Here is a 72,089-nt window from a genome sequence, read left to right as displayed (position 1 = left end):
CAGTGGGAACTATCGCCATGGTGGTTTCTTATGAAAGGGCTAAGGATCCGGTGGTTCCCAGAGAGGAAAATGATACAGCAACCAGGCAGTCTTCAATTTCTCTTCCCATGTACATTCCTTCTTGGAAAAAAATTTTAAAACAGGCATCCTGGCTAGATTCTTCAACAACAAAGTGCATAAAACAATACAGACCATTTAGAAGAAGGTAATCTATCCCTGTCGGAGAAGGCAATGGCATCCCACTCCAGTACTCTAGCCTGGAAAATCGCATGGATGGGGGAGCCTGGTGGGCTGCAGTCCATGGGGTCACAAAGAGTCGCAACTGAGCGACTTTACTTTCACTTTTCACTTTCATGCATTGGAGAAGGAAATGGCAACCCACTCCAGTGTTCTTGCCAGGAGAATCCCAAGGCCTGGGAGCCTGGTGGGCTGCCGTCTATGGGGTCGCACGGAGTCGGACACGACTGAAGCGACTTAGCAGCAGCAGCAGCAATCTATCCCCATATGATTCCTAGAATAGTGCTACCTAGAAGGAACTCACCAGTGACCTTTGGTGCCTTTGTTTGTACTCCTTTTCTTCCTTTATTTAAAAAGGAAAGAACAATACTGATCCAAGTCAAACAGTAATGAATTTCCATTAAACTAAATTTAAACCTGCCCCAAATCATTAGTTAAATTGTTTCATACTCTTTATAATTACAGTGTATTTGTACTCTACACTTAGATATTTAGCTCGCTCTGGCCAAAAAGGATCTAAATGTTTTAGGAGTCACTGATTAATTAATGTTTAATTCAATAACATTTCCAAGCTTTATGGTATTTCAAAAAGCCACTGTAGCCTCAATTGTTGGCAGGCAACTCATTAAAGAGAAACCTGGCAGAAGGGCAATAGACAATAAGCACGACAGGGAAGCCATCGTGAGAAATACTTTAGGAGTAGCCAAGCCACCTTATGAGGAGAATGGAATGCATTTATAGCTTCTGCAGACGCGATCTCTGGAGGTTCTCCTGTCTACATTCCACTGTCACTCCCCTCCACCTGGTGTGCACACTTGCAATAACACCCTAAGGAGTTTGTAGTCTCCTCCTTCTTTAGATCACCCTCCATCCTGCCACCAAAGTTGTCTTTCCAAAATATACGTTTGATCTTACTTCATCACTCTTCAGAACCCTTGACTGTCTCTCCAGTGCTTAGTGGATGCAGTCTAAACTCATTAGCAAGGAATATAACACCCTGTATATTCCAATCACATGCTCTCTTTCAACACCTGCTATTGTCCTTTCTCTTCTCCATCTTCCCTGACTCCCAGCCTTTCACACAAATCCAAATACCAGTCACCTAATTACTTTTGCCCCATGCAAACAGTAACATTCACACCACTGGAACTGCCAATTTTGTTCCACCAACCTGGAATGCCCCCCTTCCTTACTTGAGCACTCTATATGCCAGATGTTGGGCTAAGTGCTTCCAAAAATCCTCTAGCGCCTTGGTTCTTTGATGTGAAAAGGAACAATAAGATCCTAGTCTTCATTTCAGGATATTAAATATCCTCTGTGACTCCTTCGTCTTTCCTGTCTCCCCCAAGATAGAATTAATTGAGCCTCCATATAGACCTTCATAGTATTTTATCTATCTATTATATCATGCTGACCTCAACCAGATCACATTTATTTTTTGAAAACTTTTATACTCTCTTTCCCATGCTGGCCAGAAGATTTTCTTTGCATCTAATAAGTCCATTCTCCTATTATATTACACAGGTATTTTTATTTTCAAAATAGCATGTCAGAAATAGTATGGTTTCAAGTCCTCCAAACTTATGTCTAAGCATGTGAAAAATAATGCATGTTAGAGAGAGAAAGCGTGTGTATGTGCATGCATGCTAAGTCACTTCAGTCGTGTCTGCCTCTTTACGATCTCATGGACTTTAGCCTGCCAGGCTCCTCTGTCCATCGGATTCTCCAGGGAAGAATACTGGAGTGGGTTGCTGTGCCCTCCTCCAGGGGATCTTCCCAACCCAGGGATGGAACTCACACATGTGTGTGCATGTGTATGCACATATGTGTGTGCATACAAACATATATTTTAACAAAATTTGGGTAATACTCTATATTGAGGACATTTCTAATTACAGAAACATGCAGAGCTACCTCACTGTATTCATGGCTATGTGCCAGGGTCCAGCCCCGGTGGATCCAGGGAATTCGAAGGGAAGACAGCGTAGGTGAGGAAAACTTGTTTATTTAATTATATAAAAGAAATTAAGAAAAATAGTATAGTAGGAAAATTTAGTAGAGAAAAGAGGCTGAATAACTTGGTTTACGTGGAAAGCCAATAAAGTTCCAGACAAGGAATTTGCGCCATCTACGTTAGGCCACCAGCATCCTCTTGAATAGCGGGGGGAGGCGGGGGGTGCCCCACCTTGGGCTTCCTCTCGCGTGGATCTTAGAAGCCGGGGCAAATAAGTAGACATGGCGAGCCTCCACGCCCCAGATGGGAATTCAGCCAGAAAATGAGAGAAGGAGAATAGACCACAAGGGGAAAACCAGTCCAGTGACTGGCCCATCCTCTATTGTCCAGAAAGGCCTTTTATACCTTTTTTTTTTACATAGAGATCAATGGATAATATATAAAATTATGCAGCATCAGCAGCCCTGACTCTTATCGAGACCAGGCTTTCTCTCTGCATACCTAGTTATATACACAAGTCTTAGGTGATTTACATCATCATCTGGACAGAGGGCCAATTAACATTTTATGGCCCTTTTCTGATAAGGGTTTGTCAACCAGAAGATTTATTTGTCTTGTTCTTCCCAAAGTCTGGTGCCACTCTCAGAAAGCACTAAATAAAGTTACATTCTTACATAGCAAAGACACAACAATTTACAACAAGTAAAAGGAGTACAGTGATTTATAACAAAAGAAAAGTAATTAACTCAAAAGTCTAGTGTTGCTAACAATCAAACTACTATATTCCTTTTTTCTATATCCCAATTACATTGATTAATATCCTTCAGGTGTTAGAAGATAAAGAATATGGAGGCCTGGCAACAGTCATTGACTCAACAGTGAAAACCCATCACCAATATGATTTTTAGCTCCTTAGAAAAGGCTCTGTATCTTTAAGATGCTTTAAGCTTTGTGCCTCTCATGGTTGGGGGGCTATAAACAATTCACAAATTGTAAAAAGTCCAGGGAAACCTGTTAGGCAAGTTAAAGACCCGTCAGAGGGGGTTTGAGCTGAAACATTCCTTTCAAATGCAGAAGACTGAAGCCCTAAGTTAACTTTTTCCAGAGAGTGTCAGAAGAGTGGAAAAACACAGTACAATAAAATCAGGCCAACTCTGGTTTTGGGGGTAGATGTTCAGGAAAACTCAGGGGGAACCCCTGAAGCCAGATCATGCCTTTGCATTTTGTCGGGCTTCCTTCCTCATGACCTCAGCCGTGGGTGGGATTCCTCATGCTGGCTCCCGGCAGCTATGCAGTATTTTTGCTATATAGAGAGATAGATATAGCATATATATACATGTATATACAGATGCAGTGCACAGATATACAAACACATATATACCTAATATATAGTATATATGCATATATGCCACAATTAATTTAATCATTTCCTTTTTGATAAACATTACAGTCTAGCTTCCACTTGGAGTGAATTAAAAGTAATCTTGCAGTTGACTTTTACATACAAGTACATCTTTATGTGAAGTGGAACTTCTGGATCAACAAATGGCATATTTAAATGCCAAATGGCATATTTGGCATATCTTGCCAAATTTCTTGACAAATATGTAACGTCCACCTCTGTTCCATTCAACACCATGAATAAAGTTTTGTCTCTACTCTTTCTTGAATGGTGACCATACAACAGGTAAAAAAAAAAAAATTATATCTCAATATTGTTTTTAATTTCCAATCTTTCACTCATATTTTGAGTGTTCAGTGCATTCTTTCTTCTCTGAACTGACTTTTAATGTACTTTGCTCATTTTTATAGTAAACTTTACCTTTTTTTAAGATTGATCTTCAAGAGTTCTTTAAATAGTCCTTGTCAATAGGTTGCAAAATTTTCCTAGTTGTCACCTATTAATTTTCTCTATATCTTTCTTATGTGAAATTTTCTTTTTAATGTAATCTTGTTTTATTTTTCATTATGCTTCAAAATATTTTATCTTTAAAAGATGTTTCAATCATAAATTTGTTTAATGTTCTCTTATTCTTTTAATACTTATCTTTATCTTAAAACATTGAACTCTTTGAAATTTATGTTTATACTGTGAAGTGGTAGTATCTATTGAACATTTTTTCCAAGCCTATCACAAATTGCTCCCAATTACGAAAACAGTCCACTTTTACCCATTATATTAAATTTCCACCTTTATCCTTTACTAGCTTTTAGAGTCCCACTAAGAAAACACTTCTGATGTTGTAAATAGTCTGTATCTATGCTGTTCATGAAGTAGCTACTAGTAGCTACTGAACACCCAAAATATGATATGACTAAAAACTGAAGTTTTCATCTTACTTAATTTCAATTAATTTAAATGTAAATAGCCACACATGGCTGTGGGTACCATATTGGATAATCCTACATGAGCAATAAGCTTGCCATTACTAGAGTTTTATTATTTGATTTGATTTATAGTAAAGCAACACCATCATTTTCCTTCTTGCATTGTAAAAATTTTTGGGATTTTCTACTGCATTTACCCTTCCAATCAAAATTTAAAATTAGCTTGCTAAGTTAGCAAAAAGGGGAGTGGGGCAGGGAGCCCTTATCACACTGGAATTATATGTATAAATCAATTTGAGAAGGATTGACAATATCTGTGATACTGAATCTTCTCATCTTGTCATGTAGCATGTCTCTCCATTAGGAAGGTTTTATAGTTTTATAAAACCTTCAGGGAGGTTTTATGGTTTTCTCCCCAGAGGTTTATGAGGTAGAAAGATGAATTGCACATTGAGGAGAAAATACCTAAATGTCTTGAAACTTAGGAGTTTGACCCATCTTTGCTGCACACCCATCTACCTATCCCCTCTTAACAACATATTGGAAGAAAATGGTAATGAGATTAACGTCATTATAATTGTTGACAGAGTGCCTTCGGTGGAAACTATATCCTCTAGGAACACACAGTAGATGTCAAATAGGATACACAGTGATAATCCTATGACAGCTAACAGTTTTGTGGAAACTATGATGGGCCAGAAACTGTTTTAAGGGCTTTATATGTATTAACTTTTACACACTGCAATCTTATTAGATAGGTGAATGGGGTTAATTATTAACCTGATTTCACAGATGGGACAATTAGGGACAGAAATTACCAGTGATTTGCCTGTTACATCATAAAGCTGGGCTTCAGATCTAGGCAGCCTCCTCCAGGGTACGCTGTCACCATCAAGATGGCTTTTGCTCTGAAGATGCCTTTGAAGAGGGATGTTGAGAGCTACCTGGGCTTGGTACCATTGAGTAGCCTTCCGCATACAGAAGGGGCCCTATCTGTTTTAAATCTAAAGGGGGCAACTGACATCAAAATGAATGCCTCCTGCATTTTATTGTTTACTATTATATCCTTATTATTTCCCAGCATTTTTGTGTTGTAGGTTAGAATTTTTTATTATCTTTTCTAACAGATTGTTTCTTGTATAAGGGACTGTTGCTGGGTTGTATATATGCAACTTATATTTACTAAAATCTCTTTATTTCTAATAGTTTTTCATGCCATCTGTGATAAAATAGTCATTTTATTAACTCATTAAAAATGGTTAATTTTCATGTCCTATGTAATAAAGAAGTTCTCTCTTCCTTTCTAATATATATAGCTTATTGCTTTTTCCTCCCTTTTTGTGTTAACTAGAAGTGCCAGAAAGATACTGACTACTAATCATCCTGGTGTGTACAGAGTGGAAGGAAGGATCATTTTAAATTATCCACATAAATAATTTGTTCCTTAAGTCTATTTGCTTTGTGAATGTACATATACTTCTTCCAGGAGCCACAAAGGACAAACTAGAGAAGTTCTGTGTACATTATCGCCATCAGCAGGCAAAGCTCCAAAAATATGGGGTTTCCATTCTAGTTCATGCCACTGTTTTGCCCAGAGACCATGATGGAAGATTTCTGTAAAGACTGTGTATAAAACAAACAAAAACTCCAGCCCAGGGACCCTTAGTCTACCACATAAGACCGGCAAAGACCATTTGTACTCTTTTCTGGAAATCCCCTATGGCTATCAATTGCTTCAGTATAATTGCATGCTTCCCTCTGGTGCAGCAAACACATAGTGACTATTAATATATGCCCAGCCTTGCAGGTTTGGTTGGCACTGGAAGAGGTCAACTTGAATAAGGCATGATTCTTATCTTCAAGTTACTCACTATCTACTAATAACAGATAATGTAATGCTACATAGGGACTTTACTTGCTTTTCTTATTTTACACTCAAAACAACACAACGTTATGCCCATTTTTGCAACAAAGAGCTTAAGTATATCTTTGTTGTCTTCTACCAGCCAGTGATATTACTCAGCAATCCAGCGCCTTTCAATTATATTCCCTGAATATACTCCTTTTTACATTTAGAAGTATTTATGATCTTCCCTTTAGTCGATGTGTTCTGAAATTTCATGGTAATATGCATAGATTTCTTTACCCTGTTTTTGAAAAATGGACATTCACTGGGCATTCAAATAATTTTCACAGCCTGGAAATTCATGTGTTTTGATTCTGGGAAATTTTTAAAATTATTTATTTGATTATTTTCTCCCTTATTTCCTCCTTTCTTTCTGAAACTCTTCTGATTAGGATATCTGGCCTTTTATGCCAATCCTTTAATCTTTTATTTCTTTTCTTCCACCTCTGTCTTCATAGTCTACCTCTGGGGGAATTTTATCAACCTTGCCTTCCAAACTTTTCTTGAAGTTTTAATTGCTATATATTTTCGTTTCTGGAGGCCATTTTCTGTTCCTATTTTGTTGTACCCAGTTCTTATCCCATGGAGACGGTATCTTCTTTTCTCTGCCTAGAGATATTAATGATATTCTTCTGAGATTTTCTTTAGCTTGGTGCAATGTCTCTTTCATCTTTAAACCCCTTACTTTGCTTGTTTTGTCCTATCCTTTATGCTAGAAACTCTTCACAAAGCCATGAAAACTGTGCATAGCCAGGGCTTGTCAACTGGCCTCCATCATTTCAGCATTACTGGGGCCAAACAATTTCCTGAGAATATGTAATGCTCACTACTTCTAAGTCTCTCTTCCTGGGCTGGTCAGATTCCCCAGAAGAAAGTCTCAATGCCCTGCCTTTGCCTTATAGACTTGGCTGCCTGCTTTCTCAGAGGCAAGGGAATCAGTTGGATGAGGTCGTTACCGTTCGGTGTGCAGACATTCAGTGCCCGCTTTACTGCTTGTGTGAATGCCTACAGTTCCAACTGCGCATGGAGTCGCCAAGCCCTGAGTTCCTCTGACTCAGACTCTCCAGAGAGCAAACACCCAGTCTCCTGCTTGGGTTAAGGGAGAAGCAGTGAGTCCATGTTGCAGAGTAGAATAGGATTTCTGGGCCTAGAGCTTTACGTGCAGGCCTGCAACCAATCTTCCTATACTCAGTCCCTTCCTACCCATGGCCGCCATGACTTCCGCTTTCAGCGGTGCCTCATCCACCAGCTCCAGGGAGTTCCCAGGCTGCTGCTGCCTCAATCTACCTGCATCTAGTCTCTCTCGCCGGCATGGCATGCGTACCATGCCATACCTTTTTCTCGTCTACTGAATCTGTTACCACTCTGCCATGAGCTTTCCAACCCTCCAAAACCCTAACACTGTGCTTTCCTCATTCTTCTCCTTTACTTTTTTATGTGATTGCCTTTTCTTTTTTTTAATTCACTGTCCTTCATTTTCATTGGGTTTAGTGTTTTCAGGACATTGAAAAGAATAGCCGTGACACACGTGACACTCTTTCCTGAAACTGGCATAATTCTCAGAAGACGGGGTTTTCTCCCTTTTCCTTCTTATTTTCTATCTTGGGTAGAACCTAACAGTATAACCATGGAATAAACTTTTTAAATTTTCATGTGTTTTAACTTTTTGTTTTGATATAATTTCAAACTTATATAAAAGTTACAAGAATAGTAAGAAGAACTCTTGTTTAACTTTTACCCTGCTTCATTAAATGTAACATTTTGACACATTTTCTTATTCTAGAGAGATAGAAGATATATAGACAGACAGGTAGATAGATGATTGATAGATACATACATACATGATGATAACAATAGATATATAAATACAGATTTCTCTTGGGCTGCAAGGAGATCCAACCAGTCAATCCTAAAGGAAATCAGTACTGAATAATCATTGGAAGAACTGATGCTGAAGCTGAAACTCCAAACATTTGGCCACCTGTTGCGAAGAACCGACTCATTGGAAAAGACCCTGCTGCTGGGAAAGATTGAAGGCGGGAGGAGAAGGGGAAGACAGAGGATGAGATGGTTGGATGGCATCACCACCGCAATGGATATTGGTCTGAGCAAGCTCCGGGAGTTGGCGATAGACAGGGAGGCCTGGCGTGCTGCAGTCCATGGGGTTGCAAGGAGTCGGACACAACTGAGTGGCTGAACTGAATGAAATACAGGTGCAGGTATAGCTCTCTTTTCTAAACCATTTGAAAGTGGTATGCATACCATGCCCCTTTTCACCCTTCATACTTGATCATGTATTTCTTAAAAATAAGAGGTTTCTTTCAATTCGATTTCAATTTGATTTCCTCAGCCTTTCTTTGTCTTTTGTGACATGGATGTCTTTGAAGAATATAGAATATTACCTAGGGTTACTCAAGTGGGGTTGCCTTGTTAATATTTCCATCTGAGTAAACTGAGCATCTCTGACTTCTGTTTGTTGCCCCCAGGGTAATAGATCTAAAGGCATAAGCTGTCCATCTGCCACTAATTAGCATTGTTGATTTTGATCACCAGGTCACAGTGCTGTCTAGTTTCTGCAAGCACAGCTGCAACATAAACAATGCGTGAGGAAGCAAAGGAGACTGTGCAAACATCTTGTTTCTCCTCAAACCTTGCTCTCTAGCCTTAACAGCCATGGATAAACTTTGTTTGAATCAATCTTTTAAAATAATGGTTTCAAAATAATTTTTTCAACTTCACTGCTTCCTCCATATTTTGACTTTATTTCTGTATGTTGTATGAGAAATAGATTTATGCTTTTTCAAGTAGTCATTTGTCTTAAGACCATTTATTTTAAAAGCTCATCTTTACACCAGCGATTTAATACATCACCTAGGCAGACAGTTAATTTCCACACAAAGTTGGTTCTGTTTCTGGAATGTGCATTTCAATAGTCTATGTATGCATCAATACCACACACATTTAATTATATATCTTGATTTTCAATGTCTGCCTAACTATACCTGCAAGTTATTTTTAATAAACTTCCTTATCAACACATTTAGATCTAGTAAAAAAAATATTGTTAATAATTTTATTGAGATTACATTAAATTTATGTCAGCTTAGAGGGAACTGACTTCCCTGGTAGCTCAGCTGGTAAGCATCCACCTGCAATGCAGAAGACCCCAATTTGATTCCTGGGTCAGGAAAATCCCCTGGAAAAGGGATAGGCTACACACTCCAATATTCTTGGGCTTCTGTGGTGGCTCAGATGATAAAGAATCACCCCGCATTGGAGGAGACCTGGGTTCAGTCCCCAGGTCGGGAAGATCCCCTGGAGGAGGGCATGGCAACTCACTCCAGTATTCTTGACTGGAGAATCCCCATGGGCAGAGGAGCCCTGTGGGCTATCGTCCACCAGATCACAAGGAGGTAGACATGACTGAACACCTAAGCACCGCACAACACAGAGAGAACTGACAACTTAATGATGCTGAGACATGCTAACCAAGGACAAAAGATGTTTTTCCATTTATTCCAGCATACTTTTGAATTTTTCAGGAGTGTTTCATAGAGGCTGTGAACATGTGTTAAGTTTATTCTCACATAAATCACCTTTTTTGTCACTATTGCACACAGGATTTTCTCTTCCATTGTATCTTCTAACTAGTTATTTGTGTACATGCCCACTATTGATTTTTTCACATTGATGTTGTATCTTGCTAGTATTCTATATTCCTTTATGTTTGAGTCAGATTTACCTTGATTCTCTAGAATTTTCAGGTATACTATGATGTCATTGGCAAATAAAGTGTATGTGGAGAAATTCAGACTTATTTAGTCACCAGTATCTTCCAGACCCAGAAAACACGATGTGTAGCACGCACACACACACACACACACACACACACACTCACAAACTTATTTCTTTGTGGAAAAAGGAAAAAGTTCTAAAAAGAAAAACAAATGATAATGCTGTTAATAGAATATTCAGGTCAAGAAAATGATGGCTCATAAGTTCAATATGGCTCATTATACAATGTAGAATTTTGAGATAAATTAAAGGATGTCTAGTTTGGCAGGACTCATAGCTGTAAGGTGAACATATCATGATATATCTACAGAGAAATAGGAAGAAAGCAATTCATGGCATTTTGGCTAGTGTTCCAGCCTCTGGGAAAATTACCCATCAAGTAAGAGATAAAACTATAAATTGTTTTAGTGGCTTTACTGATGCTTTTCCCATCAAGTGTCTCACAGAAATGTTTGCAGAGTTTTATTTACTGATTAAACTGCATGTCTATCAAACCACTCATCCTCACATCAACAGTCAACCAACTATCCACTTTCACAGAGTTTGGCATCAATTTATAATGTAAGAACTCTGAAGAGTCTAAAGAAAATGCACATACAGTTCCATATCTTTTCCCACATTTTCTGTCAGTAGCTTTATACTTCATTGATATTTATAATTTGACAGACTCTTGAAAAATCTCAGGATATCCCTTAAATGTCAATCATCCATTTTTTTTCATCTTATATCTGCTATTTTTAAGCTTCAGTGAAAAACCTTATTCCTGGTATATTAGAACTTCAGATGACCTGTTTTATCTTCACCCTTTTCATATATTTCACAGACTTTGATTACAGTCTCCTTAAACCAATTTTTTCCCCAAAGTAGAATTTTCTCTTTTGGAAATCTTTTGCAAACAGTAATAAGATGAAATTAGAAAGGGCCAGAGATAAGGTACCTAAAAAATTAAAGGATAATCTATCAGAGAGGAAAATATAAAGAGATATATAAAGGAAAAATGAGGAAGAGAATTGAAGTGAAAGGATTAGGAATGAAAGATTTTTAAATGGAAGGAGAGGGGCTCTCCCCTGATCTCTTAGTCGTATGGATGATTTCCTTTACTTCCTTCTCACTTCTAGAAACATAATACATTCTCATGGGGGTACTTCTCTAATTACTTTCCTAAAATATTGACTGAGACAGAGAACAATTACTCACACATTGCTAAGAAAACTCTGGAAGCTTAACCTCTGGTGAGAAGGTTTCTTGCCAACATGCCTTACACCATCTGTTCTGCCTGTAGACACATTATTTACATCCCTAACCAGCATGCAAAAGGCCTTTTTTGGCTATTTGACTGATGTGTATGTTGCACTCCCATTGTTCCCACCAGAAATGCATTCGATAGTGTAAGCCTCTCAGTTCATTACAAGCTGTCACTGAAAATGGATTGCCTTCTTGCTACAAAAATGCAGGTTCCATTCATTAGCATAAAGGGAACAGAAAAGAGCTGATATCAAGCCATCTTAGGATGTGAGAGAAGTGGGATGGATGGCCAAGGAAGAAAGTAGAATGAACTAGGCATATTTTATAAGATCCTTTTAGGAAATCTGATGAGAGGCATATGATGGTTTCAGACATTTCCCGAAAGAGAAATGACATTTTACTCTGGTTAAGGACTCATTCCATGATCTGTCTTTGTACCCTACCCTCACCCCTTCTGATCCGTTCTAAAACCCAAAGTACAGATGGCCAGTCGCTTACACTTATGTATCATAACTTCAAGGCTTCCCAGGTGGCGCTAGTGATAAAGAATCTGTCTGCCAAATCAGGAGACACAAGAGACATGAGTTCAATCTCTGGGTTGGGAAGATCCCCTGGAGCAGGGCATGGCAACCCACTCTAGTATGAAGAATCCCATGGACGGAAGAACCCGGTTGGCTATAGTTCATAGGGTATCACAGAGTCAGACACGACTGAAGCAACTTGCATGCAGGTAACTTCGCATCTTTCTGCTTTCTCGTTCCCTGCGACCAAGGCTCCAATTCCTTGATGTCATGAGGTGTTCTAGTCTCCTTAACCTTCTCTCTCAAGCTATTATCTTTTTGACATTAAACTTGCTTCTAACAATATCTAGCTAAATTATAATACAATTATTTTGTGGCACTGAATTTATTTTACAATTACCTTTTGTTTATGATATGAAAAGTGATATTGAATTTTTATTTAGGATAATGATGCACAATTTCTAAACAAATTTATGTAGGTGAAAAAGAGTACCTATAAGTAAAAATAGTTCAAAAAATATATCCAGGTTTTATGTGAATATAAAAAAAAGTTGTGAAGATTATACTCAATGACAGAAATTCTGAGAACACCTGTCTGTTGGAAAGAGCCACATACTGATGTTAGTAAACCTGATTTTTAGTTGAAGCTCTCTCGTTAATTATCCAGAAGATATCAGAAAAGTAATGTAACTTCCATGTACCTCATTTGCTTCTCCAGGAAAAAGAGGAAGTTGACCTTCAGTGATCTTCCACTAAATAATAATAGCCACTGTTATATGAATATTTTATGGGCCGGGCTGTGTTGAGCTCACCACATAGGAATGCTCACTTGATTTAACCCTCATGACAACTTTACAAAAGAGACACTGTCACTCTGACTTTACAGATCAGAAGACTGACTCAGGGAGATGAAGTAGCATCCCCAAGACTTCACAGGTTAGACTCCAGCCCAGTTTTGTCCGATAGTTAAGCTGTGTTTCCACCTCCTGAGGGTAGCTCGTAGCTCTCATCTCGTCCTGTGGCAATACTGATGGCATCTACACCCTGCAAAATCTCTCTAAGAGACTCAACTCAAAAGTTTCTGGAGCTATATTAACAGGAAAAAAATTACAAAGGGAAGCATAATTTTATACTACTTTTTAAAAAAACAAATTCTAAAATTCAAAAGTAACCTATTTAATAGTACAAAATGCAGGGAGTACAGAAAAGTATAAAAAAGAACCAAACCATCATTTCTAATTCAACCACCTATAAATTACAATTTGGCTGTATTTCCTCCCAGTTCTTGTTCCATAGATGCATGTTTAACTGCCTTCCAGTCCTGGGAACAGTGTGTCCTCAGTAAAAATGAAGACAATGTTAATTGATTTCTTCAGTCTTCCTCCTCTCCCCTCTGCCCCTTTGGTTTCTTGAGCACTTACTATATTAAGGTATAGAGCTAGATCATTTCATTTTCATTACATCTTTATGAGACAAATAGAGGCTTTTTTTACTATTACTGCTATTTGCATTTTATTGAGGAGACTTTGGCTTAAAAGGTAAAGACATCACTTTGCCCAAGGTAATATAACTAATATACACACTCAAGTCAATAGCACGCTAAAGCCTAGAATACCTAGTGAACTCTGCTTGTATGGCAGTAACTCATTTTAGGGTAATACTTACAATCCCTAAAAAGCACCCCCAGTATTGCATATACTGTATTGAAGTGTTCAAACCCAAATAATCCAGAGCCTTGGCTAAAGTTCCGAATTAGTTTTCTCCTAATCCTGACTAGGAGGCTTCACACGTGGTGCAGCAGTAAAGAATTTGCCTGCAATGCAGGAGACACAAGAGGCAAGGGTTCAATCCCTGGGTTGGGAAAGTCCCCTGGAGAAGGAAATAGCAACCCACTCCAATATTCTTGCCTGGAGAATCCCATGGACAGAGGAGCCTGGCAGGCTACAGTCCATGTGGTCGCAAAGAGTCAGAGGCGACTGAGCAACTGAGCATATACACACACAATCCTTACTAGAGAATACTAAGGCCTTCCAGTATCAATTGAAACCTGGAAATAATACTGGAAAACTAGAGATTCCCATGTTAGATGAGGAAACTAAACCTAAAGGTGACTTTGGATTAGCTTTACATAAGAAAGACCTAGAAAAAATTTATATAACAGGAAGAAAAAGTAGGAAAATTACACATCAAACAGAGGGGTCCCAAGGAAATGTCAGATTACAGTTCCAATTTTGTTGTCATGAACCAAATGACATCTTAATTTGTTTTTTGTTTTTCTATAACTGTAGACTATCACTAATAAAATCAAAGGTGTGTCTCTTCATTTAAATTGCCCCTTTATCTACCAGTAAACTGAATCAAAACACAGACACAGAAAATCCATCACTGTGCAGTGATGGTTGATAAAGTCTCCAGTATGAACAGATGCTGTAACCCTGCATCTGATTATATTAAAATCGACTCTCAGAAACAATCCCTTAACACATGTTCAGTCAGTCCAGCGTATGTGGAGAGCAGGCTGCTAGGAAAAATGACATAAACCAGCAGACATTCTAAAAGTTGTCATTAAATTTTTAAAGAAAAAAATCATAAATATATAAAATTTTACATATCTCATTCTCAACATTAGGCTTTTTAGCTACATGTAGGATAAATTAGTCTAATCACTTATTCCACTGTCTAACTCATTTGAGGTTTTGATATATTAATATGTTGAAGTTGAGAAGAAAACAGATTTTTATCAATACCCTGGGAAGTAATTTAATGCTTGCATGATTCTATATATGAATGAATCATTTAAGATTAGTTGTCTTTGAAAAATAAAAAGTTACTCTGAATATTTCGCTGGACAGTACATGTGAAAGTACCATATCAAATATGGTAGCGTTTGGACACAAACAATTCTCAGTGTGTTAATTGTCTTTCCTCATTCCAAGTAAAGGCCTTCAATATTTCTGATGATTAAATTTACTTTAAAAACATTCAATGAATGATTTAAAAGAAATCTTCCAAATCCTCCAATTTAAGTGTTATACAGAGAGGTCAATAAATCAATGGTCATTGTGCAAATGTTTTCTGTCAAGCAACTCTCCTAAATAAGAGACTTCTATTTATTTCTGTTTATCTTTTTAATGAGTCCAGAGAAATATGCTCAATATAAAACACCCAGCTAAAGTTCCTAACCCAGCATTGCTTTCTGAAAAGGAAAAATGTTTATCTATAAATTTAACTGTAGAAAAATTGTGGTCAGGCACACAACAATAGAGAGCAGGGGGAAAAAATTGCAGGCTATTTTTTTTTCAAACTTCCTCATCAAATCTCATTGTGATTTGAGGGTGGTTTTAACTTCTCAACAGTCTGATCACTGTTAAACCAATTGGATTGTCTGTCAGACCCTGAAAGCTATCAGCTAACGGCACAAAGCTGTCATCACTCAAGGATTTCAACTTTTCAAGTCTCATCAGGGTACCTGAACAAATCCTAAAAGGGGAAGAAAGCTTATGACTGCACATTTTAAAAGTCAAGTAAATTATTTAAATATGATATCAGAGTTGAGATTATTTTTTAATGATATTTTAGAAACCAAGAGAATTTGGACCCAAATAAAGTTTCAAAGTCAAGGAAATTACAGGCCTTTTATTCAAATTACAGTTCCCTGATGGCTCAGGATCTAAAGAATCCACCTGCATTGCAAGACACACAGGAGACACGGGTTCGATCCTTGGGTCAGGAAGATCCCCTGGAGGAGGAAATGGCAACGCACTTCAGTATTCTTACCTAAAAGTTCCCATGGACAGAGGAGTCTGGTGGGCTACAACCCAAAGTGTTGCAAAGAAGAGGACACGACTGAGCAACTAAACACATCAAAGTTTCAATGTCAAAGAAATATAGGCCTTTTAATTCAAATTACACTACCCATCCAGTTACTGATCTAATTGAAATCTTGGCTTTGATTCCAGACTGAGACTGACTCTGCAGTTAGTAAAGCATTTCATGGTCTTAACTCCCCCTTAACAAATACCCCATTGAAAAAGACCCTGATGCTGGGAAAGACTAAAGGTAGGAGGAGAAGGGGATGACAGAGGATGAGATGGTTGTATGGCATCACCAACTCAGTAGACATGAGTCTGAGCAAGCTCTAGGAGATGGTGAAAGATAGGGAAGCCTGGCATGCTGCAGTCAATGGGGTTGCAAAGAGTCAGATACAACTGAGCGACTGAACAAAAAATACCTGCTTTGGGAAGAAGTGCAGTAAAAATCTAAGAATGTGTGTTCTGTGGTAGTTTAGATCCTCTGTACCATTACACCCATGGGACCTTGGGCAATTTATTCAGCTCCCTTAAGCTTCTTTAAGTCTCTGACATGGGTTTGTGAAATAGCAATTTTAGAAATGCACTTTATAATGTGGTTATAGGGATTAGGAGATTAAATACACAATATAAATGTTAATTTTTATTATTAAATTGCATTGATTTATGAAGGTTTCACTGAATGTTAGCAACCGTAATACAGTCTAATCCCACTTCCATTTACTGTCTATATTACCTTAGGCAATACATGTCATCTAAGTAAGTATAATTTCTCATCTCCAAAATGAAAATAATAGTATCCATTTGCCTGTATCTCGAGTGCTGTGAGAATCAAAAGAAAAATATTTGTCGGAAATGTTCTATTAAGATAAACTATAAGATTTTTTTAAATATGATAGCTAAGAACAAAGCCTTAAGATATAAATATAAAATATAAATCAAATAACCCCAATGGGGTCAACCCCAAGCAATCCTAAAGAAAATCAACTCTGAATACTTATTGGAATGACTGATGCTGAAGCTGAGGCTCCGATACTTTGGCCACCTGATGTCAACAGCTGACTCATTGGAAAAGACCCTGATGCTGGAACAGATTGAAGGCAGAAGGAGAAGAGGGCATCAGAGGTCAGATGGCATCACTGATTCAATGAACATGAACTTGGGCAAACTACAGGAGGTGGTGAGGGACAGGGAAGCCTGGCATGTTGCAGTCTGTGGGGTCACAAAGAGTCAGGTACAACTTGACGACCGAACAAGAACTGCAACACTACCAATGGAAAGGAGAACAGTTTCAGGGGTCTCTTCTTTCCAGACTATTCTCTCAACCATCCCAAAAGTTTTCAGGTCACTTCAGAAGCTTTTCAAAACATTGCCTCAGGAACAAGAAGCCAAGGAATCTTTGCTTGCTGCTCCTTGTTACAGACAAGAACAAATTTTCACCTAATTGTAACCTAAAGAAAAGGCAGACACCATATATTTATATCTTAATAGCTAGACACACATATCCTTGAATCCACAAGCTTCAGAGAAGTTGTTTTGACCTGTACTCTTCCACAAAACACAAACAAATCATGTTTCTCCTGATCTGATTCTGTCCCTTTACTAGTGACCAAAATCATTCTAAAGAAGGGAAATGAGCAGTAATAACAAGAGAAGAGGACGCTAGATGTGTTAGAAATGGAATGGAAAATGGGGAAAGAAAAACAGTGATTTCATCCTGTTAAAAAATGAAGTCAGAATACCTTACAGAGAGAACAATCTGCAAAATGTGAAATCAGTGAGGGAAGGAAAGCAAAGCAAAGGACCATTCTGCCTCAGTGGAAGTCAGAATGGTAGAGAGACTCAAAGCATTGGTTTTGGAGTCAAATCCGTTTGAATTTCTGTTAAGGGCCACTTCTTACTAGAATAGATTCAACCTCATCAGTTCTCAATCTCTTAATCTGTATATCAAAGAAAATACTGCTAAAATATGAGCAGCTATGAGGATCAAGATCACAAATGTAGACAGTGTGTTGAAAAGCAGAGACATTACTCTCCCGACAAAGGTCTGTATAGTCAAGGCAATGGTCTTCCCAGTGGTCATATATGGTTGTGAGATCTGGACTGTAAAGAAGGCAGAACACCAAAGAACTGATGCCTTCAAACTGTGGTGCTGGAGAAGATTCCTGAGAGTCCTTTGGACAGTAAGGAGATCAAACCAGTCAATCTTAAGGGAGATCAACCTTGAATATTTACTGGAAGGACTGATGCTGAAGTTGAAGCTCCAATATTTTGGTTATCTGATGCAAACAGATGACTCGTTGGAAAAGTCTCTGATGCTGGGAAAGATTGAGGGCAGAAGAGGGCATCAGAGGATGAGAAGGCTGGACAGCATCACCGATGCAATGAACATGAACTTAGACAAACTCCAGGAGATGGTGAGGGGCATGGAGGCCTGGCGTGCTGCAGCCCGTGGGGTCACAAAGAGTGGACAAAATGGGCAACTGAACAACAGCAACAATCACAAGGATTAAATTAGATATGACATACATTTATAGGGCTTCCCTGGTGGCTCAGAAGGTAAGAGAACCTGACCTGGGTTTGATCCCAGGATTGGGAAGAGGCCGTGGAGGAGAGCATGGCAATCCATTCCAGTATTCCTGCTTGGAGAATCCCCATGGACAAAGGAGCCTGGTAGGCTACAGTCCATGGGGTTGCAAAGAGTCAGACATGACTGAGTGACTAAGCACACACACACAATTTACAATTAACTCAACACAGGAATCCAGTGCCTTTGACTGTGTGAATCACAACAAACTGGAAAATTCTTAAAGAGATGGGAATACAAGACCACCTTATCTGTCTCCTGAGAAATCTGTCACAACACTTAGAACCAGACATGGACTGGTTCAAAATTGGGAAAGGAGTACATCAAGGCTATACTTGCTTGTATAGTCTCTCTGCTTACTTATGTGCAGAGTACATCATGCAAAATGCTTGGCTGGTTGACTCACAAGCTGGAATCAAGATTGCCAGGAGAAATATCAACAACTTCAGATGTGCAGATGATACCAGTCTAATGGCAGAAAGTGAAGAGAAACTAAAGAGCCTCTTGAAGAGTGTGAAAGAGGAGAGTGAAAACCCTGGCTTAAAATTCAAACCTTAAAAAAGTTAAGGTCATGGTATCTTGTACCATCAGTTCATGGCAGATAGAAAGGGGAAAATGGAAGCAATGACAGATTATATTTTCTTGGAATTCAAAATCATTGCAGACGGTGACTGCAGCCATGAAATTAAAAGACACTTGCTCCCTGGAAGGAAAGTTATGGCAAATCTACACAGCATATTAAAAGTCAGAGACATTACTTTGCCGACAAAGGCTGTATAGTCAAAGCCATGGTTTTTCCAGTAGTCATGAATGGATGTGAGAGTTGAACCATTAAGAAGGCTGAGCACTGAAGAATTAATGGTTTCTAACTGTGGTGCTGAAGAAGATTCTTGAGAGTCCCTTGAACTGCAAGAAGATCAAATCATTCCAACCTAAAGGAAATCAATCCTGTATATTCATTGGAAGGACTGATGCTAAAGCTCCAATACTTTGACAGCCTGATGCAAAAAAACCAACTCTTTGGAAAAGATCCTGATGCTGGGAAAGATTGAGGGCAGGAGGATAAGCCGATGATAGAGGATGAGATGGCTGGATGGCATCACTGACTCAATAGACATGAATTTGAGCAAACTCCTGGAGATAGTGAAGGACAGGGAAGCCTGACATGCTGCAGTCCAGTCCATCCATGAGGTCACAAGGAGTCAGACATGACTTAGTGACTGAACAACAAACAACAACAGGAACACATTGGGTGTCCAGGATATTGACTTTATTCAACTAAGTTGAGAATGGTGATAAATCAGGATATAGTTTCATCTCTATGTTGATTTCTCAGGCTGCCATCATAAGTTGTCACAAGCTGCATGACTTAAACTAATGGAAATTTGTTATTTGACGGTTCTGGAGATTAGAATTCTGAAATCAGTAGGGCCATGCTCTTTCTGAAGTCTCTAGGGGAGAATCTGCTCCTTGTCTTTCTCTTTGCTGCTGGGGTTCCCAGCCATCCTCACTGCTCCTTGGCATGTGGACATATCACCACAGTCTCTGTCTAACATCACAAGGCATTATCCCTGTGTGTTTTTCTCTGTGTTTCTTCCCTTCATATAAGGACAATAATCACTTTGAACTGAGTCCCTCCTACACCAGCGTGGTGTCATGTAACTTTATTACATCTGCAAAGACCTTATTGCCAAATAAGATCAAATTCACAGATGCCAAGGATTAGGATTTCAACATAACTTTTAACCTACAACAGTCTCTAAGGCAGAAGACAGAAACAAAGAATGTACCCTTGGGCTTTTATCCCAACCCCATTCCGCAGTCTCCTGGGCAATATTATATTTGGTTCTGAAAAGTCCCTAATCATAAAAAAGTTAAACATCAAAAGTTATACACAATAAAAAAAAAAACACAAAACAATTTAGGAACTGAAAGAGCTGACTAATAAGGAATTCTAGCAAAAGTGAAATAAATGTGTTGGAGAGGAAAAAGTCACAGGAAAAGAGTGAGAAGTTTGGATCAGTCCAGAAATCAGGAGAGTGAGATATTATTTAGAAAGGATTAATGTCAACCCACTCCAGTATTCTTGCCTGGAGAATCCCATGGACGGAGGAGCCTGGCGGGCTACAGTCCATGGGGTCACAGAGTCAGACAGGACTGAACGATTTCACTTCAAGAATAACAAAGGGGATGAAATCAAATGGGAAGATGATTTAGGATGGGTACCAGGTGATTTGCCAGGTTAGCAACAATTCTAATGAATGATGTGGTAAGAGTATGATTTTTTTAGCTCTTAAAAATGAAGAACATGGCATAGGGATTAATTACAGTGGCTCAAAAGTCAAAGACATTCATCAGTGCTTTGCTTTTCATACATCTTTCTATAAAGGGAAATTCAAGTGAGGCATAAATGAGCTTGGTCTTCTACACCACTAAACTGGGTGTGGGGGCCCCCATTCCATATTCAGGATGAAGAGGAGAGCTAGGGTGATATAACAAGAAGTAGAGGGAGAATGCTTTACCTTTCTCAGTCCACCGTCTCCTAGAACTCACCAGAACACTAGCTCCATATCCTAGCTACACCTGACACCTCATTCTATAAAAGGAGGCAATATAATATCTGACCTCAGAAGTTCTTTTGCGAGTAGTAAATCATCTTATATAAAATCCTTAGCACAGCAGCAGGCACATGGTCAGTTTTCCGTAAATGATAGCTACTGTGATCTTTATTTTCAAAGCCTAAGGTGGTTTTCTTTATTGTGACAGAAAATCAGCTCTTCTATGCATCAACCAAGCAACACATGTTTGTTGAGTACATGCAATGTCAACCAAGAGACCTACTATGTGCCTAGCACAAAGCTGGACTAAATAAACAATTTAAAAACAAGCATCGGGCATCCCTGGTGATTCAGTGGTAAAAAATCCACTTGCAATACAAGAGACACAGGTTCGATCCCTGATCAAGGAAGACCCCACAGAGCAGCTAAGCCCGTGTGTCACGGCTACGGAGCCTGCACTCTAGAGCCCATGAGCCGCAACTGCTGAGCCCACACACCTAGACCCCATGCTATGCAACAAGAGAAGCCACTGCAATGGGAAGCCTGTGAAATGCAACTAGAGAAAAAGCCGATGCAGCGACAAGGACCCAGCACAGTCAAAAATAAAATAAACAACATTATACATACATATAAATATAAAGAAGCATCATGAACCTCCTCCATCTCAGAAAAGTTCCTGCTCCCACTCTGTACCTGGCTGCAATTCCAGGTGTTAGAGGCTAATTTTATTGCTTTTGCTTATGCATCACCATAGGCTTAAAGAATGTTTTCCGTTTTTTGCAAATTACCCCACATTGGTGAACAAAGCAGGACCAGGAACCTTTTGTAAATCCATCTCCCTCATGATAAGCTCTGCTGAACCGACTCCCGTACTCTTGCCTGGAAAATCCCATGGATGGAGGAGCCTGGTAGGCTGCAGTCCATGGGGTCGCTAAGAGTCAGACACGACTGAGTGACTTCACTTTCACTTTTCACTTTCATGCATTGGAGGAGGAAGGGGCAACCCACTCAATTGTTCTTGCCTGGAGAATCCCAGGGATGGTGGATCCTGGTGGGCTGCCGTCTATGGGGTCGCACAGAGTCATACACGACTGAAGCGACTTAGCAGCAGCAGCAGCGTAATTAAATTGATGATTTCCCCCAATTTAATGGATTTATAAATTAAATTGGAAAAAAAAAAACCTTAAAACTAAAAATATTTATAATGGTTGTATCCCAAGCCTTCAAGAGAAGTTGGTTTGTTGGATTTTGTTAAATCAGGGTAATAGATAGAGTTAAAACTGGGAAAATAGAAAATGGGTGCAGTTGTTTAACATAAGAAACTTGCTGCATATGCCTGTAATTAGACCTGTGGTTTTGGGGAAATTAAACGCTGGAGAGAGTAGAGATATTGGGGACCTTCTCTAGGTATAAGTGGAAATGTTTCAAGACTGGTGTTAGCAGTTGTTTTGTATAGTATACAATATAGTTCCTAGTTTCATTTTCCTGAAAATAAATCTTCCAGCATGTTTGTCCATCTACATGGAAAAAATAGAGGACTTAAGGGCTCATGGAGTAGACCATCCAGACAGTCTCAACAACACTTTGCTCTCAAGCCCACTTCCTTGAATTGACTCCTAGGGCAGGAACAGTGGGTAGAGCCTGCATCCCAAGGAAAGAGGCAGAGTGAGGACCCTCTGATTGTCCCGGTCCAGCTTTTGGGTCAACCACAGGTCACATCCTCTCAATGACCTCCTCCAACACCCTCGCAGAAAAAAATAGTTAGGGATCACTAACCCTATCTTTATATGTAGCCCTCCATTGCCCAGAGCACAAGAGAAAGAGCACATTTTTGATCTGATTCTCAATTTGACACTATTACTGCTTTGACCTTAGACAAACTACTAACCCTTAGCCACAAATTCCTCGTAAAAATGAAGATGATAATATATACAGTGCTGCTAAGTCGCTTCAGTCGTCTCCGACTCTGTGCAACCCCATAGATGGCAGCCCACCAGGCTCCGCCATCCCTGGGATTCTCCAGGCAAGAACACTGGAGTGGGCTGCCATTTCCTTCTCCAATGCATGAAAGTGAAAAGTGAAAATGAAATCATTCAGTCGTGTCCGACTCTGAGCAACCTCATGGACTGCAGCCTACCAGGCTCCTCCGTCCATGGGATTTTCCAGGCAAGAGTACTGGAGTGGGGTGCCATTGCCTTCTCCGAATATACAGTAATCATCTAAAAAATATAGGTACCAGATAAATAGTAGAAGAGAAATTGTTTAAAAGCAGTTCTGATCTAATCATGAAAAGACATTTACATGGTATAAAAATTGGTCCTGAGTACTTTTCTAAGACACAAAACTCATTTACTCATTCTGCTTTCTATAAAAAGAGAATAAAGACAGGAGCTTATCTCCAACTCTTAACATTTCCCAACAAGTAAAATTCCTTTTAAGCAGGCATTCAAATAGCATGAGTACGTGGACTTTACTTTCTCAAATCCTTGAATAACAATTTGGTTGCATAAAATAACTGTGATCATTTTGAATGAAACCAGAAATAGAACAATACAGTTAATCTTTATTCTCTGTACAGAATAATAGAAGTCTGCTGACTTCTGAAATGGTGCAAAGAAAGATTTGTGCATAATGCCAATTAGAGGAAACTAAAAGTATACCAGCAAAGCACATACAGAAAAGGTCACTATTGCTCTAAATTGTTTCAGATCTTTCTAAGAGATTATAGTGGTTTACTATTTTTTTGAAGTTCTGAAATTTACAAGGATAGAGTTTGCTAAAACAAATAATGTTCCCTCCTTTTTTATTCCTTTGCTTCACATTTCACCTCCCAGCTCTAGCGTAATTCATCCTGAGAACCTAGTACATAGTTATCAAAGGCCATGAAGTCTTATCCACACATATGTACATACACACATGCACATTTATACTCTCCCAACCATACCACGCAAATTCATACAATGATGAAACTCTCCTACATGGAAATCATGTGTGTCTCCAATGATTTTTTTTTAATTTTTATTAACCTAATTCATGCACACAGGAAGAAAAGATTACACAGCATAGATTTTAAAATGAAAAATAGAAACTACTGTCCCATCCTTCCCTAATCGTGAAGTGTGCTGGCCAAAAGCCAGAACCCCTATTTTTAACTTTTGACACTATTCTCCCCACTTTCCAAATCCCAAAACTCTTTGAATTGGAAAGGGAAAATTTTTATTTCTTTTTTAAAAATTGTATTTTCCTATGAACATTTGAAGGGTGTGATTTTCTCCCATCTTCTCCGTCCATTATGTTCCTCTATTTATATCTGTCTAAAAAAAAAAAGAAAGTTCAAATGTCTATTCCCATTGATGTCTGTTCTCCTATTTGTGTATTTTATTTTCACCCACTTACTAGCAGATTAGTGAGGGCTGGGGAAAATGAAAGGAGATAAACACATTGACAGATCTTAAACCATAAGATCACCCCTGAGTTTAATAAGAGCTATTAAAAGCAAAACAAACCAGAAGAAAGTGGAGACAACAACCACAAGCCCACAATTACTCACAGAATAAATGTGTTCAGGCCTATCATATACAATATCTCTTTTGATCATCAGAGGATCAAAGAATATGTGATACAATCGATTATTATTTATATTTTAAAATAAAGAAACTAAAGCTACTTAGGAACAAACTTGCCTAGACTAACACAAATGGTAAACGGTGACCAGAATTTATATTTAGGTCTGTCGGGTCCCAAATTTGATCCATGTCCCACTAAACCACACAGCCTCTTTTTTCCTCAGGTGTATCCCAAAGTCACCGTCAAATTTAATCCATAGTTTATCTCACTTTTCAATGCTTTAAAATGATACCTGAGCTTCTCTGGTGGCTCAGCGGTAAAGAATCTGCCTCCCAATGCAGAAGACCTGGGTTCTATCCCTGATCCAGGAAGATCCCACATGCCTCAGAGCAGCCAGGCACATGTGACGTGACTACTGAGCCTGTGCCCTAAAGCCCAGGAGCCGCGACTGCTGAAGCCCTTCACCCTAGAACCCAAGCTCCACAACGAGAAAAGCTTTGCAATGCGAAGGCCGTGCATCGCAACCAGAGTATTCCCTGCTCACCCGCCGCAACTACAGAAGAGCTGTGCAGCCATGAAGACCCAGGACAGCCAAAAAGCAAATAAATGAGACTTTCAAAATACATTTAAAAATGACACTGGAAATTGTTAAGTATAACCATGAAACAGTGCATAAGCCACACTGTTAAAAATATGACAAGATAGTATAAAACAACCCTTCAAAATCTATCCCTATTTCAACCACTTTCCTTACATTAGGAAAGAAAAACAAGGCTGAATGACTTTCAACAGAAAGTTTGAAACTAGGATTATAAATTTACTCTTTCATTAAAACAAAAGAATTCAATTAACCAGAACACTTATGTAAGAGTTCTGACAATAAAGATTTAGCCATAATTTTGTAATTTGTAATTCTTTAGAAATATGACTGAACTATCTGGAGACATTCAAGTGAAAAAAATGATTGCAACTGACATAAAGCCAAAACAAGGATATAATTTAAGTTAATAAGTCATATCAGAAGGCTTTTTTATCTTTCCCTCAGCTCCAGCACTAACATGAAAAGTATCAAAATCATCAAAATCAGGTGTGCTGATTCCTATTGTGACTAGAATTATAGGATAATGTAATACTATGATTCAATGCTGATACCTTTCTCTATTTGCCAGTGAATTTTGTAGTCTGTTGAATCTGTTCTCCCTCTTGAGTAATTAATAAAGCAAAAGCTTTAGACACCCCAGTTTAACATCTGTCTAGAACGATTCCTGACATAGTGGGTGTTCAATAAATGTTTATGGACAAATGAATGGTTTTATAATATGTATTATCCAGAGAACTAATACATTTTTCAAAACTCCACAGATACATAGAACCTCAAGTCAATTATTGTTTAATCTTAACAGACTCTTTGGGAATAACAAGATTACAAGCTAAAAAAGATAATGATAGAAGAAAAGAATGAGGTGTGATGGATACATTTTAGAGCTTGTCAAACTGGGAATCTTCACTTTCGACTCTAGGGTAGATTACATTTCTTACACACTCGTGAAAGCTAATCTTAACGAAAGTAAAAGGGAATTATTGTACTCAGTGCGCAGTTGTGTTCAACTCTTTGTAATCCCATAGACTGTATGTAGCCTATGAGATTACTCTGTCCATGGAATTTTCCGGGCAAAAATACTCCAGGGGATCTTCCCAACCCAGGGATCAAACCTGTATCTCTTGCATTAACGGGCAGATTCTTTACCACTGTACCACCTGGGATGCCCCAGCAAACAGGAAACGTGATACGAATTTGAACCTGAGCTGAACATTCAGTTCAGTTCAGTTCAGTCGCTCAGTCATGTCCAACTCGTTGCGACCCCATGAACCACAGCACGCCAGGCCTCCCTGTCCATCACCAACTCCCAGAGTTCACCCAAACCCGTGTCCACTGAGTCGGTGATGCCATCCAACCATCTCATCCTCTGTTATCCCCTTCTCCTCCCACCTTCAATCTTTCCCAGCATCAGGGTCTTTTCAAACAAGTCAGCTCTTCGCATCAGATGGCCAAAGTATTGGAGGATCAACTTCAACATCAGTCCTTTCAATGGACACCCAGGACTGATCTCCTTTAGGATGGACTGGTTGGATAGAGCTGAACATTAGTGTTTTATATATCCTACTCTTTTACAGGTAAGGTTCTCAGGGGACTAGAAATAGTCTAGACTAGGCTGGGTTCCTTATGACAAACCTATGATGTAAGTAAGAATTATTATTTTCTCCATTTTACAAATAAAGACACTAAGCCATGGAGAGGCTAAGCAGCTAGCTGCAGCTCACAGAGCTAGTAAGCAGTCTACTCCGGATTCCAACTGAGGAATACAGACCCCACTCCAAGGTTTGTCAGCCCATGCGACTGAAGAACAAGGTGCGGCTCAACCTGGAGGGAGACATTGAAAAAAGAATTTGGGGACCAAATCAAAGGGCTTTGGTTGTAAGATAGAAGGGTTGTGGTTAATTTCACGTGAAAGATTTAGCTAAGGAGAAATTTCTGAACATGCAACAGATCATAGGCCGTACTGAGTCACCGCCTCTCTGAGTCACTAATAAGATGAACAAAAGTGAGCTCCCTTGACTGTGTCAAATACAACTTGTCCCCTGAATTTCGAGAACTCTTGCCTTTCCCTTTCTCCTCCCTGGGCTATAGAAGCATAGAAGATTACAGGGTGACAAAGGCTTAAATATTAATTCAACTTCTGCTTAAAAATGGATAAAGCTTTAAGAGAACATTTTTGCCACCCTAACAACTAGAAAAAGTCAAGAAGTCTACAGAATCATAAATTTTCTTCAAGTCATCAGAGAGCTGAGGTTGCAAAGCTCCAAGTGAAATGCAAAATTGAGAAGCTCTGAGGAGGAGGAAAGGACATGTGACATTTTCACAGAGCCAAGGAGAAAGAATCAGCTATTATGAAATCAGGTGAGGAAAAAGCAGTTAAAACATTCATGAATTCCATATGCAGACTGCTAGGAACCGGTTTAGAGCAAAAGCTTGAAAGGGCTTGGAGAGGGTCAGGAAACTGCACCCCACACCCTCCCACACTGCAGCCCAGGTAAAGTCTACTGTTTCTTAGGGAGAAATACAGGCAAAAGTGTCTCCTCCCTGAGGGAGAGCAGATCCTTTCTGTCCCCAGCTCTGAGGCTTACGCTGAGTAACAAGCAATAGGAGTCTCAGCAAGGGGAAAGACAGGGCTAAAGGAGGTGTGTTGTTTTTAGTCGCTCAGTCGTGTCCAACTCTTTTGTGACCCCATGGGCTGCAGCTTGCCAAGTTCTTCTGTCCATGGGACTTCCCAGGCAAGAATACTGGAATGGGTAGCCATTTCCTTCTCCAGCAGATCTTCCCAAACCAGGGACTGAACCTGCATCTCCTTCACTGGCAGACAGATTCTTTACCACTGAGCAGTAAGAGATGTAAAAGCCTTTTGACTTACAGAGAGGGGAAGATGCTGGGCTCCGGGATGTTGCACGGATTGCAGACAGAGACATGTTACCAGGGAGACGTGGAGGAGGGGTATCCAAGACCCCCACAGATACAAGGAAGGGTTGGGGGGTCAACTATTATTAAATGGTAATTTAGCCTACCCAAATTTAACCATCCTCCTAACCTGAATCAATATCATGGGAAAAAGGGGGAATGTGGAGTCCATCTTCAGAAGAAACATAAGATCTGTATCAGCTTATGAAATATAGATCAGGCCAACTGTTTCTATAACGGGTTTGGGGCTGAGCATCCCTGGTGCAATTTCAGTTCCTGACCTCATTCCTATGACCCTATTAGTATTCTGATTTTTTGACTCCCAAGGAAAAATGTTCTAAATATATTCCAGTCTTTTAGGAATTTCTAAAGCCTGTTATATTTTTTAATTTTTGTTGTGGACCAAACACCCTTCTAAATGTTTCCTGTGTAACATTCAAACATTTTTACCTAATGAAAATTGTTCCATTTGAGAATTTTTGGAATATCCCTGGAACAAATCACTTCAATGTTCAAATTTTCTTCTTCTGGCTCCTGGCTTGCTTATTGACCTTTCCTTACCCTAGAGAACACTGAGATAGGATGTGAGGAATGCTGAAGAAATCCAAGTAAGCTTTACCAAGACCTCCCAGGCTCTCTGCCTCCAACTCACCAATCAACAACCTCAGTGACAAGCCACAACACAGCTCATGCAAGTCTTCAGTTTTTTGCCAATTCATTTACAGTGTACAGAGTCATCACCAAATACTCTTTGCCCAATCCTCATATCCCTGGCATTTTCAAAGAAACTATTTGCTTGTAGTGGAAATTTAACCTAGTTTTGTTCCTTAAAGTTCACCAGAGACAAAGTATAGTTTCTTTCTTTCTTTCTTTTTCTTTTCTTGCTAAGTGAAGAAATCTAAACTCATTTTTTGCAAAATATTTGAAAACTGTGAATTTTTACAAAGACTTAGCAAACATGCAGTATCTTCTAGATTTGACTCAGCAATGTGTTTTAAAGGTGAAATTTTTAATAGATTTAACAGATACTTATGTAGCACAATCTCTGACTTAGGATGCTTCGATGTATGGTTTTTTCGACTTTTACATCTATGTGCAAGTGAGACAGGGTGGAACCCGGCGCCCTTTGCTGGGATACTTTGCTGCAGTGCTCACACATAGACAAACATCTTCTCCAGCAAAAGAATATTGAGAAGAAAAAAAAAAAAACTACAAAGGACTAAAAATAACTGCATGCATAGACAGTTGGGGCAAGTTATGAGCAACAAGATAGAAAAAGACCAAAAAACTGACTACTGCTTCTGAGGTTCTGGGGGCAACAACAGCTTTGGCACATGATCCCTGCACATGGCACCACCAGGGGCTGGGTGAACCACCTCAGCCACCCTTCTGGCCCAACCCCTGGACCTGCCCCCACCCTCAACTCATTTGAGGGACCCACTCACCCCCTCTTAGAGAGCAAGCAAGGGAAGCTGTTACTTGGTTTTGCTCCCTCCTCTTGCAGCCCAAGTCACAGTAAAGCCTTGCCTGAATTTCTCATCTGGCCTCTTATCAATTGTTATTGATTAAAGAGTCCAAGAACCCAGGTCAGCAATAAAAGCAATACACATTGAGTAGAAACCACACATGGAATTTTGAATTTTGACCTTTTTCCAGGTCAGCTGGGTATAGCAGGATATAGCAGGATACGCTCTCGTGATGCCAGGAGCAGTGACAAGCCACAGCTCCTAGCAGCCATGAGGCCACAGGGTAAACAAATAGATACACTTACCACCATCTGTTCTGTACCCAGACAACCATCCTATTTTTCACGTTCAGTAACAGTATCCAGCAAATTACGTGAGATATTCAACACTCTGTTATAAAACAGGCCCTGTGTTGGATGATTTTGCCCAAATTTAGGCTAATGTTGATGTTCTAAGCACATTTAAGGTAGACCAGGCTAAGCGCTGATGTTCAGCAGTTTAGTCACTAAGTTATGTCAGACTCTTATGCCCACATGGACTATAGCCCGCCAGGCGCCTCTGCCATGGGATTTCCCAGGCAAGAATACAGGAGTGATTTGCCATTTCCTTCTTCAGGGGATCTTCCAAACTCAGGCATCGAGCCACGTCTCCTGTATTGCAGGATTCTTTACTGCTGAGCCACCAGGGAAGCCCAGTGTTCAGTAGGCTAGGTGTATTAAATCCATTTTCAACCTGGGACATTTTCTTGTCTTTTTTAAACTTGCCTTGGGTTTATCTGAATGTAACCCCACCTTAAATCAAGGAAGACATGTACTATAAATGCACTAGACCCAGTACAAATATTTACTCATTTAATCCTGCTAATATCTAAGAGCAGGAAATAAACTATTCCCTGTTTTACAGAGGAGTACACAGAGCATCAGTTCAGTTCAGTTCAGTCACTCAGTCATGTCTGACTCTTTGCTACCCCACGAACTGCAGCATGCCAGACCTCCCCGTCCATCACCAACTCCCGGAGCTCACCCAAACTCATGTCCATTGAGTCGGTGATGCCATCCAACCATCTCATCCTCTGTCATCCCTTCCTCCTCCTGCCCTCACTCTTTCCCAGAATTAGGGTCTTTTCCAATGACTCAGTTCTTCCCATCAGGTGGCGAAAGTATTGGAGTTTCAGCTTCAACATCAGTCCTTCCAATGAACACCCAGGACTGATCTCCTTTAGGATGGACTGGTTGGATCTCCTTGCAGTCCAAGGGACTCTCAAGAGTCTTCTCCAACACCACAGTTCAAAAGCATCAATTCTTTGGCACTCGGCTTTCTTTATAGTCCAACTCTTACATCTAGCCTTGACTAGACAGACCTTTGTTGACAAAGTAATGTCCCTGCTTTTTAATATGCTGTCTAGGTTGGTCATAACTTTTCTTCCAAGGAGTAAGTGTCTTTTAATTTCATGGCTGCAATCAGATTTTGGAGCCCAGAAAAATAAAATCAGCCACTGTTTCCACTGCTTCCCCCATCTACTTGCTATGAAGTGATGGGACCGGATGCCATAATCTTAATTTTCTGAATGTGGAGCTTTAAGCCAACTTTTTCACTCTCTTCTTTCACTTTCATCAAGCGGCTTTTTAGTTCCTCTTCACTTTCTGCCATAAGGGTGGTGTCATCTGCATATCTGAGGTTATTGATATTTCTCCTGGCAATCTTGATTCCAGCTTGTGCTTCTTCCAGCCCAGCGTTTCTCATGATGTACTCTGCATACAAGTTAAATAAGCAGAGTGACAATATACAGCCTTGACGTACTCCTTTTGCTATTTGGAAGCAGTCTGTTGTTCCATGTCCAGTTCTAACTGTTGTTTCCTGACCTGCATACAGGTTTCTCAAGAGGCAGGTCAGGTGGTCTGGTATTCCCATCTCTTGAAGAATTTTCTGCGGTTTATTGTGATCCACATAGTCAAAGGATTTGGCATAGTCAATCAAGCAGAAATAGATGTTTTTCTGGAACTCTCTTCCTTTTTTCCATGATCCAACAGATGCTGGCAATTTGATCTCTAGTTCCTCTGCCTTTTCTAAAACCAGCCTGAACATCTGGGAGTTCACAGTTCATGTATTGCTGAAGCCTGGCTTAGAGAATTTTGAGCATTTCTCTATTAGTGTGTGAGATGAGTGCAATTGTGCGGTAGTTTGAACATTCTTTGGCATTGCCTTTCTTTGGGATTGGAATGAAAACTGCCCTTTTCCAGTCCTGTGGCCACTGCTGAGTTTTCCAAATTTGCTGGCATATTGAGTGCAGCACTTTCGCAGCATCATCTTTCAGGATTTGAGATAGCTCAACTGGAATTCCATCACCTCCACTAGGTTTGTTAGCAGTGATGCTTCCTAAGGCCCACCTGACTTCACATTCCAGGATATTTGGCTTTGTGTGAGTGATCATACCATTGTGGTTATCTGGATCGTGAAGATCTATTTTGTGCAGAGCATCAGAGAGGCAAAGTAACTTACCCAAGGTCACACAGCTAGTGAATGGGAGAATCAGGATTCAATTCCAGGCCACCTGACCACAGAGACTGTGCATGATACCAGGAAGGAGGGACATGAAGAGGCTCTGCTGGGAAAAATAGCCAGTTTCTAAGCCTTTGTAGGAAAATCAATGAGAATCATAGTGATATTAATATAGTCAAGCCTGAAAGCCAAAGGAGTCCCTATTAATTTCCAAAAAAATCAAAGATCTGTGGCTTCCCTCAGACCTCAATTATTTGTGTTTATTGGCTGAAGAACATGTATTCAGAAATACTAGCCAGAAATAAGCCTGTCTTGATATTTATTTGACATAAATTTGCCAAATAAACTTGTTTAATTGTATATATTTCATTCCTTTTCAGGTTAGATGGAAGATAAACTAGTTACGATTTGTAGAAATACCAAATAGAGAAGACATCCACTTGAAGGGAAAACGGTATTTATTCCTGATCTCCTTACAATCATTTGGTGCATCTAAGGTGACAATGTTCAGTCTGGAGAAGGAGGGCGATTCAGCTGTGTGTTTTCTGACTGCTCAATGCCAGCATGCTTTCTGTGCTGGGGGAGGTCATTCAATGATGACTCACTAACAAACCACTCACTCACAAACCACGCGGAGTTTCTCTGCGTGGTCTTACCTCGACACATGTTACAAATGTCAAGCTATCAAATTATAAGTGGGTATTCTAGATAAATGTGAATTCATGCAATAGTAAGTACATAACATTATCCACAATCAGAACTCACACATACATATAGTAACTTCCAGTGAGCACAAGAAAGTCAGATTTTTGAAAAATGTAAAAGGAATCATGCTTGTTCTTAGTCCCCCAATTTATGCACAGCTTTCTGTCTAAATCAACATCTAATTCATTGAATGACCTCCAGCTAATATCTGATTAATGATGCTTAATTACCAAGAAGCACTTTAAAAATATGAAGAGCTGTGTAAATGTTAAGGATATTATCTTCAAAAGTCTTTCTAGTGCTTCCTTAGAGGCAGGATAAAAAGCTCTTCACTCCCATCTGCCTTCGCATTTCTTTTCGCTCACCGTGAACAACTCATTCTCTCCTGTAAGCTTATTTTCTTATTTTTGCAACTCAGAACTAATTCCATCCAGAACTAATTCTCTAGGAATGGTATCTCCACACTATAGATGGCCGTTTTGACAGCTTGCCAAGCCATGGACTGTGCTTTGAAAAATTCATAAGACATATAATTCATTAGAGAAAGCAAGAGACTACCCACAAATGATATTATCTGCCAATAGGTAATCAACCACCTTAGCCTTCCTAGAGAGAGCCATATGAGCCATCACACAAAATGGAAAAGATAGAGTCATAAGCAAGGCAAAATTAAATACTCTAAATAAAAAATGCAGTATTCTAAATGACCAAAAATATGAAGGTTACTATTTAACATAATGTCACCTTGTCTCAGTATAACACAGATGTTAGCTGCCCCTGTATATGTCCACTTTCAACCCAACTTTCACCCAAACACAGAAAGCACATACATGCAAAGTCACTTCAGGTGTGTCCAACTCTTTGAGTCCCCATGGACTGTAGCCTACCAGGCTCCTCTGTCCATGGGACACTCCAGGCAAGAATACTGCAGTGGCTTGCCATGCCCTCCCCCAGGGGATCTTCCCAACCAGCATCTCTTATGTATCCTGCATTGGGAGGCAGGTTCTTTACCACTAGTGCCATCTGGGAATTCCAAACACAGAAAGGCATCCCCTCAAATTTCTCAAAAGTATCCACTTATACTCCACTAAATGGAAGAGAGAGAAATTTCCATATCACTGAAGATTATTACTGGGAGTCTAAGGGCAGAAGCTGAGAAGAGAGAGTTGACAAAGCACAGATGAAAACCAACTTAAAGATTCATAAAACACATTTCTCTTTCCCCAAAACTTCTTAAGATGTGCTGCCCCTGGAGCTCCCAGCTCTGACTCTTCTCCCTCACCCCCACCCATTTTGCCCACAAATTTTGTTTCTCGTCTTATATCTCCCTTACAGCGGTTAAGGGATTACCTTTTCTTTCCCAGGCCTGCCCTTTGGGTCTCACTCTCTATCCCAGGCAATTCACTGAAATCCTTCCCCACCCCTCCCCACCCACCACACACACACACACACAGAACAAAGTGCTGTCCCCGAAAGAGACACTCTGGCCATCAAACTTTTCTTCATCTTGTTACACCTTTTTGGTTAAACTAAGACTTTCTTGGGTTTCTATTTGTTTCACTGAGGCTGGAAAGAAACTGAACCACTATAGTATTATTTCTAAAACAGGGTTTATTTTTGCTTTGTACATTCCTCACTATTTTCCCTTCTTCCCTTCCTAATGAAATTTTCAAAAATGTTTAAAAGAAATGACTATGGAATTAAACCTGGGCAGCTTGGCTAAACAGCAAGTGAAGCTGATAGCCACTTCAACCCTTAGTCCTTGACTTCAGAAGAGTCTTATTTTTAAGGACATGCTTTCCTACATGGACTTATAAGATGGTTGCTATCCTGTTGGTTTCAGAGAACCATTTTTGGAAGAGTGCTGCTCTATGAAGCAAGTGCCAGATACTATAATCAGATTGTTATTCTAGCATTCCTATGGACATCATGATCCCTTTCATTTGACAGGTATCCAACTAGATGGGAAATTACCCACAAGTTTCTATTTCCACTTACGCATCACTCCATTTAGCCTTCATGATGAATCCTCAACTGGTTAAAATGTGCTTAATACTATAACCTAGTATTACACACACACACACAAACACACACACACACAGTGCCTGGGAAGACCTGACCGTGGTGCACAGTCAGGGCGGGTCAACTCCAGGCCTAAAGAGTTTGTCTCTGTTTTCTTCTCCCTCCTTAGCTGGGGTCCCTGCACGTATCCCTCCCAGCCATACCTCCACAGGAGAACCTGTCTGACTAACTATGGGGAAGTTTCTTGATCTCTCTACTCCTAGATTTTCCCATCCACCTAATAGACACAGTACTATGAAATTCATAGGGTTTACTAAAATTTAAATGTGATAATATACATAAAACACTTAATGCAGTCCCCCTAAAACACAGTGGATACTCTATGAATACCAAGTGTTGTTATGGTTATTGATATCATTTGACTCCTTCTAGACCAAATTACACAGTAAAAGAGGCGATGGGAGAACTCTTTCACCAACTCTCCTCCAAAATCATTTCCCTTGAGAAAGAGCAATGGCCCACCTACTCCACCCTAACTCCCTCCCTCCACATCCTCCCAGAAATGATAATTATGGATCTCAGTCTTAAAGAATTGCAGATAAGTGAACTTCCTGATGTTCAAGCTGGTTTTAGAAAAGGCAGAGGAACCAGAGATCAAATTGCCAACATCTGCTGGATCATGGAAAAAAGGAGAGTTCCAGAAAAACATCTATTTCTGCTTGATTGACTATGCCAAAGCCTTTGACTGTGTGGATCACAATAAACTGTGGAAAATTCTTCAAGAGATGGGAATACCAGACCACCTGACCTGCCTCTTGAGAAATCTGTATGCAGATCAAGAAGCAACAGTTAGAACTGGACATGGAACAACAGACTGGTTCCAAATAGGAAAAGGAGTACATCAAGGCTGTATATTGTCACCCTGCTTATTTAACTTATATGCAGAGTACATCATGAGAAATGCTGGACTGGAAGAAACACAAGCTGGAATCAAGATTGCCGGGAGAAATATCAATCACCTCAGATATGCAGATGACACCACCCTTATGGCAGAAAGTGAAGAGGAACTAAAAAGCCTCTTGATGAAAGTGAAAGAGGAGAGTGAAAAAGTTGGCTTAAAGCTCAACATTCAGAAAACGAAGATCATGGCGTCCGGTCCCATCACTTCATGGGAAATAGATGGGGAAACAGTGGAAACAGTGTCAGACTTTATTTTTGGGGGCTCCAAAATCACTGCAGATGTTGACTGTAGCTATGAAATTAAAAGATGCTTACTCCTTGGAAGGAAAGTTATGACCAACCTAGACAGCATATTCAAAAGCAGAGACATTGCTTTGCCGACTAAGGTCCGTCTAGTCAAAGCTATGGTTTTTCCTGCGGTCATGTATGGATGTGAGAGTTGGACTGTGAAGAAGGCTGAGCACCAAAGAATTGATGCTTTTGAACTGTGGTGTTGGAGAAGACTCTTGAGAGTCCCTTGGACTGCGAGTAGATCCAACCAGTCCATTCTGAAGATCAGCCCTGGGATTTCTTTGGAAGGAATGCTGAAACTCCAGGACTTTGGCCACCTCATGCGAAGAGTTGACTCATTGGAAAAGACTCTGATGCTGGGAGGGATTGGGGGCAGGAGGAGAAGGGGACGACAGAGGATGAGATGGCTGGATGGCATCATGGACTCGATGGACGTGAGTCTGAGTGAACTCCAGGTTGGTGATGGACAGGAAGGCCTGGCATGCTGCGATTCATGGGGTCACAAAGAGTCAGACACAACTGAGCGACTGAACTGAACTGAACATCTAAACATTACAAAACTGCCTTTACTTCTCCTTCCCCCCATCCAACCAGAAACCAGTGGGTACCACACCAAACCAGAAAGAAGCTGTTTCAAGACAAAATTCTATATGGAGACCAGCTAACGTAGCTTAGCACATCCAACCTTGTAGGCCAGATGAAACTCAGGTATCTGTTCAGTTCAGTTCAGTCACTCAGTCATGTCCAGCTCTTTGCGACCTCACAGACTGAGGCATGCCAGGCTTCCCTGTCCATCACCAACTCGCCCCTGGAGCCTATTCAAACTTATGTTGATCACATTGGTGATGCCATCCAAGCATCTCATCTTCCCTGTCTTCCAACCATCTGTCTTCCCCTTCTCCTTCTGCCTTCAATTTTTCCAACATCAGGGTCTTTTCCAATGAGCCAGTTCTTCACATCAGGTGGCCAAAGTATTGGAGTTTCAGCTTCAGCATCAGTCCTTCCAATGAATATTCAGGACTGATATCCTTTAGGACTGACTGGTTGGATCTCCTTGTAGACCAAGGGACTCTCAAGAGTCTTCTCCAACACCACAGTTAAAAAGCATCAATTCTTTGGCACTCAGCTTTCTTTATAGTCCAACTGTCACATCTATACATGACTACTGGAAAAACCATAGACTTGACTAGATGGACCTTTGTTGGCAATGTAATGTCTCTGCTTTTTAATATGCTGTCTAGGTTGGTCATAACTTTTCCTCCAAGGAGTAAGCTTCTTTTAATTTCATGGCTGCAGTCACCACCTGCAGTGATTCTGGAGCCTGAAAAAATAAATTCAGCCACTGCTTCCACTGTTTCTCCATATATTTGCCATGAAGTGATGGGACCAGATGCCATGATCTTCGTTTTCTGAATGTTGAGTTTTAAGCCAACTTTTTCACTCTCCTCTTTCACTTTCATCAAGAGGCTTTTTAGTTCCTCTTCACTTTCTGCCATAAGGGTGGTGTCATCTTCGTATCTGAGGTTATTGAGATTTCTCCTGACAATCTTGATTCCAGCTTGTGCTTCATCCAGCCTGGCATTTCTAGTGATGCACTCTGCATAGAAGTTAAATAAGCAGGGTGACAATATACAGCCTCAATGTACTCTTTTCCTGATTTGGAACCAGTCTGTTGTTCCATGTCCAATTCTAGCTGTTGCTTCTTGACCGGCATACAGATTTCTCAGGAGGCAGGTCAGGTGGTATGATATTCCCTTCTCTTTCAGAATTTTTCACAGTGTATTTTGATCCACACAGTGAAAGGCTTTGGTGTGGTCAATAAAGTAGAAGTAAATGTTTTTCTGGAACTCTTGCTTTGTTGATGATCCAGCAGATGTTGGCAATTTGATCCCTGGTTCCTCTGCCTTTGTAACAAAACCTGGACAGGTTTAAATACTTAAAAAAAAAAAAAAAACACGTCTCAGATTTCTCAGGATCAACTTGAGAATGACCGAGTCCATATCTTTCACATGTATATTCTACTATTCATAGTTTAAAAATGTGAATTTCATAAGACATAGAAAACTAATTCAAGTTAACAATTTTGTTTTATTATGAAACTGACAATTTTTTTAGTTTTTCCATCTGGTTTAGATGAATTCTTATCTAGGTGTCAGATGGGTCTTGCCCCATGCATCTATGTTGGGAATTCTGCTTTTTAATCCATAGCCTTATTACTAAATCCACATTTTTGAGTAACCCTTGACTCAGAGTACCGAGTTCATGAATTGATTTCCATATATGAATATAATGAAGTGCTGCAGAGTCTTGGGTATAAATATGAGGGCATCTCTGCTATTAAGAGTTCATAGTGAAGTTGGCCCAAGCCTCTTCTTATTAGCAAAGCTAGTATCTTCTTAGGGTTCTCCCCTCCTCTGGGCAGTCTAGAGGGTCGAGGTCAACCCAACTTCTGCACACATGGGTGGGGAGCCAGAAAATCAATGGGCTACAGCAATTGCTTCTCCCTGACACAAAGAGCCCTGGTCCCCCTGTGACTCAGAAATCCATGAGAGTCAGGTGGATCTTTGAGGGAAGATAATCCGCTTCTCTTTATCTTCAGCAGAAGGCAATTCTGCTGATGTATTCCTTAAACAAACATTCACTGAACACCTCTAAGGCAGGGGGCAACAGTGTCGGAAAGGACAGCATTGTCCTTACTTTGCTTGAACTGACACGTGACAAGCACTGTGAGCCTGTGGGGCCCTGACATCTGGGCCTCACTCACCAAAGAGCAGCAGGGCCAAAGTCATCTTTGATTTCAAGTCCTCTCTCTTAATGTTCCCTTGGATGGTTTGTATTTATTTTGTTGCAGTAAGAACATATGAAATGTGCTGTCTTCAATTTTTAAGTGTATTGTTAACTATAGGCACAGTATTGTACAGCAGATTTCTAAACTGCCAGCCCCTGGCAACCAGCACTCCACTTTGACTCTATGAATTTGGCTAGTTTATGCACATCATGTAAGTAGAATCATGGAGTAGACACCACCCTGAACACACCTCACTCAGTTCAGTTCATTTCAGTCAGTCGTGTCCAACTCTTTGCGACCCCATGAATCGCAGCATGCCAGGCCTTCCTGTCCATCACCAACTCCCGGAGTTTACCCAAACTTATATCCATCGAGTCGATGGTGCCATCCAGCCATCTCATCTTCTGTCATCCCCTTCTCCTCCCGCCCCCAACCCCTCCCAGCATCAGAGTCTTTTCCAATGAGTCAACTCTTCACATGAGATGGCCAAAATATTGGAGTTTCAGCTTTAGCATCAGTCCTTCCAATGAATACCCACAAGGCATGGCTTAGTTTCATTGAGTTAGACAAGGCTGTGGTCCATGTGATCAGATTGGCTGAATACACCTAATCTCATCTAATTGATTTTTTTAAATTTGCTTAATCTAGATTATTTTTTAATTTCTAGTTTATTTTTAACACAGCTATTAGAAAACAGGACACATCTACCTCACCCAAGCTTACAATACATTCAGTGTCATTTGAAAAGAAATATTGTGCACTGCAGAGAAATATTTGAAAGCATTCAAGGCAGGCAGGTACCCACCGGCCTCATCTTAGGAAGGTTTTTGGTTTCACTCCTGTGGCCTTATCCCTTAGGGGTGTTCAAACTCAGAGTTCAGCAAGAGATCGGGAAGAACAATGGCATCTTGGTTGGGGGGGGGCAGTGGTTGGGGTGCAGAGATGGCCTGGACTATCTGCAATCGCATGGCCCAGTTAGAACATAATTGCATACCCATGTGACTTTATATTCAGAATCTAATTTTATCCCAAGAGTCAATTGGCCCTGCTAAACAGCACAATGGTGTGAAGGGTAATTACAATGAAAGGCAGCAGCTTCCTAAGGGTTCTGGAGGCCAGCATGGTTTTTAACAAGTCATCTCACACACACTGTCCTGAGAGAAACAGAGAAACAAGGGCCAAGTGGATGGGGCTGGAGCCTGCCCTCAGAGCTCAGGAGTGGCTTTGCACACCGTCTGCCTGCACCATTTGGGGAGCCAGCTGGGGAAGGGACCCAGAGGTTTCCTTCAGCTGCTCTGGCCTTGCAACCCTGCCGGGTTGTCGCTATGGGAGGCAAAGAGCAAAGAGCCTCGCCTGCAGAAAATGGACATTATGAATGCATCTGTTTCGCCAGCTCAGCATGGCAGCAAGACTGGAGATAAATATACTGGCAAACAATCTAACAACTGCTATTTCCATGGAGGGAGACAGTAGTGCCTGAGCAACACGCATAAATTACAGGGACTTGGAAAATCAAGAGTCCTAACTGCAAAGAGGCTGGTCTGATCTTGTGAGGATGGATGGCCACAGTGAATGAGGTGAGCTCAAGTGCTCATCTTTTAAAGAACTGAATAAAGTTCTGTACCTCCAGGGAAGCTTTGAAGAGGTGGAACCACAGGAAGGTCAAGGTCTTTGCTGTCTGGCCACAGCCAGGTAGAATATTGCTGCCCTCAGGCCCAGGCTGAGGCAGAGGGAAGAGATGAAAAGCCTCCACGTCCAAATCCCCATATAGGCCTTTATATGCATTTGGCTCAGATGTTAAACCATCTGCCTGCAATGAGGGAGACCTGGGTTTGATCCCTGGGTAGGGAAGATCCCTGGGAAAAGGAAATGGCAACCCACTCCAGTATTCTTGCCTGGGAAATCCCATGGATGGAGGAGCCTGGTGACCTACAGCCCACAGGGTCACAAAGAGTCAGACACGACTGAGCGACGTCATTATCACTATCACTAACAAGCTTAGGCAACTTCATTTCTTCTAAACGTTTGCTTTGCATTTCAAATCAGCTCCCAAGATCCTTACAGAAATTTGCAAAACTTCTCGTGATCTTTTCATTTTCACTGCGGTATATTTGCTTTACAATGTTGTTAGTTTCCGCCATATAGCAAAGTGAATCAGCTATGTATGTACATATATCCCCGCTTTTTGGGGGGTTTCCTTCCCAATTCGGTTACCACAGAGCACTGAGTAGAGTTCCCTGTGTTATACAATAGGTTCTCACAGTATCTATTTTATGCGTTGCCTCTCGGCCTTCTGGCTAAGATCAAGTGTAGTATCTACTTCATACATAGTAGTGTATACATGAATCTCCCAATTCCTCCCACCCCCTTCTTTGCCTCCCTTGGTGTCCATACATTTGTTCTCTATGTCTGTGTCTCTATTTCTGCTTTTTAAATAAGATCATCTATACAGTCACCAATTTTTTCAGATTCCACTTATATGCGTTAATATACGATATTTGTTTTTCTCTTTTAGATTTACTTCATGCATGACCGTCTCTAGCTCTCTTTGAAAGACAGAGTTCACACAGAGAGAAGGAAGCATCCGCATGGACGGATCAATAAGGTTTTTACCTCTGACTGAAGCCAATTAAATAGATCGATGAAGTTTGGGACCCCCCCCCGCCCCCGGGCATAATTAAAAGTATGCAAAGTAATAGTCAATCAACCATGGTTGATAACAGTTATGGTTATAAAAGCCTGTGATTCTCTGCTGTAGTGTCAGCACAACCCCCACCTCCCAGCCCTACCATAAGCTTTCCCAAGAAAGAAAGGTATATTTTTTTTCATGGCTTCTGCATTCAAGACATGCAGAAAAAAATAACAAAAAAAGATACAGGGGTAAAGAGGCCATGACAGCTTTTGGAGAAAGAAACGTCTCATTTTCTTGAGAAAAAGTGCCCTATATTTTATTCTTAAAAAAAAAAAAAATTCCCTATACAGTCTATTGTTTTCCATTTTGTATTATATTACTATCTCATTTCTTTCTGAAAATTTGGAAGTGTTTTCTCCCTAGTGATAATGTTCATATTTATGACTTTACATAATACATTTAATCCTCTGTTTCCTTGAAGTTCAGAATAGAATAGCAGTTTCTTTGAATTATCACAGATTATAAATCCTTCTTTTATGGTTTGTGCTGTGGGATCCTTATTTAATAAATTCTTGACTACTCAGTCACTAGGGCATATTTTTTGCAGTACCAATTAACTCCACACTTTGACCAAAGAGAAATTAACACATGTATTTTTGCTTTCTCATTGCCTCCCTCTACTCCTCTGCCTGGTTTAGCTGGATGATATTATCTTTTTTAGTATTTTCCTTTGTAATAGCAAGTGTAACTGTATGTTTATCCAGTGGATTACCAAGGATGACTCTATGGAAGCAGTTCATGCCAGATGCCAACAAGAAGAACATGCATTGTTCTTTAGAAAATATTTAAGCATAATAAAACAAATTACAAGTCAGTCTGGTTATTATTACCAAAATGCTCTAACAAAACAATATCACTGATAAAATATTTTTTTCTTATAAGGAGAGACCACTCCACTGCCACTTATCCCGTTTGTGTGTCTCCATCACTTGTTTTGTCAATTTAACATTAAAATCTTTTAACATTTCACTAAAAGATGAGAAAACCATCCAATAATAATGATCCACTCTCCTCTCTTATTGTCTCTTTCCAATATCTGTCAGGGTTTGTAACATTTGTGTTGGGTTCTAGGCCATATTCCCCATGTTTGTTTATATAGATTCAGAACATACCACCCTTTTCTATATTTTGCCACTTATCTTCTGACTGGCTGAAGTTTATCCTTAAGTAATTTTCAGTACAGTTGGAATCAAAATTCCCTGCATTGTAACATGTTCCAAATGTTTGTCTTAATACTTGAAGTTTGTATTTATCATTCTAGGTCAAATGTTCTTGGGAAATAGCATGCTCTTTCAAACTGTAGATTCTTTCACCCATAAAAATTCTAAATATTTTCCTAAATTATCTCCTTTTTTCCTCCTTAGGACACCAGTTATGCATATTACCCTTGTCTGTTCATTATTTTTTCTCTAACCTTTAAACTCTTTGCTTCCACTTTAATGTATCCGATTTTTATCAGGTCCCTTATTGTACTTCAACATCTAGTCTCTGTTGGACTATTTTGCCTTTAGTTCAGAGCAGTTTTGTCTATATTTTATTTTATTTTTTGCTTTGACCCTCCTGAACTCTGCCAGCTCACGCTTTATCTCCTCATAGTCTCTAACCACCACCTCTCCCTCACCTCGTATTTCTGCTTTGTCTCTTTTCTATATTAGAACAATTGCCTTTTTAATTTTTTTAATGAACTGTGAAATATCTGTTTACAGTTTCCACCTGCCCTGTATTTCTACTGAATATTCTTTATCAATGTTTTGTTTCTTGTTTCCATTTCTTCTTTTTTTCTAGTAATAACTTTATATGTATGCTGATTTTTTAAAATTTTTCATCTTTTGAAAGAGGTAAAATTTTCCTGAACCAATTATATGAATGAAGGTCATATCGGGTAGGAGCCATGTCCTGGCTCCTAGTATCCCATAGAATGATCTAAGAGCTCTTTGGGAATTTGCTTTTCCCTAGCTGTGTGTGTATGTTCCATGGACTATAGCCCACCAGGCTCATCTGTCCATGGAATTTCCAGGCGAGTATACTGGAGCAGGTGCCATTGCCTACTCCAGAGGACCTTCTCAATCCAGGCATCAAACCCAGAATCTCTTGTGTCTCCTGCATTGGCAGGTGGATTCTTTAACACTGTGCCACCTGGGAAGCATTCCCTAGAGACTGTCAATTGTTTATAATATGAAGACCCATGCAGGTCCACCCATCACCACAAAGGTGGGCTGCTTTTTGCAAATTGTTTTACTTATGTAATTCCTCCTTTGATCTCATTCTTCAATTCTGAGAAAAAAACCAAGCAGAGGGAAAATTTCCATGCCAGTCAGTGAACCTTGTTCCCAATTTCCTGGCAAATGTCTTAGTTTTGCACCTCCAAGCCCCCTGCCTTAGAAAAGCACACTGATTTCTGGGATCTATCTAGAGGAACACCTTCTAATTCTTCCCATCCCTCTGTCTGATCACCACCATCATTATACCACTTCGTCTACTTTGTTGTTCCAAATTTATGCTGTCTCCCACTTTTCCTGAAGACAGATACTGTTTTCGTTTTTCTTGTATTTGCATAAGGCAAAAGAAGAGGGAAATGCCAACTTTAAATGGAAGCCACTGGATCTTCTTACAAGAGAAACAATTCTATACCTAAAATGACACTTAGAGAGCAATCAATAGAAAGGGAGAAGAAGGAAATTCAACTTCCCAGTAGAAAATCTGTTCTTTCTCAACAAAATCATAGTAGTCACTACACACTCTTAGGTTCTGGTTTGCTTTTTATACTGGTTACTATTTCTATCAGGAAAACACATGACTATGTCAAGTTGTTTGACATTTCTTGTTAACAAGAAGTTTATGTTACTTCAGTCCCAGATAATTGTCATTACAACAGATAGTGCTGATTTAATAGCAATTGCCATAAGTTTTAACTCATAGAAGCAGAGACTAGAATGGTGGTTGCCAGGGGCTGGAGGTAAGGGAAAATGGGAAATTATTATTGATTAATATGTATAAAGTTTCAATTACAAGAAATGAGTACGTTCTAGAGATCTACTGTACATTAGTCTCTATAGTTAACTATAGGGTACTATGCATCATTAAATGAGGATTGATTTCTTTTTTTTTCCTTTTTTTTAATTTTTATTTTTACTTTATTTTACTTTACAATACTGTATTGGTTTTGCCATACATTGACATGAATCCACCACGGGTGTACATGTGATCCCAAACATGAACCCCTCTCCCACCTCCCTCCCCACAACATCCCTCTGGGTCATCCCTGTGCATCAGCCCCAAGCATGCTGTATCCTGCATCGGACATAGACTGGTGATTCGATTCTTACATGATAGTATACATGTTTCAATGCCATTCTCCCAAATCATCCCACCCTCTCCCTCTCCCTCTGGGTCCAAAAGTCCGCTATACACATCTGTTTTTTTTTGCTGTCTTGCATAAATCATTGCCATCTTTCTAAATTCCATATATATGTGTTAGTATACTGTATTGGTGTTTTTCTTTCTGGCTTACTTCACTCCGTATAATCGGCTCCAGTTTCATCCATCTCATCAGAACTGATTCAAATATATTCTTTTTAATGGCTGAGTAATACTCCATTGCATATATGTACCACAGCTTTCTTATCCATTCATCTGCTGATGGACATCTAGGTTGTCTCCATGTCCTGGCTATTATAAACAGTGCTGTGATGAACATTGGGGTACATGTGTCTCTTTCAATTCTGGTTTCCTCGGTGTGTATGCCCAGTGGTGGGATTGCTGGGTCATATGGCAGTTCTATTTGCAATTTTTTAAGGAATCTCCACACTGTTTTCCATAGTGGTTATACTAGTTTGCATTCCCACCAACAGTGTAGGAGGGTTCCCTTTTCTCCACACCCTCAAATGAGGATTGATTTCATGTTAATTGTTATTACCACAAAACACACACACACACACACACACATACATGAGAATACAAGGACACCTTCAGAGATGAAGGATATGTTTAGTATCTTGCTTGTGATGGCATCACAGGTATATGCATATATCCAGATTTATCAAGATATAGACAGTAAATGTATGGGGGTTTTGGTATGTCAATTACACCTCAGTAAACTAAAAAGCACACAAAAAGTAAAATAAAGCTTTCTCTTAATATCAATGAGACTATGATATATCACACTATAGTACTGAATATATTGACTTTTATTTTAAAACAAAATTATAAAGGGAAAACATAGAATCATCCAACAGGCAGAAGAACTGCCTGACACCCATTGACAGTCAGCTTTTTTGCACTTGTGGGTGGCACAAACACTGCTGAAACAAGAGAATTTTCATCACTGAAAGCATCACAAAAATAGCTGTCACATTTGACATTAATGTTAATTGTGGACAAACTGAACCTCTGACAGGTTTTCTGCAGCCAATAATTTAGTAAAAGTGCTCTGCTTTGGAAGGCCAAGAATGTCAGCTAAAGGTCAACCCCCAGGGCTTTGAAATGCCCCCTTTCTGCAACAAGATGTTAAAATTGGACTATTTCTGCCTCAGTCTAAAATTAGAGAAAGCAAACAATAGGTACTAAGTACCCCTACATTACAAAGTGCAGGGCGAGACCACCTGTGTAGAAGTTGCAAAGCAAATGATAGGAAATCAGTACTGAAATAGAGCCTCAGCCAAGATTTGCTCATCCACCCTCTTGAGGGTATAAAAGGATTGAAGTTTAAAGGGAGTGCAAACCAAAACTACTGAAGCCAGTTTGGAAGACTGTAATATTTTCTCTTCCCATCATAGAGGAGGGAAGAGGGCAAATAAGAGAAGCATCAAGTGAATGGCTGAGAGTGGGTGCCTGACATATCTGGAGTCCAAGACTGATGTCAGAACCATGCTTGAAAAAGACTGAGGCACGAAGCTGAAACCCATAGCTATAGAGTAAAACCCTACACTGGGAACAAACTAAAATTCTTGGTGGGACAAAGATTTGTGAGCATTTTCAGTGGTGAGATGTGGTCCACGTGGGGAAGAAACTGACCTCAAGCTATCTTAAAGTAAACTTTGCTCAGGTGAGTCCCTGAGTGTATGATGGAACCCTGAAAGAGAGACTTGGTGTGGAAGGGGCCGCTGGATATACAAAGCTTGAGACTGAAATCATGACAAATACAATTAGAGAGCTCCTTCAGGAGTATTTCTGTGGCAGCCTAAAAGAAAACTACCTAAAAGAAAAATATTCAGGGTTAGTTCAGCTCAGTTCAGTCACTCAGTCGTGTCCAAATCTTTGTGACCCCATGAATCGCAGCACGCCAGGCCTCCCTGTCCATCACCAACTCCCGGAGTTCACCCAGACTCATGTCCATCAAGTCAGTGATGCCATCCAGCCATCTCATCCTCTGTCATCCCCTTTTCCTCCTGCCCCCAATCCCTCCCAGCATCAGAGTCTTTTCCAATGAGTCAACTCTTCCCATGATGTGGCCAAAGTACTGGAGTTTCAGCTTCAGCATCAGTACTTCCAATGAACACCCAGGACTGATCTCCTTTAGAATGGACTGGTTGGATCTCCTTGCAGTCCAAGGAACTCTCAAGAGTCTTCTCCAACACCACAGTGCAAAAGCATCAATTCTTCGGCGCTCAGCTTTCTTCACAGCCCAACTCTCACATCCATACATGACCACAGGAAAAACCATAGCTTTGACTAGATGGACCTTAGTCGGCAAAGTAATGTCTCTGCTTCTCAATATGCTGTCTAGGTTGGTCATAACTTTCCTTCCAAGGAGTAAGTGTCTTTTAACTTCATGGCTGCAATCACCATCTGCAGTGATTTTGGAGCCCCAGAAAATAAAGTCTGACACTGCTTCCACTGTTTCCCCATCTACTTCCCATGAAGTGATGAGACCAGATGCCATGATCTTCGTTTTCTGAATGTGGAGCTTTAAGAAAACTTTTTCACTCTCCTCTTTCACTTTCATCAAGAGATTTTTTAGTTCCTCTTCACTTTCTGCCATAAGGGTGGTGTCATCTGCATATCTGAGGTTATTGAGATTTCTCCCAACAATCTTGATTCCAGCTTGTGTTTCTTCCAGCCCAGCGTTTCTCATGATGTACTCTGCATATAAGTTAAATAAGCAGGGTGACAATATACAGCCTTGACGGACTCCTTTTCCTATTTGGAACCAGTCTGTTGTCCCATGTCCAGTTCTAACTGTTGCTTCCTGACCTGCATACAGGTTTCTCAAGAGGCAGGTCAGGTGGTCTGGTATTCCCATCTCTTTCAGAATTTTCCACAGTTTATTGTGATCCACACAGTCAAAGGCTTTGGCATAGTCAATCAAGCAGAAATAGATGTTTTTCTGGAACTCTCTTGCTTTTTCCATGATCCAGCAGATGTTGGCAATTTGATCTCTGGTTCCTCTGCCTTTTCTAAAACCAGCTTGAACATCTGGAAGTTCATGGTTCGTATATTGCTGAAGCCTGGCTTGGAGAATTTGGAGCATTACTTTACTAGCGTGTGAAATGAGTGCAATTGTGCTCTTCCCCACCAGAGAAGTCAGATCAGGATTAGGGACTTGCTATAAACAAAGGGAATCAGTGATAGAATTTCATCCTCTGTGCAGAGGCAACTACTGTCCAATATCATCATAGATTAGTTTCACTTTTCTAGAACTTTATATAAATAAATTCATATAGTATGTCTTCTTTCATGTCTGGCTTATTTTGTTCAGGATTGTGTTTTAAATACATCCCTGATGTTGCATATTATCAGTGGGTTATTTTTCTTCCTTATTGTTGAGAATGTTGTTATTCAATCACTAAGTCATATCCAACTCTTTGTGACCCAAGGACTGCAGCACACCAGGCTTCCCTGTCTTTCACTATCTCTTGGAGTTTGCTCAAACTCATGTCCATTGAGTCAGTGATGCTATCCAGCCATCTCATCCTCTGTCACCCCCTTCACCTCCTGCCCTCAATCTTTCCCAGCATCAGGGTCTTTCCCAATGAGTTGGCTCTTCACATAAGGTAGCCAAAGTATTGGAGTTTCAGCTTCAGCATCAGTCCTTCCAATGAATATTCAGAGTTGATTTCCTTTAGGATTGACTGGCTTGATTGTTGAGTGTAGTCCATTACATAAATAATGTAATGATGTGTTTGTCCATTACATGAATAATGTAATATTTAATGTGCTTATGTAGATGTTCTAACTATTTTGTTCTTACATTTGATTCTATCTTCCAATTTGAGCTGTTTTATATATAGTGCAAAGTACGGATTGAGGCTTATTTTTTTCCATATAGACATCCAGCTGTTCTTGCATCATTTCTGGAAAAGACTCATTTACCCATTAAATTATCCAATCACTTTTTCACCGTAATAAACTACCACAGGAGTGACTGGCTTAGAACAAAGCTTTTACTTTGCTACTTTATGGGTCAGCAATCTGAGAAAGGCTCTGCTGGACAGTTTATTTGTGGAGTTTCTCATGTGGATACACTTAGATGTTGCATCGGGTTGCAGAAATCTGAAGGCTCAATTCTGCTGTGCTCAAATATGGCTCACTCCCGTGACTGGCAAGCTGGCTGGCTGTTGAGGCTCAGCTGAGAGTGCCAACCAAAATGTTTACACATGACCTCTCCAGCATGGCAACCACAGGGAGGCAAACTTCTTACGTAAGGAGTGGCTTCCCACAGAAGACGTGTCCAAAGAGAACCTGGCAAAAAAAAAAAAATGTGTTGCCTCTTACTCTCAGAAATCATAGTGTCAATTCCAACCAGGTTCAAGAGAACCCCATATCCTGATGGGACGTATATCTAAGAATCTGCAGTCATCTTTAAAACAATAACATCATGCATGTGTGGGGCTGTTTATGGACTCTTTCCCTCCATTCTATTGACCTATTTGTCTATCCTTGTGTGTGTGCTAAGTCACTTCAGTCGTGTCCGACTCTTTGCCACCCTATGGACTGTGGCCCTCTAGGCTCCTCTCTCCATGGGATTCTCCAGGCAAGAATCCTGAAATGGGTTACCATGACCTCCTCCATGGGATCTTCCTGACCCAGAGACCGAACCAGAGTCTCTTACCTCTCCTGCATTGGCAAACAAGTTCTTTACCACTAGCACTGTCTGGGAAGTCCCTTGTCTACCCTTATATCAATAATAATATTTGATTATAATAATTTAAGAACTTCCCTGGTGGCTCAAACGGTAAAGCGTCTGTCTACAATGCGGGAGACCCTGGTTCGATCCCTGGGTGAGGAAGATCCCCTGGAGAAGGAAATGGCAATCCACTCCAGTACTATTGCCTGGAAAATCCCATGGACAGAGGAGCCTGGTAGGCTACAGTCCATGGGGTCGCACAGAGTCGGACACGACTGTGCAACTAATCACACATCACATAATCATTTAAAGCAAATCTTGAAATCAAGTGTAAGTTCTTCAGTTTTAAAATTTGGGGGGCTATTCTAAGTCTTTTGCATTTCTATACAAACCAGCTTATTGGTTTCTATTTTTTAAACTGCTTGGAATCAGATTGTCATTGTGTGAATCTATAGGACAACTGATTTCTTGATATTAAATCTTGTGGTCTATATGTGGTATATTTCTTCATAAATTTAGGTCTTTTATACCTTTTTGCAATGTTTTTGGTATTTTGTATAGAATCCGCCTGTAATGCAGGAGACCCATGTTCACTTCTTGGGTTGGGAAGATCCCCTGGAGAAGGAATAGGCTACCCATTCCAGTATTCATCAGCTTCTCTGTTGTCTCAGACAGTAAAGAATCTGCCTGCAATGCAGGAGACCTGGGTTCGATCCCTGGGTTGGAAAGATCCCCTGGAGGAGGGCATGGCAACCCACTCCAGTATTCTTGCCTAGAGAATCCCCAGCCTTGCCAAGTCTCTCCCTGTACATTTATCTTAGTATTTGGCTAAAGATTTCAGGAGATCCCCAAGCAGATTTCTGAAGCTTATTTTCTGACCAGCTGCCTCCTTTCAGATATCCATCCCTACAAGTTCTAGCCTCAGCAGCCCCAAAGTTTGTCCTTAGTTCAGTGAGACTGCCATACTTTGCTAGGGTTTCAAATTCCTCTACCATGGCCTAAAAGTGCCTTCAGTCAAAAATCTGCAATGATCATGAGGATGATGTATTTTTATTCTCTCATGGATTACAGTCCATTGTTGTCTGTCATCCATCATCTGAAAACAGTTGCTCTATATCTATTTGTCTAGCTTTATAGTTGTTTATATTGCAAGAGCTAGTCAAATACCAGTTACCATCACGGCTGGAAGTTCAGTTGATATTCTCCCATCTAAGATTGCAAGGAGATCCAACCAGTCCATTCTAAAGGAGATCAGTCCTGGGTGTTCATTGGAAGGACTGATGCTAAAGCTGAAGCTCCAATACTTTGGCCACCTCATGAGAAGAGTTGACTCATTGGAAAAGACTCTGATGCTGGGAGGGCTTGGGGGCAAGAGGAGAAGGGGACGACAGAGGATGAGATGGCTGGATGGCATCACCGACTCGATCAACATGAATTTGGGTAAACTCCGGGAGTTCGTGATGGACAAGGAGGCCTGGTGTGCTGTAATTCATGGGGTCGCAAAGGGTTGGATACGACTGAGCAACTGAACTGAACTGAACTGAAGATTGCCTAAAATCTCAGTGGATAGCTGAGATTTTATCCTAGTTACAGGAGCGAAATACCTATAGTGTTTGAGATACTGTGATAAATTGGTTCTCTACTTGTACCCTATGCTGCTGCTGCTAAGTCGCGTCAGTCATGTCCAACTCTGTGCAACCCCGTAGACGGCAGCCCACCAGGCTCCCCCGTCCCTGGGATTCTCCAGGCAAGAACACTGGAGTGGGTTGCCATTTCCTTCTCCAACTTGTACCCTATAGTTTCAAATAATTCAGTATACCAGATATGTTATCATTTCAAAATTTCTGTATGTAGAATAAGAAATAGAATGCATTTGTGGAGCACTGACATTGTACCTCAGGTAGGGAATAGAGAAAATGGTGACCAGGAAAACATTAATTATAAAGGAGTAAATCTGGAGTGGTTCAGAGCAGAGGGAGATCTGAGTTTGGATCCAGTTTCAACTCTATTAGCATTAATGAGCAAGATATGTAACCTCTCAAAGTCAGTGCCGCCTACCATTCCAGCTGGATTATAACACTGCCCCTTCCATTTAGTCATGAGTAGCAGATGTGAAACTGTTGGCAAACTTTCCATAAATACTAGTTTTCACTGATAGAAGCTTGATTTAGGAGCTGTATAAAATAGAAAAACAAAAGCTGAATGCTAGAATGTGGACATAGATTCTATTTCCAAATCTGTCTTCTCTGAACATACATAATAATACTAGCAGTGCCCCTGAGTTCAGAGCCTACTACATGCCTGACATCATTTCAGAGGTTTTAAGTTATTTATTTCCTCCAATAAACTTGAATGACAAGGATTAACATCTTGATTTTACAGATTGGGGAACTAGGACTAAGCAAACGTAAGAAACTGGCTCAAGGTAAAATGGCAAGTTGAGAAGTCAAGCTCAGATTCCTGTGTCCACAAAGCCTATGTTCTTGCCATGACACCACATTGACCATGGACAGCCATCTTTTCTCTAGGCCTTAGAACTCTCTACCATGAAATGAGGATTTTGAATCATGCAGAAAGTATTACTATCCTTTCTCAACTAAACATCCAGATTACAACATGATTTTCTAATCTTATTAAACATGAAGCATAAAGAAGCTTAATCTAAGTTGATATACTTGGTAATATTGAATTCCAGGAATATGTTTGGTTTGATTTTCATACTCGTGTGAATTGATCGGATACTTCTGATCTGATCTGCTACCAATAAAGACTTCCCTCAAAATAGTGATTTACTAATCTTATTCTAATCAATCACAGGATTTGATGCTCAACTTTTGTTCTCCTCTTTGCTGGTCATATACACAGTGAATTTCTAACTGTATTATCTGCCATTGCTTCTCATGGGGAAAATGTATCCTGCTGCTGCTAAGTCACTTCAGTCGTGTCCGACTCTGTGCGACCCCATAGATGGCAGCCCACCAGGCTTCCCCGTCCCTGGGATTTTCCAGGCAAGAACACTGCAGTATCCTAGGTGGGTCTATTTGAAGACGAGATCCCCAGTTTATTCTAATCTCTCTCCACTGAGACAAACAAAAAAATCTGTGTGCGTTTGTCTGTGAACAGACCAGGTCATATTGCAGACATTTAACATTTTACGCTATACCCATTAGTACTAATTATCATTTTATCTCTTTGTTTTTGTTTGTATACAATCCATGGCATTACCATTACTAGAGTGCAGAGTTGGCCTGAAAAGGGAGAAAAGGGCAAACATTCATCTTGATGTCTGCATCATTTTAAATCTTGACAAGATTTAAAATGGGTGGAAGGAAAAGCACACTTCTCCCTTCCATGCAGAAACAGAGAGGCCAGCCTTTGAGGCAAGAGGTCATTCCACAAACATCAAGTGACAGAGGCCATATTTAAATAGGCACAACGAAACACCCATCAAAGAGACATTTATGCCCTTCCTGACAATCACCAAACTCCGTGACAGATAGTACTGTTGGATCTTTACTGTGTATGTGAAAGGCATTGAAGAAAAGGAATCATTGAGCAATAAGGCCAGTGAAATTGATTGTTTGACAGGATGGGTTCAGGGAGAGGATAGAGCTGTTTTCCAATGTTTCTGCTCTGGGTAGGGGGATGAAGAAGTGCTACCTGGCTCTTCCCAGCACAGATTCCCATTTTCCTGGCACAACCTGGAGCTCCAACATGGTCCTAACCAACCAGGTTTTCCTGGTTCAAACCACTCTTGATAGGCTCTACCTTTATTCTCCAAAGATGATGAGAACCTGACCAGCAGTGAGGCACTCTCTTGGCTCTCATCTCCCAAGCAGTAATTTTCTCTCTTTGAGTAATAGCCACAAGGGTCACTCACAAATCACCTGGTTGAAATACAAGCTTTTAAGGGGCTCTGCCTCCCACAGAAATTCAGTCAGTCTCTAGCCCCAAGTTGACCTCCTTTTCAATCTCTGGAATTTAAAATTAATTCAGCATCACTGTTTACTGCGTGATTGAAGATTCCAAACTCTGAAATGTAATCGTATGCGAAATGTTAGCAGGGCAAAAGATCAAGGACATGTATAAGACAATTTGACACATGCATAGGCCAAGTCAAAAAGGCCACATCACAAAATAAATTTCAGCTAGCAAGGGCCAGAAAGAGCAGCATGGCCATGATTTATAAATTTATGAGTGGTTTGGGCAAAGTGTAGACTCCTTAATTATTGTGGTGAGAAGGGAAATAGAACAAGAAACAGCAGCAAAACGGTGGAGGTATTAAGCATTGTCACCATTATAAAGTGTATATCAAATGCCTGGAAAGTATTGGTTTAACTTCAGTTTTGCCCAGAAAACAAAAAAAAAAAAAAAAAAAGGGAAAATCCAATAATCAGAAGCATAGTTCTTAATATAAGTGAAAAAAAAATTCAGTCTGAAGAGAAAGTACTTTAATCAACTGCTTGCTGACATTTCTGAATGTCTCAAAATCACTGAAACTCTACATAAACATAATAAAAGGCAACACATTTCCATCACGAAGTCTTCTCCTAGGATCTGAAAGAAGACAGGGGAGTAGAAATATCCTGAGCTCATCTCCTCCCACAGAAATAGCAAAATTACAGCTGCTTACAGAACAACTGTATTTGAGAATGACCTGAAGACTGGCAGAAGAGATTTTTCATAACTGAAGATGTAAAGAAGGAGGAACAACAGAAAGGGGAGGAGAAGCAGATGGAGGTCTAGTCTGGATCCCTGCCCCGAGCAAGGTGACCCACCAGCAAGAGAAAACTCATAACTGCAGAGTTCTCCCAGAGGAGCCAGAAATCCTATTCCCACAGGGAACTTCCCAGCCTGGGGGTCCAGCACAGGGAAGATGAGCCTGCAAATGTCTGGCTTTGAAAACCAGCAGGGTTTAAATCCAGTTAAAAAAATGGGCCGAGGACCTGCATATACATTTTGGCAAAGAAGACACACAGATGACCAACAGGCACATGAAAATATGCTCTGATATCAGTGATCATCAGGAAAATGCAAACCAAAAGCAATGCAGTATTACCTCACACCTGTCAGAATGGCCATCATCAAAAAAATAAATAAAGGGGAGCCCTCATGCACTCCTGATGGGAGAGTAAGTTGGCCTAGCCATTGTGGAAGAGTATAAAGGTTCCTCAAACAATTAAAAATAGAACAATCTTGTTTTAATTTTAACAAGAACTATCATTGTTTAGTCACTAAGTTGTGTCCAACTCTTTTGTGACCCCATGGACTGTAACCCACCAGGCTCCTCTGTCCACAGGATTTCCCAGGCAAGAATACTGGAATGGGTTGCCAATTCTTGGGGATCTTCCCCACCCAGAGATCGAACTTGAGTCTCCTGCCCTGGCGGGTGAATTCTTTACCACTGAGCTACCAGGGAAGCCCCAGAACTAGCATACAATCCAGAAATTTCACTCCTGGGTATTTTCCTGAAGAAAACAAAAATGCTACTATGAAAAGATAGATGAATTCATATGTTCATTGCAGCATTATTTGTTATAGCTAATATATGGAAGCAACCTAGTGTCCAATGATAGATTAATGGTTAAAGAAGATATGATAAATCTATGCAGTAGAATATTACTCAGTCATTAAAACAATGAAATCTTGCCAACAATATGGATGAATTTAGAAATTATTATGCTAAGTGACATAAGTCAGAGGAAGACAAATGATCATATGATTTCATTTTTATGTGGAATCTAAAAATCAAGACAAACAAAATAGAGAACATCCAGAGAACAAACAAACTGGTGGTTGCCAGAGGAGAAAGGGGTGGGGAATGCACAAAATAGGTGAAGGGCGTTAAGAGGTCTAAACACTCATTCATACAGTAACTGTCATGGAGATGTAACATACAGGACAGGGAATATAGTCGCAATATTGTAGTAACTGTGTATCTCGACAGATGGTTTCTAGACTTATTGTGATCATTTTGTAATGTACAGAGATATTGAACCACTCTGTTGGACACCTGAAACCAACTGTATGTCAACTAAATATCAATAAAGAAATGCCTCTTGCAATTATTTGCTGTCACTGCCAATGGCACTACCATTTATTTTCCCACATCTTCAAGCCTGGAAACTTTTAAGTCATCACCCTCCTATCTCTAATGTTTATTGCCATCAACTCACTGCCTTCAAAGCATCTCTTCTTCATCAATTCCCTTCTCTGCGTTCAGCGCTTTCTTTTGATCTTTCATGTCACACTTAACATTTACATTTAACTCAAACAGTGTCTGTACTTGCCTCTCAGTGTCCACTTATTTTAAACACATTTATTGCAGCAGCTCTTTTCCAAAACTGAAAAAAGTTCCCTCCTTTCTGTCTCATCAATTCTCCACCCACCAGCATAGTTCAATACAAGATATGAAAACTTATGTGGTGTGATTTGCCACTTCAGTTCTCTCCTCTTTTCTCCTGTCAATATCAAACCTCTTAGAATGTATCATCCTCTTTCCTATCAAAGGCATGCTCTTTTTTTTCAAGGACACAGACAGACACAAATGCTAAATATGAACGATGCTTTGACCTAGATTCAGGGAGCCCATTCTTTAGGTCTTGGTTCTGGCAATTAAGGTTTGATTATCATTAGGTGTTCGGACACCTTTGAGTTCTGGTACTGAAAGTAATAGGAGACAACAGGCAGCAAATCCAATAGCAGCACTGATACTTTGAGCAGAATTTAGTCTGAGCCATTGAGGATGCTTTGCTTACAGAATGAATAACAGTGGCTTATATAACCAGAAGTCCACATTCTCAGTGACTTGACTCAACAAAGATATATTTATCACTCATGCCACAGTCCAACATAAGTCAGCCTGAGGTGTGGAGAGCGAAGAGCAGTGAATAATAGGGGGACCCAGCCTCCCAGATTCCCTTAAAATTCATGTACTTTTTAACATGACTTCTGAGGATATAGCAGTCCAGAAGGAGAGAAGAGGTGAGGGTCATGCCTAAGAGCTTTTGGTGAGGCAGGCAGGGAAGTAACAGACTTCACTTTATCCATATTCCATTAGGCAAAATTTGGTCAAATGGCCCGAGAGTAAAGGTGAAGATCTGGGAAATACAGTTCAGCTATGTGCCTGGAAAAGAGAGGAAAAACACAGATACTGAAGATGGTTCTTTCTATCCATCCAAGGATCCACTCACTAAGGGAGTCTAAACCTTATTCTAAAACCTATTCTTAGATTTGATGTCAAATCCATACTTACTTGTTCCCACTTACATCTCCAATTCCTGTCAGGGACCAATCCTTTGAACCATTTTTATTCATGCTATTTGATCACATGTGTTCCATTATTCCATCTTCTGAATTTTGCCACCTCTGTTTGGTTTTGACTACTGTAGTTTTAGATGGCTACAGAGACCACGTTCTCATCCTGCTCTTACTTTGTAGAACATGAGACCCAGACACTGGTATCTGATCCCTGCTTCTTGAAAGAATAACAGTAATCTCAATTAGAGCAATATTCATACTATAATTACCCACATAGACAGTAGATAAAACTGACTGCAATCAGTGAGAGGACCCGGATTCAAATCATGCAGGGCTTGCTACTATGTGACCCCACTGAGCTATTAACATGCATAAGCTTCGGTTTCCGTATCTGTAAAGTGGAGGTAGTAACATCTTTCAGAGTTGTTGTGAGGACCAAATGAAGTATTTGCTGTACACGTAGCACACAATTGTCACATTAGTCAATTAACGAGGAGGTCATCTGTGTGTGTGCTGTCACTTCAGTCGTGTCCAGCTCTTTGCGACCCGTGGACCATAGGCCACCAGGCTCCTCCTGTGATTTTCCCTGCAAAAATACTGAAGTGGGTTGTCACGCCATTCTTCAGGGGATCTTCCTGACCCAGGGATCAAACCTGCATCTCCTGTGTCTCCTGCATTGGCAGACAGATTCTTTACCGCTGAGCCACCAGGGAAGCCCTGAGGAGGTCATCTGGGTGTTGTCAAAGTGGTGCCAAATTCTTAATAACATCAAGAGAAGAATCAGTAATATTATTTAGGCAATAGCAACAGGCTGATGGGGGAGATGTATGGAAATGAGGTAACAATCTAGGAAGATTCTCTTACAAATTGCATATCTGAATCTGCTTTGTTGAGAACAAGAAAAAAATATCTGCTTTCGTGGAACAAATAAATACACAGCAAATGTTAGGTACTATAGTTCCTGTGATGGCTTTATAATGTGTCAGTTTGGCTGGGATGAATTATATTTTCTAGAATTCCATTTCTGTGTCTTTCTGGTGAGACCAAGGGAAGATAGTTGGGAGAACCAGAGGCACCTGCTGACCTGCCAAGTTACCCCGAGGCGTACAGCCCTGGCTGAGACTGTCTTTCTCCTTCCTCCTGCTGCTTCTTCAATACCTGGTGTGTGTGTTTAGCTCCCTGATATAGTGTCTTAGCTTCTACAAGTTACTCTTATCAGTAAGACCAGCAACAAAAAAATGGATACAGGTTTTAGTCCATTCTCATGGAGTTCCAGGCCATGCTTGTAGGCTCCAGTCAACCCTTTATCTCCCCACCCTACAACCATCTCCCCCTGCTGACCATCACCCTAGGGACACCAAGGGCCAGATGCAAATATTATGTATATATGAAACCTCATATAATGTATATAATATACATATTTATTTTATTACATATTCATATTATGAAATATCATAAACAGCACATTATATATATATACTTATATAAATTTTATATAGATATAAATTTATATATGTAATTAATATATATAAATTTATACATAAATATATCAGTTCAGTTCAGTTCAGTCACTCAGTCGTGTCCGACTCTTTGAGACCCCATGAATCTCAGCACACCAGGCCTCTCTGTCCATCACCGACTCCCGGAGTTCACTCAAACTCACATCCATCGAGTCGGTGATGCCATCCAGCCATCTCATCCTCTGTCATCCCCTTCTCCTCCTGCCCCCAATCCCTCCCAGCAGCAGAGTCTTTTCCAATGAGTCAGCTCTTCGCATGAAGTAATCAAAGTATTGGAGTTTCAGCTTTAGCATCATTCCTTCCAAAGAACACCCAGGACTGATCTTTAGAATGGACTGGTTGGATCTCCTTGCAGTCCAAGGGACTCTCAAGAGTCTTTTCCAACACCACAGTTCAAAAGCATCAATTCTTTGGCGCTCAGCTTTCTTCACAGTCCAACTCTCACATCCATACATGACCACTGGAAAAACCATAGCCTTAAATATACATTTATATAATATATGATATCTATATAAAGATAATATACTGAATATAATATGTATAGTATTAGTTTGCTTTGTTGGTTGGCTTAGTTGTGTCTGACTTTTGCAGTCCCATGGGCTGTATAGCCTGCCAGGCTTCTCTGTCCATGGAATTTCCCAGGCAAGGGTATTGGAGGGGGTTGCCACTTCCTTCTCCAGGGATAATATATATATCCATATATAATTTCTGTGCCTAAACCCTGACCTGATACAGGTACTACAATGTTTTTAGAGTCAAACCAGTATATAGGAAATGGTTATTCTAGATAAGGTAGTCAGGTAAGTCTCTCTGAGAAGGTACCATTCTAGTTGAAATCTGAATGAGACAGCAAATGAGTCCTGAGAATATCTGAAGGGAAATTGTTCCAGCCGAGGAACTAGCAAGTGCAATGGCCCTGGACTCTGACTTGCTAACTCAGTCCAGGCCCTGGGAAGAGTCAGATGGAACGGAAATCTGCACAGGGGTTTGGACTATGGAGTATCAGTAGAAGTGATAAGAAGTGTGCAGATTCAACACATATTTTGAAAGTAAAGTTGGTAGGAATCGTTGATGAAATGGATGTGAATGTGAAGAAAAGGAAACATCAAGAATGAGTTGATTTTCTTTTCCATTGAGGAAACATATGCTAAGCCTAGGAGGATCTAAAATAAGGCATTCACTATCCTCAAGAAAACAGTCTGTTCTTTGGCACAGAGGCCATTCTCAACACCTCCTTCTTCTCCACTCTTTCCAACTCCTCATGGAAATAATTGTGCGTCTCCCATCTTCACTCAACTGTGTGCTCCATAGAAGCAGGAATTAGTCTTCTTTGCCTTTTTTTGCCCAGTTCACTTAGTGTAGTGATTTGTGGAGAATAGGGTTTACTTAAATTTCTTTGTTTGTGTTGATTCTTCTTGAAAAAGATTTGAAACATGCAATCAGTCATAAGCTTCTCTAATTCCTTCAAATCACAACACAATGGTGCTTTAAGGGTTTCTTTGCTAGAAAGCCAATATGTGGATTTGCTTGCCTGTGCTGATTTTCTGTTTGTTTGTTGTTGTTGTTTTTTCTTTTGGCAAATTTCAGGGATTCAATAATATACCAGGAATCAAAGATTACAAAAGAGGAAATCCTTTTATTCCTGCCATTTATTTCACAAAAGAATTAGAATTTCCTTAACAAAGACTATTCACATATTAGACGGATTTTAGGCAACTAAACTCAAATGGAACCAACCAAAGCCAATTCAATATCTTACACATGTTGGGTATTAATTAACACAGTTAATTAAAGCAATTTAAAATCTCCCCTTTCCCAAATCCATTAGCACTGGCTTTCTCAACTAATAAAGAACCTTTCTTAAGTATAATGGATTGTTATGGAAATCACAAATTGTAGATGCATTTATGGAGAAGAAATAATTTATTCATTAATTACCAAAATTCGCTGACCATAAATTTCTCACTGAAATAAAACTATGGCATTTATGCCCAGATGCACTCATAAATAACTAAATAATTAAACTCACAGCCTCAGAACAAAAGCTGCACAATGGGCACAATGAAATTCAAGTAAGTGTCTCATAGGACAAAAATAGAACATGTAATAAAAATTATGCTAATCTGCACGTGACCCTTTCAGATCTTTTATGCTAGCAGTTTATGGAAATTCTACTTTGCTTTCCATAACTTACTTCCTACTCGCTGCCCCTTAAGAGTGACAATGAAGGTACTTCCCTGCTGGTCCAGTGGTTAAGGATCTACCTGGCAATCCAAGGGACATTGGTTCGATCCCTGGGCAGGGGACTAAACTAGAATCCCACATGCCATGGAGCAACACTGAGCCTGCACTCCACAATTAGAGAGCCTACATGCCACAACTTCTGAAGCCCATGTGGCTTGATGCCTGCATACCCTGCAGTCCCTGGGCCACAACTGCTGACCTATACACCATAACTAGAGAGTCTATGGACCTCAATGAAAATCCAGCACAGCCAAATAAATAAATAAATATCTTTTTTAAAAAGAGTAACAAACTATTTGGAGCATCCCAAGGCAGACAGGGTCCCTGTCGACACTGTATGGGTTGTGACAATGAGGACTTGGGTCTTCCAGTTTCTAAAGCATATCTTCTCCCAACTTCTCATTTTGCCAGCATGGCCTAGGGCCTCCTCCACTGGCTATGAAGATGGAGGAAAGGGAAAGGGAGAGAGGAGAACCAGCATTTGCCATGTACCTATTATATTCAGTAACAATTGCCCAACTCCTGTTCTGAACTCATTCACTGTGTAGCCCTCATGATCATTGTTTCTTCCATTTTCAAACCAAAAAAGGAAAAAAAAAAAACCCTGATATTGAATGTTTAGTTTGATTTCCCTGGTCACACAGGACCAGATGTTTTGTACCCAACTCCTTCTGCCTCTGGAGCCTATATTTTAGTCTCTGAAATTGGTGTAAGAATTCTCCAGGCGTCTGGTGCATACCCATGCTCTGAGGCATCCTACATGGTCAGTCTTAGTGAGGGCTATAGCTCTGCATTTAGTCCACCCTGAACTAACCAACCATCTCAGATGACAGGGCTATAGCTCTGCATTTAGTCCACCCTGAACTAACCAACCATCTCAGATGACAGCAGCATCCTTATGCATCAAGCTATTTTCCTCAACAACTTCTTGTCTTTGGAGAGCAAATCAGTGTATTAAAACTAGCCCAGAGACTTCTGACATATCAGAAGCCTGTTGACTATAGGATATTACACACACATGCTGTGTTCTTAAATGGTGTACAAAAATATGTGGGAAAAAGCAACAAAAATCAGCGGAGGAGCCCTTAGATGATGGGTTATATTTGAGAAGAGTGAGTAAATCTGAAAATAAATGGCAATTTCTGCTCCTTCCTACTGGAGAAGGCAATGGCACCCCACTCCAGTACTCTTGCCTGGAAAATCCCATGGATGGAGGAGCCTGGTAGACTGCAGTCCATGGGGTCACAAAGAGTTGGACACAACTGAGTGACTTCACTTTCACTTTTCATTTTCATGCATTGGAGAAGAAAATGGCAACCCACTCCAGTGTTCTTCCCTAGAGAATCTCAGGGACTGCAGAGCCTGGTAGGCTGCTGTCTATGGGGTGGCACAGAGTTGGACACGATTGAAGCAACTTAGCAGCAGCAGCAGCTCCTTTCTACATTGCTAGTTGTTTATAAGAATAACTGGGCTCACATCCATAGAATTTCAGTTTCTTATTCTTGCTTTCCCAGTTACTAGCTGAGTTACTTTGCCCAAGACTTTTACCTTACAGGGCCTCTGTCTCTTCTGCAAAATAGTGTCAATTGTCAACTTGGAACAGTTGCTAGAAGCTCAAATGAGATTGTGAGTATCCGAAAAGAAGTCAACAACTGCCCACATAAATGCAGTGAATGCAGCCCACATAAATGTTTCATGTGAATAGAGCCATTTTCTTAAATGTGAATTTGAACTTGAGGTTAACGCCTCTCCCAGTTGGCCACAGTCCCCACCAAACCCTACATTCCTCTGGCTCCTGAGGCATTTAAGTTTGTATATGTTTATATGTCTACCGTAACGCTCAGAAACTGTGAGTATTGTAAATAAATCAGACCTCAATGCCCTCGTGACATGATAATATACAACAGAATGCCAGGGAGATATTGAACTCTAAAGAGAAGCTTCTGGAAATGAAATCATGTTGGTGGTATCTTGACAGAAGTTGTGACATTCTCTATAGAGGATTCATCCTCACAAACACACTCAAACTGCAAAACACTGGGTCCAAGACACTAAGAAGCTCTCCTTTCTCTTTCCAGAGATTCTTTCAAAGAAAGAATCTTAATGTGTGGCTTAGATTGACAACATGTATTTGTATTCTGCAGCAATGGTTCAGGTCATGGACTTTTACAAGGAAATCAAATAAGTAAATCAATAGAACAGAAACTATTTACCCGAAGGCCCATCTGCTACCCTGTGGTTCATTACAGTACTTAATATTGCCATGATTAGTGTTTCTCCCTTGTGAATTCAAGGAATTCACAAGTATTTTGAATGTATGAAAAGTTATTATGTATTCACCTAAGTAACTTCAAAGAATCTTTATATGCCACTGAGTATTAGGCATTGAAATGCCCTGAGGGGCTCAGCCAGAACCTGAAGCATGAATTGCATGAAGCCAGCTACAGGGAAAGGAAATTAACAAAAATAGCCATTTCGGCCCCATGATTCCCAACTTTCTCTTGCAGGCTGAGTGCTTTTATTCCTATCTACTAGTGAAAGAATAAAATAGACATAAGAAAATTGTACCTCTCCCCATTAATTTACATAAATGGAAAAAAAGTTCACATCAGTATTACTTCCTTATCCATAATTGGACAGTTTTCTCCAGTGGCTTAAATAATACCTTTCAACCAAAGCTTTCAGATTGTTCCTTCTTATTAACTTTATTCCTCTTGGTCCCCTATGAGCTGGGTTAATAACAGCAGTACTGGAGTCTTTATGTTGCACATAAAATGGGAGTCAAAATGATTAACCCCGAGTCCCAACTCGGGGCTAGAAACTGGATGCTTTCCCTAGCTCTTTTTCTAGTCCCACACCATATTATTGAAACAATGGCTAAAGTTGACAAGGATCACAGTTGGCAAGATGGGTGCCACCAGATATAAGTGGTGGTCAACACAGACAGAAGTAGGGAAGAAGGCATATCAGGCCAAAGACTTTCAAGACAGTGTATCTGAGAGAGAGTTTAGTAAACCATGCAAGGGACTTCCGTGCTGGGCCAGTGGTGGTCCCCTTGCAATGCAGGGGATGTGGGTTTGATCCCTGGTCAGGGAACTATGATCCCACATGCTGCCAAGCAATTAAGCCGGCAGACCACGACTACTGAGTTCATGCATCACAACTATGACCAGACACAGACAAATAAATGTACAGAGATTTTAAAAAAATTTTTTTAAACCATCCAGTGTTCTTGTTTTCATCTGATAAAGTAGTAACCTACATATGTAGGCCATCAATCACCTAGAGATTGGGAGAGCTAATACAAGGAGGGGTGGAAGAATCTGTATTTTCATAGCATATGTCCTCAAACATTGTCTGTAGATGACATAAATTTCTTGCACATAGAGCTTCTATTTTTAATCTTGTATAGTTTATATGTGCTCCTCTGATTTATAAAACATCACTTCTTTGAAGTGCTATTAAATTTATTGTGATTTTGTAATTATCAGTTCAGTCAGTTCAGTTCAGTGCATCACCACAATTACTATAAGATCAGTTCAGTCGCTCAGTCATGTCCGACTCCTTGCAACCCCATGAATCGCAGCACACCAGGCCTCCCTGTCCATCACTAACTCCCGCAGTTCACTCAGACTCACGTCCATTGAGTCAGTGATGCCATCCAGCCATCTCATCCTGTGTCGTACCCTTCTCCTCCTGCCCCCAATCCCTCCCAGCATCAGAGTCTTTTCCAATGAGTCAACTCTTCTCATGAGGTGGCCAAAGTACTGGAGTTTCAGCTTTAGCATCATTCCTTCCAAGGAATACCGAGGACTGATTTCCTTTAGGATGGACTGGTTGGATTTCCTTGCAGTCCAAGAGACTCCCAAGAGTCTTCTCCAACACCATAGTTCAAAAGCATCAATTCTTCGGCGCTCAGCTTTCTTCACAGGCCAACTCTCACATCCATACATGACCACTATGGAAAAACCATAGCCTTGACTATACGGACCTTTGTTAGCAAAGTAATGTCTCTGCTTTTGAATATGCTGTCTAGGTTGGTCATAACTTTTCTTCCAAGTAGGAAGCGTCTTTTAATTTCATGGCTGCAATCAACATCTGCAGCGATTTTGGAGCCCCCAAAAATAAAGTCTGACACTGTTTCCACTGTTTCCCCATCTATTTCCCATGGGTGATGGGACCAGATACCATGATCTTCATTTCTGAATGTTGAGCTTTAAGCCAACTTTTTCACTCTCCTCTTTCACTTTCATCAAGAAGCTTTTTTGTTCCTCTTCACTTTCTGCCATAAGGGTGGTGTCATCTGCATATCTGAGGTTACTGATAAGATAAATGTACAAATAGTATTTCTTTGAGTGTATGAGGGAGAAAAAATGAGCTGGGGCATTTAAAAAGCTGGGATCCACTATCCTCAAAGACATGCTCAAGTCTATCCTATAAAATACAATTACATCCAAGGAATTCAGTTTATTTTTGAATAATGGATACTTTTGAAACAAAATTTTCACCGTGTTTAAACTCTCTACATTTAATATTTCCATTTACCCATGTGCCCAATCAAGTTTTGTTTCTTGATGAATAGCCATCAAATAATTTATTATTTGGTCATTTCATAGTAGATATATGCTTTCTATTAGAATTTTTAAATTAAAAGTCTCTTTCTCCATTCACTATTTAGTTTAGAGACACCTGATTGGGAATTGCAGCTTTGAATTTTTTAATTTATTTTGAGTTTATTTTTATAGTGATCACAGAATTTCTATCACTAGTTTCTCTGCTTTGGAGTCCCTGATAAACACAATGGGTATCTAATCACCACATTTATTTTTATCACTTTCTGACAATCAAGAACATTCTGCATCACTTAGTTTAGAAATAGTACTACATCCAGTGAGATAGTCCTTTGTTTCAGAACTGGCTCCAAGCCAGATAAGTATGATTGATTCTTCTGCAGAAAGAGTTTTATTTCCCAGAGTTTATTGAAGCAATCCCCAAGCAAACTTGCAGGCATGATACTGATTTCAGTGTAGACTTCCCACTGACCACTGTATTGACTCAAAAACTGCTGCCTTATGTTGGAAAATCTGAGAAAAGGGCAATTGTCATCAGGGGAATTGTACTGGTCTTTTTCTATTGTTGGAGTCTATGAGCGATTAAAAGTTTGGGAAGAGAAGAAATCGAAATTGTCTTAACCTAGAGAAAAAAATCAAAACAAAACTCAGGTTGACTGTCCGTGCTGCCTCAGTCATGTCCAGCTCTTTTGTGAACCCATGGACTGTTGTCCTCCAAGCTCCTCTGTCCATGGGATGCTCCAGGCAAGAATACTGGACTGGGCTGCTGTGCCCTCTTCCAGGAGATCTTTCCCACCCAGAGATCAAACCCACATATCTTAAGTCTCCTGCATTGGCAGGCAGATTCTTTATACCTAGCACCACCTAGAAAGCCCCTGAATTGTTGGATTAGGCAAGTCTACCTGCAAAGCCATGAACTTGTCAGTGATACACAATCGACGCTATTGAGTTGGTTTACCTGGATCATCATTTTTGTTATAATCATTATTATTTTACACGTAATAAAACCAAGGCTTAAAATACCACATTTTCATTGGGCTTAATTATAGAATAAAGGTCATATTTCAAATGCATTTTATGCACACACACAAGCATGGTGTAAATCCTTCTGAATGTCCTATCTACATATCACTTTGCTCAGATAATTGACCTTCATAACCAGGGAAAGAGTTCCGGATCTCAATCAGGAAATAAGGGAGACTTCTCAAGAAAAAATAAATAACAATAATGGAATGTTCTCTCCAATAAGTTAGTGATCAAATCTATTATCAAAAATCACCTTGGGAATTTTTATTTTATAAGTGTAGCCCTGTGGCTAAAAGTCCAATTGGCCTCAGGCACAACCTGGGAGCTATATTTTTTCTAACCCACAAAGTAAGTCCTATTATCAGACAAGTTTGGGAACCACTCACCTGACCTTCTGTCTTGAGATGTCACATACAATTTCATCACCTCGTTAGTATTTTCCTGGATACCCACCAGAGTTGCCAAAGGTGACAGCTGATCCCAGCTTCTCTGCCACTGAGGTCCAGGCAAGAGCTAATTTTGCCTCCCCTTTGTTTGCTACCAATCAGAGAGACTGAAAACAAATGATTGGACTAATCCTATCTAATATTTAATGGACGCTTCTGGTCTGCATGAGTCATTTATAATAATCATCTGTTTTGAGGCTCACTGCCCGGGCCAGTCCAGTTGTTCAATATTTTCCATGGTAGCACCGATACTAACCAGGGAGTAAGAGACTTGGGGCCATTTTGAGTGGTGCGTTTGCCATTTTTGCAGCAACTATAATGGATATAGAGGAACAAAAGAAAAGATAAAAGAGGGACTTCCCTGGTGGTCCGCTTGTTAAGGATCCGCCTACCAAAGCAGGGGACATGGGTTTGATTCCTGGTCCAGGAAGATTCCACATGCCAAGGCAACTAGGCCCATACACCGCAACTACTGAAGCCATGAAGCTGGGCCCCATGCTGAGTAACAAGAGGAACCACTGCAATGAGGAGCCCAAGCCACACAGCTAGTGAGTAGCCTCCACTTGCCGCAACTAGAGAATTCCTCTGTGTGAAGCAACGAAGGCCTGGCACAGCCAAAAATAAAGAAATAAATTGAAAAGTTAAAGGAGCTTCTGCTTTTCCCCTCTTCTCTGCACCCAAAGTGACCACAAAGCATGAGAGAAGCCGAGTGATTTTCAGCTGGGAACCTATGTACCTGAGAGAGATGGGTCCTCTAGCTGAGTCCTTTTGGTTAAAGGTGACATATATCTTTTCTTTTTTGTTTTAGAGACTAATGGCCAAGACAGTAGCTTCTGTTCAGCTGAAGGGCCCACTCCTTTTGAGATCTAGATAAAATCGGCATTCTCACCATGATGTCTGACTCTCGTCAAGCTCCTTTGCCTCTTCCCAGGGTTTCTGCAAGAACTCTGGTCTCAAACATTTCATGAATGTTAGTAGAGTTTATTCAAGACATATGGGGTCACAGGGAAACACATTGTGAAATAATAAGACTTCCACCATTCTGCTTTCATCATTCTTGCCATCATCACTGCTGTCCTCCCTTCCACACCCCAGCTCTGAAACTTCAAGGCCAGACAGTACCAAAGTCTCAGATATAAGGCAGATAGTCTGAGCGTGCCTGCTGGGTCATTTCAGTCCTCCTTGACTTTTTGCTACCCTATGGACTGTAGCCCACCAGGATCCTGTGTCCATGGGATTCTCCCGGCAAGAATGCTGGAGTGGGTTTCCACGCCCTAAGAATTAAAGGCAAGAATTCTGGAGTCAGACTGCCTGGATTCAAATCCTGCTCTGCTCAGCACTCTGCCTTTGGACAAGACTACTGACCAAGAGAGAAGTCATGTGTTAACCACGAATGATAATGGTGGCTGCCTCGCTGGGTTTTTGAGCAAATGATACCAGACCATGCCTTAAAGTACAAAACATTACAGGTGATCCTAAATATCCCCCAGTGGGCATGTTGATGATCCTCTGAGGTACTGAAATGATGCACCCTATCCGATCCCTGCCTCATACATGAGGAACAGAAATGGAATCTAATTCAGTATTGATTTTTATTAGCACTAAGTTAAATCTGGAGAGATATCAAACACCAATCATTTCAAGGAACTTCCCATTCAGTTAGGAATATATAAAAAACACACAAAAGGGGAGATCTGAGAAGCAATATACAAGGTGCCGAAATCAATAAAAGAGAAACTGAAAACTAAGCAAAGGAATGTTCAGTGTTGAGTAATGATATTCTAGGAAAGCATTTTAAAGGAGATATTTTGAACTTGATGTTAAAATATATATACATTAAAAAAAAAAAAAAAGAGGCCCTGATAGGTGGCAAGCAAGAGAGAAGTTATCTGAAATGCTGGATGTTGTTAGGAAACATACATTGATTTGCAGTCCCTGGAAGCAGCAGGTCCTAAGCTCAGGTGAGATGTGGATGGGGCGCAGGGATAACTGTGACGGCCAATGGAAGATTGTGTAGTGAATTCTACAGCATTGGCAGCTGCGGGCACCCAACAGAAAGAGTACAGAACCACAAGCTATCACCCCACGTTGGGCACCAGGTGGAGAGAGAACAGGAGAGGATCTGGTGAAGGAAGGCCTCTAGGAGGCAGCAGACCAGGTGGGAGTCTGCCGGAGTGTGGCTTCAGAGTGGAGTGTGGCTTCAGAGCGGGGTGTGGGCTTCAGAGCTCTGAGGGACCAATGGACGCAGTAAAGGTGAACCAGTGATGTTCTGGAAATACGGTCCTAACTTAACCTTTTCTGCACTAGCAACTTCTAGTTTTATGAAGCCAGAGTCACTCATAGAAAGAGATAAGGGGAGCTTCCCTGGTAACTCAGTGGTAAAGAATCCGTCTGCCAGTGCAGGAAAAATGGGTTGGATCCCTGGACCAGGAAGATCCCACATGCCGCTGAGCAGCTAAGCCCAAGCACGGTGCAACTACTGAGCTTAAGATCTAGAGCCCGGAAGCCACAACGACCGAAGCCCTCACGCCCTAGAGCAGGTGCCCAGGAAGAAGAGAAGCCGCCACAAGGAGAAGCCTGCGCACCTAGGAAGAGTAGCCCCAGCTCACCGCAGCTAGAGGAAAGTCAGCGCAGCAATGAAGCCTCAGAACAGCTGAAAATAAATAAATAAAATTATTTAAGGAGAGACAGAGAAATGTTTCCATGACGTAACTGTGCTCAGGATGACTGCAGGGGCGCATGGATTAGACCACGTGCACGGATTCATGCAGCTGTGGAAGGAGGTTAACTGTGGGACTAAAGCAGGGTCTGGCCCAGGGGCAATCAGACCTACATCCGAATCCCAGCTTTGCCAGTTGCCAGTTGTGTGACCTCGGGCAAGCCATCTAGCCTGGCTGAGATTTACGGTCCTTCCGGGTAGGGCATAAATAAGACTCACTTGCAAAGTTCATTGTGCAGGTGACAGGTAATATGTACAACACAGCACCTTGCACAAAGCAAGTCCTCAATAAATGCTAGCCATTGTGGCAACGTACAATACAGAAAACTAAACCCAACAACAGGAAGGGTGTAATTTACAGTTGAGAGTCTTCAAACACCCCATCAGAAAACTCACGTATTATTGTGCATGCCTGCGTACTAAGTCACTTCAGCCGTGTCAGACTCTTTGCAACCCCATGGACCCTAGTCCTCCAGGCTCCTCTGTCCATGGTGTTTCCCAGGCAAGAATCCTGGAGTGGGATGCCACGCCCTCCTCCAGAGGATCTTCCCCACCCAGGAATCGAACCTGTACCTCTGGCATCTCCTGCATTGGCAGGTGGGTCCTTTACTACAAGCGCCAACTGGGAAGATCAACGTGTTATTGTACCATATTTTTAAAACTTTTAAAAACTTATTTATATTAAAACTTTTCATTGTTTACTCCTGCGTGTGAGATGTAAGCACCTCAGGGGTTGTATTTGCCTGCCCCCTAGTGGTATGACAAGTCCACTTCAGCTATGAGGCAAAATAGTTCATTTTTATCAAGAAATTAGAGGCTAGAGAGATAAAGCCATCTCCCCAAGATCAGTATTAAAAGGCAGAATTGGAATCCAGGTCTCATCACTCTTCTCCTTGTTTTTTTTTATATCCACTACTGGGCTGGAGAGGGCTGAGGGAAGTTTAAACCGAAGTGAAGTCACTTAGTCGTGCCCAACTCTTTGCAACCCCAAGGACTTAGCCTACGAGGCTCCTCTGTCCATGGGATTTTCCAGGCAAGAGTACTGGAGTGGATTGCCATTTCCTTCTCCAGGGGACCACATTTTGTCAGAACTCTCCACCATGATCCGTCCGTCTTAGCTGGCCCTACATGGCATGGCTCATAATTTCACTGAGTTAGACAAGTCTGTGGTCCATGTGATTAGACTGGTTACTTTACTGTGATTGTGGTTTTCATTCTGTCTGCCCTCTGAAGGGTGAGGATAAGAGTCTTGTGGAAGATTCCTGATGGGAGGGACTGGCTGTGAGGGAAACTGGGTCTTGCTCTGGTGGGCAAAGTTATGTTCAGTAAATCTTTAATACAATTTTTTGCTGATGGGTAGGGCTGTGTTCCCTCCCTGTAGTTTGGCTTCAGGCCAAGCTGTGGTAGGGGTAATGGCAACTTCCTCCAAAAGGACTTATGCCAGCATGCCACGCTTCCCAGGACTATTGTATTCAGTGTCACTGACCCTGCAGGAGGTCACTGTCAACCCATGTGCCCACCAGAGACTCTCAAATGCTCACAGACAAGTCAAAACTAGTGGAGGGGATGGAATTCCAGCTGAGCTATTTCAAACTCTAAAAGATGAAGCTATAAAAGTGCTGCACTCAATATGCCAGCAAATTTGAAAAACTCGCAGTGGCCACAGGACTGGAAAAGGTGAGTTTTCATTCCAATCCCAAAGAAGGGCAATGCCAAAGAATGTTCAAACTACCGCACCATTGCACCCATTTCACATGCTAGCAAGGTAATGCTCAAAATCCTTCAAGCTAGTCTTCAACAGTATGTGAACTGAGAACTTCTAGATATACAGCTGAATTTAGAAAAGGCAGAGGAACCAGAGAGCAAATTACCAACATCTATTGGATCATAGAAAAAGCAAGAGAATTCTAGAAAAAACATCTACTTCTGCTTCACTGATTATGTTAAAGCCTTTGACTGTGTGGATCACAACAAACTGTGGAAAATTCTTAAAGAGATGGGAATACCAGACCACCTTACCTGCCTCCTGAGAAACCTGTATGCAGGTCAAGAAGCAACAGTTAGAACTGGACATGGAACAACAGACTGGTTCAAAATTGGGAAAGGAGTTCGTTAAGGCTGTATATTGTCACCCTGCTTATTTAACCTATATGCAGAGTATGTATGTGAGGTTAGTTGCTCAGTCGTGTCCAACTCTTTGTGACCCCATGGATTATAGCCCACCAGGCTCCTCTGTCCACAGGGGTTCTCCAGGCAAGAATACTGGAGAATACAGGGCCCCAATACAGGCCCTTGGCCCTTGGGCCACTTGGGTTGCCATGCCCTCCTCCAGGGGGTCTTCCCACCCAGAGATTGAACCCAAGTCTCCCACATTGCAGGTGAATTCTTTTACCATCTGAGCCACCAGGGAAGCCCTATATGCAGAGTACATCGTGCAAAACGCTGGGCTGCATGAATCTCAAGCTGGAAGCAAGACTGCCGGGAGAAATATCAAGAACCTCAGATATGCAAATGATACTACCCTTATGACAGAAAAGGAAGAGGAGCTGAAGAGCCTCTTGATCAAGGTGAAAAAGGAAAGTGAAAAAGCTGGCTTAAAACTCAACATTCAGAAAACTAAGATCATGGCACCTGGTCCCATCTCTTCCTGGGGAAAGATGGGGAAACAGTGGAAACAGTGACAGACTTTATTTTGGAGGGCTCCAAAACCACTGTAGAGGGTGACTGCAGCCATGAAATTAAAAGTCACTTGCTCCTTGAAAGAAAAGCTATGACAAACCTAGACAGCATATTA

Source organism: Ovis canadensis, chromosome 10 (genome assembly GCF_042477335.2).
Source record: "Ovis canadensis isolate MfBH-ARS-UI-01 breed Bighorn chromosome 10, ARS-UI_OviCan_v2, whole genome shotgun sequence".
In the NCBI taxonomy this organism is placed as follows: Eukaryota; Metazoa; Chordata; class Mammalia; order Artiodactyla; family Bovidae; genus Ovis; species Ovis canadensis.
The sequence above is the reverse complement of the archived record's forward strand: the minus strand, read 5'-3'. Positions refer to the sequence as shown.